The sequence below is a fragment of the Salmo salar genome, chromosome 19, assembly GCF_965601325.2.
Source record: "Salmo salar chromosome 19, fSalSal1, whole genome shotgun sequence".
Classification (NCBI taxonomy): Eukaryota; Metazoa; Chordata; class Actinopteri; order Salmoniformes; family Salmonidae; genus Salmo; species Salmo salar.
In genome coordinates, this window is record NC_138309.1 from 66,637,359 (window position 1) to 66,689,577 (window position 52,219).

The 52,219-nt window shown below is 41.7% G+C and overlaps 1 protein-coding gene across 1 annotated transcript; it reads right to left on the bottom strand.

The window, feature by feature from the left end:
- Positions 1-3,736: 3,736 nt before the first annotated feature.
- Positions 3,737-42,664, bottom strand: slc4a1b (solute carrier family 4 member 1b (Diego blood group)). The gene is made up of 18 exons (XM_014158638.3): positions 42,563-42,664; positions 33,209-33,255; positions 31,128-31,311; positions 25,804-25,939; positions 22,773-22,842; positions 22,570-22,612; positions 22,024-22,208; positions 21,262-21,472; positions 17,635-17,838; positions 17,149-17,297; positions 16,206-16,400; positions 15,608-15,856; positions 15,187-15,276; positions 14,241-14,407; positions 13,591-13,832; positions 6,176-6,345; positions 5,624-5,797; positions 3,737-5,207 (listed from the first exon to the last, which is right to left on the bottom strand). The coding sequence occupies exons 3-18, from the start codon at positions 31,285-31,287 to the stop codon at positions 5,127-5,129; spliced, it is 2,526 nt and encodes an 841-aa protein (XP_014014113.1). The 5' UTR covers positions 31,288-31,311; positions 33,209-33,255; positions 42,563-42,664; the 3' UTR covers positions 3,737-5,126.
- Between the last annotated feature and the right edge of the window lie 9,555 nt (positions 42,665-52,219).

The window sequence follows — 52,219 nt, forward strand, 5'->3', positions numbered from 1 at the left end:
ACCATTTCGAATCCCACCGCACCTTCCCCGCTATGCAATCTGGTTTCAGAGCTGGTCACGGGTGCACCTCAGCCATGCTCAAGGTCCTAAACGATATCTTAACCACCATCGATAAGAAACAATACCTTGAAGCCGTATTCATTGACCTGGCCAAGGCTTTCGACTCTGTCAATCACCACATCCTCATCGGCAGACTCAATAGCCTTGGTTTCTCAAATGATTGCCTTGCCTGGTTCACCAACTACTTCTCTGATAGAGTTCAGTGTGTCAAATCTGAGGGCCTGTTGTCCGGGCCTCTGGCAGTCTCTATGGGGGTGCCACAGGGTTCAATTCTTGGGCCGACTCTTTTCTCTGTATACATCTGTAGCTCAGTTGGTAGAGCATGGTGTTTGCAACGCATGGTGTTTGCAACGCCAGGGTTGTGGGTTCGATTCCCACGGGGGGCCATGTATGCATTCACTACTGTAAGTCGCTCTGGATAAGAGCGTCTGCTAAATGACTAAAATGTAAATGTACATCAATGATGTCGCTCTTGCTGCTGGTGAGTCTCTGATCCACCTCTACGCAGACGACACCATTCTGTATACTTCTGGCCCTTCTTTGGACACTGTGTTAACTACCCTCCAGACGGGCTTCAATGCCATACAACTCTCCTTCCATGGCCTCCAACTGCTCTTAAATACAAGTAAAACTAAATGCATGCTCTTCAACCGATCGCTGCTTGCACCTGCCCGCCCGTCCAGCATCACTACTCTGGACGGTTCTGACTTTGAATATGTGGACAACTACAAATACCTAGGTGTCTGGTTAGACTGTAAACTCTCCTTCCAGACACACATCAAACATCTCCAATCCAAAGTTAAATCTAGAATTGGCTTCCTATTTCACAACAAAGCATCTTTCACTCATGCTGCCAAACATACCCTCGTAAAACTGACCATCCTACCGATCCTCGACTTTGGTGACGTCATTTACAAAATAGCCTCCAATACCCTACTCAATAAATTGGATGCAGTCTGTCACAGTGCCATCCGTTTTGTCACCAAAGCCCCATATACTACCCACCACTGCGACCTGTACGCTCTCGTAGGCTGGCCCTCGCTTCATACTCGTCGCCAAACCCACTGGCTCCAGGTCATCTACAAGAACCTGCTAGGTAAAGTTCCCCCTTATCTCAGCTTGCTGGTCACCATAGCAGCACCCCCCTGTAACACGCTCTCCAGCAGGTATATCTCTCTGGTCACCCCCAAAGCCAATTCCTCCTTCGGCCGCCTCTCCTTCCAGTTCTCTGCTGCCAATGACTGGAACGAACTACAAAAATCTCTAAAACTGGAAACACTTATCTCCCTCACTAGCTTTAAGCACCAGCTGTCAGAGCAGCTCACAGATTACTGCACCTGTACATAGCCCATCTATAATTTAGCCCAAACAACTACCTCTTCCCCTACTGTATTTATTTATTTTGCTCCTTTGCACCCCATTATTTCTACTTTGCACTTTCTTCCACTGCAAATCTACCATTCCAGTGTTTTACTTGCTATATTGTATTTATTTCGCCACCATGGCCTTTTTTGCCTTTACCTCCCTTATCTCACCTCATTTGCTCAGTTTGTATATAGACTTATTTTTCTACTATATTATTGACTGTAGGTTTGTTTTACTCCATGTGTAACTCTGTGTTGTTGTATGTGTCAAACTGCTTTGCTTTATCTTGGCCAGGTCGCAATTGTAAATGAGAACTTGTTCTCAACTTGCCTACCTGGTTAAATAAAGGTGAAATAAATACAAATAAAAAATTATTCTAATCTGCTGCGAAAATTTTTCTATTTTCTAACGTGCTACAAAAAGTCAGTTCTGACTAAAGCAGGGATGGGTGACACTTTTTTTTTGTTGCACTGAAACATGCAAAAAAATCCTGCTAGGGGGAAATGCAGGTTTTAATTAAACAACAAAGACTATGATTTACATGATCAGTCTCTGTGTGTAAAATAAGTGGTTAATGTGAACCTAACTCTCATCTATAAAACTTAAAGAAAGCAATCCAATGTTATTTGTTGCCTAGACTTTACTGCAAATGAGAAAGAACAATACACTAACATTGCAGTTAGCTATGACAGCCTTTATAATAGAACGTTTGTGACCACACACACACCTAAATATTGCACTTGGGGGGGAAAAAAAACATCGTAGAAATAGAATGAAACAAACATGCATTCTATTTTTGCTCTATTATAGTGGCCACTATAGACATCGATCAAGTGCACAAGGCTACATGTGTGCAAAAATAACATTCACTGAGTAAAAAAAATAAAAAAATGTAAAAATCCCCCCTCATTCACAAGTGTTACTGTCAAGTTCAACACAAGAAAAGCAATATCTTTGGGCTACACTGAACATTATTACATTGTACACTTTTTGCCTGTGGACATCTGTGCTACAATGTGCCAGCAGAGCATGATACCCTTTGTTGGCATAATTGATCTCTTTCAGGCAGAGAGTACACCTGGCATACCCCTTTTTAGCCACTGTATTGTAAAAGTGAGAAAGAGGGAAAGTGTGTGGTGTTCCTTTCACCTCCATAGTGGCATCCAGCTTAAGCCAGGCCCAGCTCCACTTGTTTAACAAGTCATTGTCACCTAATTCTCTCATTCTGTAAATTAACCACATACTGTAGAGGGAAAACATTCGTTCACAGATAACTAGTTATAGTTAGCTAACGAACTAACTTCTAACATTTCACACAGATTGCCAGGGTCCAGTAATCAACAAACGAGTTATAACTTGAGGAACGGCAAGGAGTCGTATAACGTTACCAGTTAATACTATAGCGAATTGGTTAGGTTACTAACGTTAGCTCACCAAGGTAAAGTTGGTTTTATATTCACACATTCAAAAGCCATTTAAAATTGTTAAAAAAAAATCAATAACTATTTAATTAATTGTCACAGAAACATAAAAATTGATATGGTTTATTCTATAAGTGTTGTAAAAGTATGCTAGACCTTCTTTTAAAGGTTTCTTCTTTTAAAAATGTATTTTAAATCCAGTTAATGGAAATAACGTTACACACAATCTTTAAAATGCAATTTAAAGCTGTATAAATCAATAACTAATTCACCGTTTGTCATAGAATCAAACTAGGTATGGTTTATTCTATAAATGTCTAGCATGCTTTTACAACCTGTTTGAAGAAAAATTCCAGTTTATCATAATTCCACGCTGATTCAACTCAAACCAACTCCTTCCCCACCCACCCTGAAACCACAAATGGATTAGGCTCCGTCTTCACCACACTTTCCACCTCACTTAACTCGCCCTCATTCCCTTCCATTTCACCCCCAGAACTCGGTCTGGTGTAGGGCTCACCGTTTCCACTTGACACCAGTCTTCTGCGACACACCTCCTCCCTCTTCAACAGATTCTACCTCAGCCTCCCTCATTCTCTTCAACCTCTCTTTTCCCCTCCATTCCTTCTCCGAAATCCAATTAAACGACTCCTTGTGAAAATATTCCACTTTTCCGCAGTGAAATATCTTTCTCGCTCCATTTAGGGACACCATCTTTAACGTACCCCCGTCAATGCAAGTTGTCTTATCTCATGTCTCATATGTTTAAAAAAAGAAATAAAACATGAGCGGGTCAATGCAAAGTAACCAATCAGGTGGACGAAAGGGTGCGATTACCGACGGCAACCGATCAGTGACGAATACAAAAAAAAGTGAAATCACTATATATATATTTTTTGAAGCATTTATTTGATGTTGAGAAGAGATCACAACAACAAAGAAACACTGTCAGACCTAACTTTTTATTGATAAATTAAACACACCCCTATGCATCCCTCCATCCTCTCTTCAAATATACTTTTAATTTATGATTTTAGCTTTGATGTATGTACATATAGATAATAGTAATGGTGTCTTTTTGTAGGCACTAACCACCACATTTCGTTTGCCAAAGCCTATGCGAAAACGAATGGTTATTTTAGAGGGTTTTTGGATAAACGCTGAAAATAAGGTCTGTGGTAAACACAGGTTTAGGAGATCTTAACGTTTTGTTCTATGAGAATCTTCATCCGCTAACGTAATTTTTTTGTGAATGTTGAAGCATTTATATAATCAAAACAAGCACATACAGCACATAAAGGCTTCATAATTCATAAAGGTCATGCTAACTGACTGATATTATCTCACAGAACAAAACTTCTAAGATCTCCTCAGACTTTTTTCAACATTTATCCCAAAACCCCATACTTTCCCCATTAATTTTCCCCATAGCAATGGCTAAACAAACCAGAGGTTACTCATTTCCATTTTTAGGACTACAAGCTTGCTAGCTCTATTGTTCAAATCTCTCTTATACAATATTTAAATCAATAACATTCCACAATCCCCAGGGGCTTAAATTAAAATAAAAGCATTTTTTAGAATTTATCCCATCTCCATGGTACTTCATATCAATACGTAAAACAATACCTAAAAGTTATTCGAAAGGCAAGTTTGAGTGATTTGGCATCTTCAGTCATATGGTAGCTTTGTAATTCATGGATAAAACTCCTTAAAAAGGTGAAAGATATTGACACTGATATGGCCTCAGTCTACAGCTGTCTGCTTTTCAGCTCAACTGTTAAAAAATACCATAATATTGGGAAGACGTGCAAAACGTAATTCTTATATGGAATAAAGCCTTGTACAATTTTTTGCAAGATAATAGTTCTAAGTAAAAACCTTTTTAAAAGGCCTTACAAAGGTGGAAAGTCAATAGAGCAATGTGAAATTAACACACTATCATAGGCCAAAGTATTATTATGGCAGGAAGAGCTGTTTGCTGTTTAAATACACACATATATGGCTGCAGGAATATTTGACTGGAAAGAAATAGGGAAATATACAGAAGATATATTCAACTCTTTAAAAAATCATTTTCTTTTACTGACAATTTCTTATATTTGACATCTAAGGGTCATAACCTACTATTTGGGCTTCATGATGGTTTAAAAACACTCCAAAGGATATATATGTCAGTTCATACGGTAGTAGACAAAAACAAGAATCCTATTAAAATACTTTGTCATGTCAGATAAATAAAATAAAGGGCTTTTAGATAAAACTGGCAGGTCCAGATGTCTACAATGGCATCTGAGTTTCATTGTAGACATCCTGTCCAGGTTCCTCCTCAAATGTCACCTTAGCATCGTCGGCGTCCAACTGAAACACAACAGAACAAGGAAATACATAACAGTAAGGAAGAATCTCATTTGATGTCAACCTCAACAAACGTTGTGCTTATTGGTTGCTTTATGTATGAGACCAAACCAAACAAAGGCCTTCGATTGACTGATTTCAAATGAAGATTCAACCCACAATGATGACCAGCATGATATAGATGAGGGTGAGGTTGCTTGTAGGTATGCTGCATTGTACTGTATTGTTCTGTATTGTACAATTAATAATAATATGCCACTTAGTAGATAATTTTATTCAAAGCAACTTGCAGTACAGTGGGCACATTCCTTTTTTCGTATGTGTATCTGATCCCCTGCGGGAATTGAACCCACAACTTTACCATTACCAGCACCAAGCTTAGGACCACACACACACACAACACCCTGATGTCTACTTACACATTTCATCTCCAGGTCGGTGAAGAAGCGTCCGGTCATGGCCATGCGGAGGGGGATAGTGAGGATGAGAACGAAGGGCAGGGCCAGGGAGGCCGGGCTGGACTTGACGATCCACAGCACTGCCAGACACACCACCTGGATGGCTGTGTATATGTGCATCCTGCCCGTTGACACCTAGTGCAAGTATGAATAGGGAGAAAGGGAATTCTGATTCTTATTTATTTACTAATACCATCTCCTTTTTGAGGGAGTCCTAGCCAATACACAAGAATACAGAGGCATACAGCGTGATGTTGTAATCTGGTAATCTGACCTACAAAAACAAACACATAACCAAAATATGGCATCTTTCCCATGGCGTCTTGATCTAGTCTTTAACTGGTTGTAAGAGTCCAGCTGGTTGTAATCTGGTTATATTACGTCTTCTCAACCAAAAAACAGTTTATAACTACAAAATGTTGTCATAAAGACATCACATCATATGCCACATTTTGCCCAGATTCCTGACACAGTGGGCATATTGTGTCAGGGATCTGCTGTCTGTTAATATACCCTGGTGGCGTAGGGCTCGTTGGGGTGGTATTTCTTGGGGACGAGCAGGAGCAGAATGCGATCCCACAACTGGATCCCGTTGAGCGAAGTGATTCCCATGTAGAGGAAGATCCCGAACAGAGCCGTCATCGGAATCATCTTCAGGATGGGCTCCATGAGAATGGACAGACCTGGATACAAACAGGTATTAGCTTCGTTAATACAGGTGAAGGATGAAGATGCCCCTAGACACTGATGGGGTCAGTTTTGCATTTCCCCCACTAATGGTTAAGGATTGGGGTGGTGTATTTTATGCATTATGCAATGATATGGGCAGTGACCATGTAACGCGTTTACAACATACTGGTGTGCTGGTTATCAAGGCGCAAAGTATTGACACATTTTTTGAATTGAGAGATGAGCTTAAAGTTATCTTTACTGACAATAATTTTCACTTGTCTGACCGCTTGCATGATGACGAGTTACTCACACGACTGGCCTATCTGGGTGATGTTTTTCTTGCCTGAATGATCTGAACCTAGGATTACAGGAACTCTCCGCAACTAGATTCAACGTGCGGGACAAAATTGAGGCTATGATTAAAAGGTTGGAGCTCTTTTATGTCTGCATTAACAAGGACAACACACAGGTCTTTCCATCATTGTATGATTTTTTTTGTGTGCAAAATACAAATAGTCTCGGTAGCCATTTGATTAGGTGTTCATGAGTCTTATGGCTTGGGGGTAGAAGCTGTTTAGAAGTTTGGACCTAGACTTGGTGCTCCGATACCGCTTGCCGTGCGGTAGCAGAGAGAACAGTCTATGACTAGGGTGGCTGGAGTCTTAGGGTCTTCCTCTGACAACGCCTGGTATAGAGGTCCTGGATGGCAGGAAGCAAGGCCCCGGTGATGTACTGGGCTGTTCGTGCCTTGCGATCGGAGGCCGAGCAGTTTCCATACCAGGCAGTGATGCAACCAGTCAGGATGCTCTCGATGGTGCAGCTGTAGAACCTTTTGAGGATCTGAGGACCCATGTAAAATATCTTCAGTCTCCTGAGGGGGAATAGGTTTTGTCATGCCCTCTTAATGACTGTCTTGGTGTGCTTGGACCATGTTAGCTTGTTGGTGATGTGGACACCAAGGAACTTGAAGCTCTCAACCTGCTCCACTGCAGCCCGGTCACTGAGAATGGGGGCGTGCTCGGTCCACTTTTTCCTGTAGTCCACAATCATCTCCTTTGTCTTCATCACATTGAGGGAGAGGTTATTGTCCTGGCACCACACGGCCAGGTCTCTGACCTCCTCCCTATAGGCTCTCGTCGTTGATCAGGCCTACCACTGTTGTGTCATCGGCAAACTTAATGAGGGTGTTGGAGTCGTGCCTGGCCGTGCAGTCATGAGTGAACAGGGAGTACAGGAGGGGTCTGAGCACGCAACCCTGACGGGCCCGTGTTGAGGATCAGCATGGCGGATGTGTTGTTACCTAGCCTTACCACCTGGGGGAGGCCGGTCAGGAAGTCCAGGATCCAGTTGCAGAGGGAAGTGTTTAGTCCCAGGGTCTTTAGCTTTTTGATGAGCTTTGAGGGCACTATGGTGTTGAACGCTGAGCTGTAGTCAATGAATAGCATTCTCACATAGGTGTTCCATTTGTCCAGGTGTGAAAGGGCAGTGTGGAGTGCAATAGAGATTGCATCATCTGTGGATCTGTTGGGGTGGTATGCAAATTGGAGTGGGTCTAGGGTTTCTGGGATAATGGTGTTGAAATGAGCCATGACCAGCCTTTCAGAGCACTTCATGGCTATAGATGTGAGTGCTATGGGTCGGTAGTCATTTAGGCAGGTTACCTTAGTGTTCTTGGGCACAGGGACTATGGTGGTCTGCTTAAAACATGTTGGTAGGGCTGCGCTCAGAGTTTCTTCTCTTGGCAAATCGCGCTGTTAAGACACTGATGCCCTTTGCAACCACGTACCTATGTGAGAGTGGATTCTCGGCCCTCACTAGCATTAAAACTAAATACAGGCACAAACGGTGTGTGGAAAAGGATTTAAAACTGAGACTCTCCAATACAACCCAACATTGCAGAGTTATGTGCATCCTTTCAAACACACCCTTCTCATTAACCTGTGTTAAGTTATTCACCATTTTTGATGAACAAATACGTTTTTATATGCAAGATTGCTAAATAAAAGCACAATTATTGATTATTATTATACACTGCTCAAAAAAATAAAGGGAACACTTAAACAACACAATGTAACTCCAAGTCAATCACACTTCTGTGAAATCAAACTGTCCACTTAGGAAGCAACACTGATTGACAATACATTTCACATGCTGTTGTGCAAATGGAATAGACAACAGGTGGAAATTATAGGCAATTAGCAAGACACCCCCAATAAAGGAGTGGTTCTGCAGGTGGGGACCACAGACCACTTCTCAGTTCCTATGCTTCCTGGCTGATGTTTTGGTCACTTTTGAATGCTGGCGGTGCTTTCACTCTAGTGGTAGCATGAGACGGAGTCTACAACCCACACAAGTAGCTCAGGTAGTGCAGCTCATCCAGGATGGCACATCAATGCGAGCTGTGGCAAGAAGGTTTGCTGTGTCTGTCACCGTAGTGTCCAGAGCATGGAGGCGCTACCAGGACACAGGCCAGTACATCAGGAGACGTGGAGGAGGTCGTAGGAGGGCAACAACCCAGCAGCAGGACCGCTACCTCCGCCTTTGTGCAAGGAGGAGCAGGAGGAGCACTGCCAGAGCACTGCAAAATGACCTCCAGCAGGCCACAAATGTGCATGTGTCTGCTCAAACGGTCAGAAACAGACTCCATGAGGGTGGTATGAGGGCCCGACGTCCACAGGTGGGGGTTGTGGTTACAGCCCAACACCGTGCAGGACGTTTGGCATTTGCCAGAGAACACCAAGATTGGCAAATTCGCCACTGGCGCCCTGTGCTCTTCACAGATGAAAGCAGGTTCACACTGAGCACATGTGACAGACGTGACAGAGTCTGGAGACGCCGTGGAGAACGTTCTGCTGCCTGCAACATCCTCCAGCATGACCGGTTTGGCGGTGGGTCAGTCATGGTGTGGGGTGGCATTTCTTTGGGGGGCCGCACAGCCCTCCATGTGCTCGCCAGAGGTAGCCTGACTGCCATTAGGTACCGAGATGAGATCCTCAGACCCCTTGTGAGACCATATGCTGGTGCGGTTGGCCCTGGGTTTCTCCTAATGCAAGACAATGCTAGACCTCATGTGGCTGGAGTGTGTCAGCAGTTCCTGCAAGAGGAAGGCATTGATGCTATGGACTGGCCCGCCCGTTCCCCAGACCTGAATCCAATTGAGCACATCTGGGACATCATGTCTCGCTCCATCCACCAACGCCACGTTGCACCACAGACTGTCCAGGAGTTGGTGGATGCTTTAGTCCAGGTCTGGGAGGAGATCCCTCAGGAGACCACCTGCCACCTCATCAGGAGCATGCCCAGGCGTTGTAGGGAGGTCATACAGGCACGTGGAGGCCACACACACTTTCATTTTGAGTGTGACTCCAAATCGAGACCTCCATGGGTTGATAAATTGGATTTCCATTGATTATTTTTGTGTGATTTTGTTGTCAGCACATTCAACTATGTAAAGAAAAAAGTATTTAATAAGATTATTTCTTTCATTCAGATCTAGGATGTGTTGTTTAAGTGTTCCCTTTATTTTTTTGAGCAGTATATTATTATTTGTGCCCTGGTCCGATAAGAGCTCTTTGTCACTTCCCACCAGCCGAGTTGTGACAAAAACTCACACTCATTCCTATGCTTAATAAATGTATTGTATAGAGTGTGTGGCAGGCTTACAATTTTGGCAAAAAACAACATTTGAGAGTAAGCTGACCCTGGTGCTAGAGGGGGTACGCAGCTGGAGGTTGAATATTTGAAGGGGTACGGGACTATACAAGTTTGGGAACCACTGCTCTACACTATACTTGCTTGTTTTGTCACATAAACTGAAATTAGGCAAACTATTAGAATTTTAGTAACCAGGAAATGGCGGAGCGATTCCTGCATAGTGTATCTTTAAAGTTTCATTGTTAGGACAGTCACCATTTCGTTACAATATGATTTGGCACATTTTCTTTTATATTTTCCATACATTTTAATCAAAAAATATATTCCTTAGAAATACATTTAAATGCATTTTTTTGTATTTACCAAAAATATTGATAAATACATTGAAAGATATATTCTAAAATACATTATTTAATGTATTTCAGAATGTATTTTGAACTACATTAAATTTGTTGTCAGAATCATTTCACGTACAGTGCCTTGACTTTTTCCACATTTTGTTACGTTATAGCCTTATTCAGATTTTTTTTTTTAAATCCTTAGCAATCTACACACAATACCCCATAATGACAAAGCAAAAACAGGTTATAGAAAGTTTTGCAAATGTATTAAACATTAATAACAGAAATACCTTATTTATATAAATACTCCCCTTTGCTATGAGACTCAAAATTTAGCTCAGGTTCATCCTGTTTCCATTGATCATCCTTGAGATGTTTCTACAACTTGATTGGAGTCCACCTGGTGTAAATTCAACTGATTGGACATGGTTTGGAAAGGCACACACCTGTCTATATAAGGTTCCACAGTTGACAGTGCATGTCAGAGCAAAAAAGAAGCAATGCGAATGGGGGGAAAAGGGCCTTGGTCAGGGAGGTGACCAAGAACCTGATGGTCACTCTGACAGAGCTCCAGTGTTCCTCTATGGAGATGGGAGAACCTTCCAGAAGAACAACCATCTCTGCAGCACTCCACCAATCAGGTCTATGGTAGAGTGACCAGACGGAAGCCACTCCTCAGTAAAAGGAACATGACAGCCCGCTTGGAGTTTGCTAAAAGGCACCTAAAGACTCTCAGACCATGAGAAACAAGATCGGCGCAAAGTACAGAGAGATCCTTGATTAAAACCTGCTCCAGAGTGCTCAGGACCTCAGACTGGGGCGAAGGTTCACCTTATAACAGGACAACGACCCTAAGCACACAGCCAAGACAGAGCAGAAGTCTCTGAATGTCCTTGAGTGGTCCAGCCAGAGCCCGGACTTGAACCCGATCGAACATCTCTGGAGAGACCTGAAAATAGCTGTGCAGCTGTACTCCCCATCCAACCTGACAGAGCTTGAAATGATCTGCAGAGAAGAATGGGAGAAACTCCCCAAATATAGGTGTGCCAAGCTTGTAGTGTCATACCCAAGAAATCTCGAGGCTATAATCGCTGCGAAAGGTGCTTCAACAAAGTACTGAGTAAAGGGTCTGAATACTTCTGTAAATGTCATATTTCAGTTTTTTCTTTTTATAAATTAGCAAAAATGTCAAAAAACGGTTTTTCTTTTGTCATTATTGGGTATTGTGTGTAGATTGATGAGGGGAATAAAAACAATTTAATCCATTTTAGAATACGGCTGTAACGTCACAAAATGCGAAAAAGTAAAGGGTCTGAGTACTTTCCAAAGGCACTGTATATTCTAATATACATTTTACATACATTTATGTATACATTTTCAAATAAGCTCTGCAGTATTTGTAGGAATGTTTTTAAAATGTATTAAATAAGGCTTCTCTAGTGGCGCAGCGGTCTAAGGCACTACATCGCAATGTTGCGGCGTTACTACAGCCTGGGGTTTGATCCCAGGCTGTGTCACAACCGGCCGTGACGAGGAGTCCCATAGGGAAGCGCACAATTGGCCCAGCGTCATACGGGTTAGGGGAGCGTTTGGCCAGGGGAGCTTTACTTGGCTCATCGCTCTCTAGCGACTCCTTGTGGTGGGCTGGGCGCCTGCAAGCAGACCCTGGCCGTCAGTTGAACAGTGTTTCCTCCGACACATTGGTGCAGCTTGCTTCCATGCTAAGCGAGCATGTGTTAAGAAGCGCGGCTTGGCGGCTCATGTTTCGGGGACGCATGACTCAACCTTCTCCTCTCCCGAGCCAGTTAGGGAGTTGCAGCGATGAGACAAGATCATAATTGGACCACAATTGGATATCACGAAATTGGGGAGAAAAAGGTGTTTACATAAAAAAAAAAAAATTAAATCATTATTTGGCCAATTTTAAATATTTCACATGTATCCGAAAACATTTATCACAAAAATATATTTTAAATGTATTTTCTTCCCATATGGTACGAATAAGAATTGACCGATCAAGCAGTGGTGTAAAGTACTTAAGTCAAAATACTTTAAAGCACTACTTAAGTATTTTTTGGGGGATCTCTGTACTTTACCTGGCTATTTATATTATTGACAACTGACTTTTTTCCCCACGACATTCCTAAAGAAAATAATGTACTTTTTACTCCATACATTTTCCCTGACACCCAAAAGTGCTCGTTACATTTTGAATGCTTAGCAGGACAGGAAAATGGTCCAATTCATGCACTTATCAAGGGAACATCCCTGGTCATCTGTACTGCCTCTGATCTGACGGAGTCACTAAACACACATGCTTCGTTTGTAAGTGATGTCTGATTGTTGGAGTGTCTGATTGTTGGAGTGTGTTGGAGTGGGCTATAAGTTAAAAAAAAGAAAATGGTGCCGTCCGGTTTGCTTAATATAAGGAATTAGAAATGTTTTATACTTTTACTTTCGATAGTATATTATATAAGTATAAGTATATTTTTGCAATTACATTAACTTTTGATACTTAAGTGTATTTAAAACCATATACTTTTAGACTTTTACTCAAGTAGTATTTTACTGGGTGACTTACACTTACTTTAGTCATTTTCTATTAAGGTACAGTTGAAGTCGGAAGTTTACATACACTTAGGTTGGAGCCATTAAAACTTGTTTTTCAACCACTCCACAAATGTCTTGTTAACAAACTATAGTTCTGGCAAGTCACTGAGGATATCTACTGTGTGCACGACACAAGTAATTTTTCCAACAATTGTTTACAGACAGATTATAACACTTATAATTCAATGAATCACAATTCCAGTGGGTCAGAAGTTTACATACACTAAGTTGACTGTGCCTTTAAACAGCTTGGAAAATTCCAGAAATCCTATATCGACATAACCTGAAAGGCCGCTAAGCAAGGAAAAAGCCACTGCTCAAAAATCGCCATAAAAAAGCCAGACTACAGTTTGCAACTGCACATGGGGACAAAGATCTTACTTTTTGAAGAAATGTCCTCTGGTCTGATGAAACAAAAATAGAACTGTTATTCTGACATTTGACATTCTTAAAATGAAGTGGTGATCCTAACTGACCTAAGACAGGGAATTTTTACTAGGATTAAAAGTCAGGAATTGTGAAAAACAGAGTTTAAATGTATTTGGCTAAGGTGTACGTAAACTTCCGACTTCAACTGTATCTTTACTTTTACTCAAGTATGACAATTGGGTACTTTTTCCACCTCTGTGATCTAGTAGTGAGGTCACTCACCGACGAGCAGAGCCACCAGAATCCCACTGACCCTCTGCTCCAGAACCTTCTCGATCTCCGGCTTGGGCCCCTTGCTCATGACGGTAAGGGCGTTGGCATGGGTAACCGAACGCACGGTGGCTGCACTCAGCCACGGCACGCCAAAAATTGCACCAAACCCACCCATGCCCACCAGGATGAGAAGGTCCAGATGGAAGCCGGATCCCTTGACCATCTTCCTCTCCGGCTTACTCACAATCAGACTGACAAGGAAGAAAATAAAGGTTAGGTTATGGGTAAAGGTTAGGGGTAAGGATTGTGTATCTATGGCCTTGTCCAGAAATAATCCTTAGAAACAAATGTGTAGGAGATGGGGAATAGGGGTTTTGGACAGGGCCATCATAATGTAACCCGGTTCAGAAAAAAACCCTAGCCCTTACAACCTGTGTAGCCTTTCTGAGGGCATGGTGGAGATACAAGCATATTGCTCTCTGAGTATGTTTTCCACAATAAATTATTATTCCATATCTCAGTTACTTTTGTAACTGAAATTTCTATCCAATGACTTATTTCACAATCACACAATTTCCCTTGTAAATGGCCTGATTTACAAGTGAAATATCCAGATTTATTGTAAATGGCCTGATTACTGATTGACAGCTGTCACTCACGTGGTGATCTGGGACTCGAGGAAGATGAGGATGAAGACGAGACAAGCGGGCACACAGCAAGCGAACATCACCCACACGGGGAAAGTCTTGTGTTCGCCAAACGGGTTGATGAGCCAACCTCTGGCAGCAGGGTTTGACACCGTCAGACCCTTGGGTACTACCAGTTTCTAACCAGGGAAAGACACCAGTTAGGGTGGCAAACTTTTAATTAATTTAATCTATTCCTACATCAGGTAAGTTAGGCTTATGTAACGGTCGTTGTACGTAATGGACCAAGGCGCAGCGGGTTGAGTGCTCATCTTTACTTTATTAGACCACGTATCAAACAAAACAAGAAAACGAACGAACAGTGTTGCAGGCTAACACACAGCAGTACAACTTCCCACAAAGGGACAGGTGAAAACAGGCTACCTAAGTATGACTCTCAATCAGCAACAATGATGTACAGCTGTTCCTGATTGAGAGCCATACCAGGCCAACACAAAGAAATACACAACATAGATAGAACCCAGAATATGACACATAGAACATAACCCAAAACCCCCGGAATACTCTAAACAAACACCCCTCTACATAAACACACCCCCCGAACCACATAAAACAAATACCCCCCTGCCACGTCCTGACCAAACTACAATAACAAATTACCCCTTTACTGGTCAGAACGTGACAGCTTATTATGCTCAACTCACACTACAAGTTTATTCTATAACAAAGTGAATTGATTCTTTAGTTGAAAGTAGAGTTGAAAATGCTTTATAAAAAATGCTTTATAATTTTGTGTAGTCTGAAAATTTCCAGAAAACCTGCAGTCATAGAAATAACAACTTATCCTGAGTGCCAGTCTGTTTGTGCCACCATACCAACATGTTTGGTCCGACAATGACAGAGCAATGGAGTTGGAAAGAGCACAAACATATCTGAGACCACGCTAGCAAGGACTAACCTGGGTGTACGCATCCTCTATGTTGATGTCCACAACACACATTAAGAAAATAGCAATGGGCACCCCAAAGTCCCCAATCAAGCGCCGGATCTGAAAGGCAGACAAACACATAACAACAAAGTGTATCTGACTGGTTCCAAGGCTAGTGCCGAGTCCCCTGTCTTATAATTTAAAGTGCTTATAGCACTTGAATAATTTAATTGAGTTGAACTTTATTGATCCCCAATCCGGGATTGGATGGGTATGTAAAAAACATTGTTAAACTAAAGATACAAGCCCTATTGAAAGGAAATCATGCTACAATTGAAATGAGTCTGTTGACGTTATCCTCAATGTGTGCATTGTTGTATTCACAAAGCTGAGGCCACTTTAAATGTACATTAAATTGTCGAATAAAAAATGTATTAATTAATATCATTACCTTTCCAGGTAGGAAGGTCCCGTTCTTGAACTGGCGCAGGAAGAAGGCGATGAAGAAGCATCCAAACATGAGGCACATGGAGAGCAGGGCCGTGTTGGGGTAGGCCCGGTCCAGGATGTTGACTGTGGTGGTGGTGTTGCCTGTGCTGTTGTCATACAGGTGGTTGTGGATCACCACTGGGTGCCATGGGTCCTCCACCGTGTTGTTGAGGTGGTCGTAGTTCAGGATCAGTGGGTGGGCCTTGAAAATCTACAGACAGCGATTGGATGAATGTTGATTGTGCTTTTTGAAAAAGCTGTATTTCCATTCCTGTTTTTTAGCAAAAACAATGATTTATTTCTCCGGTCCTTTGAGTCAGACACCAGTAATTGATATTGAAATAAAGTTAAGCGAAAGCAATAGGATTGGAGGAGTAATGTAACAGTAATGACAGTGTAATAATGTAATGTAACAGTATTGACAGTGGAAAAATGTAATGTAATGACAGTGGATTAACGTAATGGAAAAATAATGACAGTAGACTGAATTAATGTAACATTAATGACAGTTGAGTAGTGTCATGTAACAGGATGGACAGAGGTGGGATGGTGATGTATACCCTGCCCAGCTTGGCGAAGGTCTCGTAGATGAAGATGAGGGAGATAAGGATGGAGAAGATCTCCTGGGTGAAGCGGGAGATGAAGCGGACCAAGAAACTGCCCTCGAACGCCACGATGAGCACCACGATGAACACCAGCCACACTCCCACCCACACACGCCCCACAATGTACTCAATGTCCTGAGACTTACAGAACTGAATGGAATGGAATGGAATGACTCCAGGTTATTGCCAGTGGTCAGTGATATTTAGTGGTATTCTACATATACTGTAGTCAAAGCGATATGTGAAAATTTGAACTTTTTCATAAAAACATGAAACTTGGTACACTTGTACAGTTTGGAGCCCTGAACATTTTCAGATATGGATCCATCGCAAAAACAACTCATGATGGCCGTGGTGGACATTTTCCATTCCTACATAACCAAATAATGTATTTTACCTCATATCTCCAAAACCTAACATAATAACATAGGAGTAGACATAAAATGTTCTACGTTTACAATGATGCCATGCACAACTTCAAAAATCACTCCAGGCGGCCATGGTGGCCATTTTGATATTCCGCCACAACCACCTGGCTCCATATTTGAAAATAATCAGGGCCCCAAACTGCACAAGTGTACCAAGTTCCATACTTTTATTAAAAAGTGAATATATCACCTAAAATTTGGCACATATTGCCTGGACTAATAGGATATGCTGTGTACACATCTTTAGCATTCTCAAATGTCCATTTACTATTCATCATACACTTAATGAAATATGATGAAACACATATGACACCACAAACATAACAGAAAGAAAAAAACACTAACAAAACACTTGAATAAGATGCATCGTTGCATGCACGATGGAATATCAGTTTTATGTCGATCAGACATAGAGAGCCATAGCTCATTAGTCATTTTGCAGGAGTTGCGTTACAAGAGGAGTCACTCACGGCAAAGAAGGCCTCCTCAAACACCAGAAGTGGGCCTGAGAAGCCGATGACCAGGACGGGCTGGGCTGCGATGCAGCAGAAAATGACTCCCTGGACACAGGTGGAGACCAGGAGCTCAGACACACCCATCATGTTGTCCACCTTATCAGCTGAAGTAGGGAAGTGGGAAAGGAGAGGTTATGGCGTTACAGACATGGGTTTGAATAGTATTTGTTTTCTTTCAAATATTTTAGTTGCATTTGATTGAGCTTGCCTAACCCAATGGAGTAGTCCCCAAAGTACAAATCACACCCATCTGGCACACTTGACAGGCTCACTCTGACACATAGATAACACGAACACACATGTATATACACACACACACACACACACACACACACACACACACACACACACACACACACACACACACACACACACACACACACACACACACGCGAACACGTAAGCAAGCACGTACAACACACACACACAGACAGTATTTACCTAGCAATCCTCCGAAGGTGACGGCAGGGGACAGGGCAGCGAAGTAGATGAAGATGACAGCGGCGAGAACTTGAGCGTTGAGGGCATCGGTGAAGTCACTCACATAGTGCTGGTAGCGTCTCTTCGCATCTCGTATCATCCCGCCGAACGGCCGACCCGTACGAACCAGAGGATCCTCAGGAGCAGGCCCAGATGGTTTGGAAGCTAGGAAAAGATTAGGTATAGCTAAGCTGGGAAGGTTGGGAGTACCAGTCAAAAGTTTGGACACACCTACTCATTCAAGGGTTTCTCTACATTTGTACTATTTTCTACACTGTAGAATAATAGTGAAGATATCAAAACTATGAAATAACAAATATGGAATCAAATATATTTTAGATTTTTCAAAGTAGCCACCCTTTGCCTTGATGTCAGCATTGCAGACTCTTGGCATTCTCTCAACCAGCTTCACGAGGAATGCTTTTCCAACAGTATTGAAGGAGTTCCCACATATGCTGAGCACTTGTTGGCTGCTTTTCCTTCACTTTGCGGTCCAACTCATCCCAAACCATCTCAATTGGTTGAGGTCGGGTGATTGTGGAGGCCAGGTCATCTGATGCAGCACTCCATCACTCTCCTTGGTCAAATAAACCTTGCACAGCCTGGAGGTGTGCTTTGGGTCATTGTCCTGTTGAAAAACAAATGATAGTCCCACTAAGTGCAAACCAGATGGGATGACGTATTGCTGCACAACGCTATGGTAACCATGCTGGTTAAGTGTGCCTTGAATACTACATACAGTCACAGACAGTGACACCTGCAAAGCACCCCCACACCTGCTCTTTCATGCTTCACAGTGGGAACCACACATGCGGAGATCATCTGTTCACCTACTCTGCATCTCACAAAAACACGGCAGTTGGAACCAAAAATCTTATATTTGGACTCATCAGACCAAAGGACACATTTCCACAGCTCTAATGTCCATTGCTCGTGTTTCTTGGCCCAAGCAAGTCTCTTCGTCTTATTGGTGTCCTTTAGTAGTGGTTTCTTTTCAGCAATTCGACCATGAAGGCCTGATTTATGAAGTCTCTCATGAAAAGTTGATGTTGAGATGTGTCTGTTACTTGAACTCTGTGAAGCATTTATTTTGGTTGCAATCTGAGGTGCAGTGAACTCTAATGAAATTGTCCTCTGCAGCAGAGGTAACTCTGGGTGTTCCCTTCCTGTGGTGGTCGTGAGAGCCAGTTTCATCATAGCGCTTGATGGATTTTACGACTGCACATAAGGAAACTTTCAAAGTTCTTGAAATTTTCCGCATTGACTGACCTTTGTGTCTTAAAGAAATGATAGACTGTCGTTTCTCTGCATATTTGAGCTGTTCTTCCCATAATATGGACTTGGACTTTTATCAAATAGGGCAATCTTCTGTATACCACCCCAACCTTGTCACAACACAACTGATTGGCTCAAATGCATTAAGGAAAGAAATTCCACAAATTAACTTTTAAGAAGGCACACCTGTTAATTGAAATGCGTTCCAGGTGACTACCTCATGAAGCTGGTTGTTAGAATGCCAAGAGTGTGGAATGCTGTCATCAAGGCAAAGGGTGGCTACTTTGAAATATAAAATATATTTTGATTTGTTCAACAAGTTTTGGTTACTACATGATTCCACATAAGTGTTATTTCATAGTTTTGATGTCTTCACTATTATTCTACAATGTAGAAAATAGTAAAAATAAAGTGAGTTGGTGAGTTGGTGTGTCCAAACTTTTGACTAGTACTGTACTTCTAATAAAAAATATTTAAATTAGGGAGGAACGCTGATATGATTTTTTTTTCTGGAAAAGGTTACAGTTGAAGTTGGAAGTTTACATACACCTTAGCCAAATACATTTAAACTCAGTTTTTCACAATTCCTGACATTTAATCCTTTCCCTGTCTTAGGTCAGTTAGGATCACCACTTTATTTTAAGAATGTGAAATGTCAGAATAATTGTTAAGAGAATTATTTATTTCAGCTTTTATTTCTTTCATCACATTCCCAGTGGGTCAGAAGTTTACATACCAAATAGTAATTGAGTGTAGCATTGCCTTTAAATTGTTTAACTTCGGTCAAATGTTTCAGGTAGCCTTCCAAAAGCTTCCCACAATAAGTTGGGTGAATTTTGTCCCATTCCTCCTGACAGAGCTGGTGTAACTGAGTCAGGTTTGTAGGCCTCCTTGCTCAAACACACTTTTTCAATTCTGTCCACACATTTTCTATAGGATTGAGGTCAGTGCTTTGTGATGGCCACTCCAATACCTTGACTTTGTTGTCCTTAAGCCATTTTGCCACAACTTTGGAAGTATGCTTGGGGTCATTGTCCATTTGGAAGATCCATTTGCGACCTAGCTTTAACTTCCTGACTGATGTCTTGAGATGTTGCTCAATATATCCACATCCTTTTCCTCCCTCATGTTGCCATTTATTTTGTGAAGTGCGCCAATCCCTCCTGCAGCAAAGCACCCCCACAACATGATGCTGCCACCCCCGTGCTTCACGGTTGGGATGGTGTTCTTCGGCTTGCAAGCCTCCCCCTTCTTCCTCCAAACATAACGATTGTCCTTATGGCCAAACAGTTCTATTTTTGTTTCATCAGACCAGAAGACATTTCTCCAAAAAGTACGATCTTTGTCCCCATGTGCAGTTACAAACCGTAGTCTGGCTTTTTTAATGTGGTTTTTGAGCAATGGCTTCTTCCTTGCTGAGCGGCCTTACAGGTTATGTGGATATAGAACTTGTTTTACTGTGGATATAGATACTTTTGTACCTGTTTTCTCCAGCATCTTCACAAGGTCCTTTGCTGTTATTCTGGGATTGATTAGCATTTTTCACACCAAAGTACGTTCTTCTCTAGGAGACAGAACATGTCTCCTTCCTGAGCGGTATAATGGCTGCATGGTCTCATGGAGTTTATACTTGCGTACTATTATTTGTACAGATGAACATGGTACCTTCAGGCATTTGAAAATTGCTCCCAAGGGTGAACCAGACTTGTGGAGATCTACAATTGTTTTCTGAGGTCTTGGCTGATTTCTTTTGATTTTCCCATGATGTCAAGCAAAGAGGCACTGAGTTTGAAGGTAGGCCTTGAAATACATCCACAGGAACACCTCCAATTGACATCATTTGAGTCAGAAGCTTCTAAAGCCATGACATCATTTTCTGGAATTTTCCAAGCTGTTTAAAGACACAATCAACTTAGTATATGTAAACTTCTGACCCACTGGAATTGTGATACAGTGAATTATAAGTGAAATAATCTGTCTGTAAACAATTGTTGTAAAAATTACTTGTATCATGCACAAAGTAGATGTCCTAACCGACTTGCCAAAACTATAGTTTGTTTAACAAGAAATTTGTGGAGTGTTTGAAAGACGAGGTTTAATGACTACAACCTAAGTGTATGGAAACTTCCGACTTCAACTGTATGTTTTTTTTTAACCGAAGGAGACCTCCATTAACCAACTACAAAACAGGTGCTTTGGATGCAAGTGGGTTTTTGCAACACTTATGTATGTGTATGCTCATGTATTGATGCTATTTTAATTCATTCTAATCTATTGTATTGTTGTAGAATATGTTAATGAGCCTCCACCCACATTTGCGGGGCTTCAAGTCCAGATGCAACACGGGGTCGGAGGGACGGAGCCTCTCCTGCAGCAGTTTCTTCTGGAAGCCAATGATGGACTGAAGCATCGCCCCGTCCTGGATCTCCGTGGGAGGGATCACGATGCTGCAGTCCATGAAGTCAGCCACGGCATCCATCAGCTCCCGTTCGCCCTGTGCTTGGAACGCCGCCTGGTTGAACACCTGGGATAGAGGGAGAAGAAGAGAGGGGAAAGAAATAGGGCTGTGGGTCCCGTGTGGCTCAGTTGGTAGAGCATGGTGTTTGCAACGCCAGGGTTGTGGGTTCGATTCCCACGGGGGACCAGTACGGAGAAAAAAATATGTATGAAATGTATGCATTCACTACTGTAAGTCGCTCTGGATAAGAGCGTCTGCTAAATGACTAAAATGTAATGTGAGAAAGTATGAGGATGATGTCTAGTGTCTTCTTGTATTGTTGTGAAGTTATATACTTTGGGTCGGTTTCCCTAACACAGATTAAGCCTAGTCCTGGAATAATTAACATGCTCCTTGGAGAAATTGTTTTGCATTTCTCCTAAATGGAGAGTGTATCATGGTTGTAGTCCTAGAAACACCCATATCTTACAGACATGTACTGATGCTGGTTAAACAATGTGTCGTGAATCCCGTTTTTGATGATTACCATTTCCTGTTTACCTGCTCTCATTTCCTGTACAGTTTAGCTCATCTCCACTTCCTGCTCTTTCATTGGACCTTTTAATTTGCTAACTCACTTTGTCGGCCATGAGTGCTGCCATTGCCCGGCCGGTTTCGTGGTAGTCCATGTCACTCTTGGTGGGGCCCACCAGGATAAAGACGAAGCGGACTGGCACTGGGGCCTCCAGGGCCGAATCCAGAACCAGAGCCTCTTTCAGACGCACAAATGCCACCGTGGGCCTCTCCAGGAAGTCCAGAGCTCCTGTACACACACACACAAACAAACATACATAAGCATACATAGGGTATGACACAGGATGTTGGTGGCACCGTAATTGGGGAGGACTGGCTCATAGGCTGGAACGGAATCAATGGAATGGTATAGAACTCATCAAACATACAGTATGGTTTCCATGTGTTTTATACCATTCACCTCCTGTGAGGTATGAGTATACGTACACATAGACAGGCATGAAGATGTGCGCACACACACACACACACACACACACACACACACACACACACACACACACACACACACACACACACACACACACACACACACACACACACACACACACACACACACACAGTACTGATAACCAATTCAGATGTGCACTTACCAACAAGCACCATAGAGGCCTCTACAGTGTCAGTTGCATCTCTCTGAGGAAAGAAAAGTAATGTGTATAGTATTTAGTCAAATCAATTATCTAAAATGGCTGTTTGAACACATTGACATTGAATTTGTGTGTTTTTAAATGTTGGTATTGTTGATCTATTACTGTTCAGGGTGACTGCCGACTGAATGACACATTACACGTACCCTCTCTTTGACAGAAAAGGTCTGCATCTCCGCCCCCCCGACCAATGGTTGGCTCTCTACTGCAGTTTGGCTGGGGAGAGAATCACACCTTATATTCATGTACTGTATGTATAGCTCATAGAAAGGCTTATGCCTAGGTAATGTAACAGGTCCCCATTCTATGTCAGTTGTAGAGTTACGACCAGGCATATACACTCAACTGGTTTAACTGGCCCCTGGTCTGTTCCTAACAGCGGTGGTCGGTGGCATTTCTTTTAATGAGTATGTGTCACGCCTGCTCCCGCTATCCCTCTCTGGTGCACGAGGGCCCCAGGCAGCCTTTCATTACACACACCTGTCACCATCATTACGCACATCAGCGCTCATTGGACCCACCTGGACTCCTTCACGTTTTGATTGCCTTCCCTATGTCTGTCTGTTTCCTCTGTTTCATCCCAGTGTCAGCATTATTGTCATTTCCGTTTCCCCTGTCCAGATGCTGTCTGTATTCTGTTCCTGTCCGTGGTCCTTAAATGTTCACTCCCTGTACCTGCTTCTCGTCTCCAGCGTCGATCCTTACAGAATGCTGACACCCCTGTACGAAGCCTCAGGGAAGTTTTTGTTTTTTTGTTTTGTTGGTGAACCGGGGGTGACACAGCTGACTTGTCGGGCTTCCACGCCTTAGCTGGCTCGAGAGGTTACCTTGCCCTGGTTGGGTTGGCAGGCTCCCATCCCACATCATGCCTCAGCCGGCCCATCAGGCTCCCACGCCTCAGCGGGATCGTCAGGCTTTCACGCCTCAGTGGGATCGTCAGGCTTTCACACTTCAGCCGAATCGTCAGGCTCCCACGCCTCAGCCGTCTCGTTGGGATAACCATGCCTCAGCAGGATCGTCAGGTTTTCACGCCTCAGCCGGCTCTCATGGCTCCCATGTCTCTGCCGGCTCGTCGGGCTTCTACGCCCCCAGCCGGCTTGTCCAGCGCCCATGCCTCGCCCGGCCCGTCAGGCTCGCCCAGGTGGGACGCCGGGTGGCGTCCGGGTGGCGTCCCTAGAGGGTGGGGTACTGTCACGCCTGCTCCCACTCTCCCTCTCTGGCGCTCGAGGGCGCCCTTTCATTATGCACACCTGTCACCATCATTACGCACATCTGCGCTCATTGGACTCACCTGGACTCCTTCACGTTTTGATTGCCTTCTCTATATCTGTCTGTTTCATCCCGGTGTCATCATTATTGTCATTTCCGTTTCCCCTGTCCAGATGCTGTCTGTATTCTGTTCTTGTCCATGGTTATTAAATGTTCACTCCCTGTACCTGCTTCTCGTCTCCAGCGTCGATCCTTACAGTATGGCCTTATTTCTACTACTGCATATTGGATGACTGTCATTCATATTCCATTCACTTAACTCAATGTAACATCAATAGGTTTAGGCTACTACATGATACTCTAATTTGCCCTATAACCATCATGAGGTTGCTACAACCTAGCCTACAAATGAAAGTTTATAATGTGGGTGCATCGGTCGAGAGACAAATTGTAGTAATCAAGGTGACAGACAGTGACACATTCAATACCACTTTGCACATTCTTGCCTGCATCTAGCTGATCTGGGGTGTAATCATTAGTCCAAACTGTTGCAAAAAACTAAAGCGAGAGTTTCTATTGAACAAATTCAGGCATGTCCCTCCCCATTTCGTTCCGTTTGCTTCTGTTTAAGAAACGTTTTGCAACAGAATCGGCGGAATGCATACACCCTGATCACCTGCGTATAGAGTTCACTTTCATAGCAGCAATATATAGCATCATCACTTTGCTCGTTGTATAAATCCTTTTCGAATCTACACGCTCTCCTCCTCTCACCTTTTCCCTTCGCTTGTGGACTTCAGTGCACAACAAAACAGCTGTCTGTGACCAGGCGCAAAACCCTCTCCAAGCCAAACCTTCATATCATAACCGTTAGCTGCTACACAGCCTACATCATTTTCACCATATTAATGTTAATGTCAACAAACTAAAATTAACACGTTAGTAAACTCACAATCCAATCCATGTGTATAATCATGCAGTACAGCGTACAGCAAGCAGTTTAGCATTTACACCGACGGGCTCCGGTGGAAATAAATGAATAAAACCTCAAGTTTACCTTGACTTGGAAGAGCTGCAGTGTTGGAAAGCCTTAGTCTGCTAGCTAACATACATAGCATTCCTCTCTGAGTCAGCTTATTGAGTAGGCTAAATTAGCTGCATTAGCTAAGTAAGTGACAGGTTAACAAGGAAGAAATGAGTACAACAAAATATAGCTAGCTTTCTCGCTCTCTCTGCTACTTCTCTTTCATTTGTGAAGAAATGTATTTTCCCAAAACTGTTCAACTATTGTTTTTCTCTCTCTTTGAGTCAACTACTCACCACACTTTATGCACTGTAGTACTAGGTAGCTGTAGCTTTCAGTAGATTCTCTGATTCATTGATTGGATGGGCAAGATGTCAGTTCATGCTGCAAGAGCTCTGATAGGTTGGAGGATGTCCTTCAGAAGTCGCCATGATTACTGTGTAAGTCTATCGAAGGGGGTGAGAACCATGAGCCTCCTAGGCTTTGTATTGAAGTCAATGTACCCAGAGGAGGACAGAAAATACCTGTCCTCAGGCTACACGATGGTGCTACCCTAGAGGGTGCTTTTGAGGCTACTGTAGATCTTGACTGCAAAACCGTGTGTTTTAATCAGTTATTTGGTGTTGTGAATGTCTTTAGTATAGTTTTATCTAAAAATAATAACTTTTTGAAAGTAAAAAAAATCAATTAAAAAACATCACTAAGTGAGATGCTCCTCCCCTTCCTCCTCACTGGTCCCTTAGTATTTATATGGACAGGGGTATGGCTTGGCTTTGAACCACCTCCGATACAAAGACCTGAGTAGGACTTTACTGTGACAGACCATCTGAACCCATTGCGCTAAAGCCTAGACGTTTACTTAGACAGCAAACACAAGTCTTCAGGTCTTAGGCAAGATGACTAATCATACAAGCGTAGCTTAGTGAACACCTAGTGAACTTTACCTGCGGTTTCGGAGCAGGGAACTGAGCACCCCATCCCGATCGCTGGGCCTGATCTCTTTCTTGCTGATCAACTCGTCCACTATCTTCTCAGCGATGCCGGAGAGACTGCGCTCCACCCGGTCTAGCATCACCACACCTGAACAATCCACAGGAAACATCACAGGGTGAGAGGTTGAACAGGGCCAGGGTTAAAATAAGAAGGAAGGATGTAAGAGGGGTTGAAGAGAGAGAGTAACTACGAAGGAAGGGAAACGGAAAGGGGATACCGAGTCAGTTGCACAACTGAATGCATTAAACTGAAATGTGTCTTCTGCATTTAACCCAACCCCTCTGAATCAGGACACTGATGTTGACTGGTTGTATGGGAAGGAATATGCAGGTGCAGTACCCCTATAGGTAATTTCCTCTTATATTGCAACACAACCTAGAAATACAGGTTCGGACGGGTTCTACAGTTAGAGGGCAGTTGACGGAGCTCACTCGAGCTTCAAGGTCAAAATCTGATAATTTCTCTCAAGATCTCATCTTGATGATATTCACTCATCTTCAAACCTGTTCAAAGACTTTTCAATAAATGCTTCCTTTCCCTTTACAAGGTAGCTACTGCAACAAAGCTTTTGCCAATCCAGTCATGCCAGATCACTGATTACCTCACTAAAAGAAGAAGAAACTACCCACTGGGCACAAACTGATTGAATCAACATTGCTTCAATGTAATCATTAATATGATGGATGTCACCATCTCAACCAAACATCTAAGTCAAAGAATAGGAGTAAATGAAATCAAACTTTATTTAAAGTGCATTTCAAGTTTGATAAGATTTTGTCCTATTCTTTAACTGGTTGAGATGGAGATGTGAATCGAACATACAGTATCAAATTATTAATTTTGAGACAAACTGGATATTGAATTGTGCTTGGTTGTCAACGAAACCAAATATCAACATTTGAAGGAGATGTATCTTCTGTTTGCATAGATCCATCTGTGCCACTGACTTAGTCTGGATTTAATTCCAGTTTGTCTTCATCTCAACAAAAAATAAAAGTTAAAGAATAGGATAAAGCCAGTGGCTCAGATGAAACTCTCCTGCGTTGTCAACCAAGCACAATTCAACAATACAGTGGCAAGAAAAAGCATGTGAACCCTTTGGAATTACCTGTATTTCTGCAAAAATTGGACATAACATTTTTGCTTATCTTCATCTAGGTCACAACAGTAGACAAACACACTCTGATTAAACTAACACACAAACAATTACACGTTTTCATGTCTATATTGAACACACCGTGTAAACATTCACATTGCAAAAAGTGTGTGAACCCAATTTAATAACTGGTTGACCATTCTTTGACAGCAATAACCTCAACCAAACATTTTCTGTAGTTGCGGATCAGATCTGCACAACGGTCAGGAGGAATTATGGACCATTCCTCTTTACATAACTGTTTCAGTTCAGCAATATTCTTGGGATGTCTGGTGTGAACCGCTCTCTTGAGATGCCACAGCATCTCAAATCGGGTTGAGGTCAGGACTCTAACTGGGCCACTCCAGAAGGCATATTTTCTTCTGTTGAAGCCATTTTGTTGTTGATTTACTTCTATGTTTTGGGTCGTTGTCCTGTTGCATCACCCAACTTCTGTTGAGCTTCAATTAGCAGACAGATAGCCTTACATTCTCCAGCAAAATGTCTTGATACACTTGGGATTTCATTTTTCTGTCGATGATAGCAAGCTGTCCAGGCCCTGAGACAGCAAAGCAGCCCCAAACCATGATGCTCCCTCCACCATACTTTACAGTTGGGATGAGGTTTTGATGTTGGTGTGCTGTTGTATCAGCCGTTGTAGGAAGTGGACCAAAATGCAGCGGGTATGTGAATGCTCATATTTACTTTATTACGAACACCACACAAAAACAACAACACGAAACCACGAACGACAGCTAACAGTTCAGCAGGCTAAACATAGCAGTGCACGAATACAACTTCCCACAAAGGGACAGGTGAAAACAGGGCTACTTAAGTATGACTCTCAATCAGCAACAACGATGTACAGATGTTCCCGATTGAGAGCCATACGAGGCCAACAAAGAAATACACAACATAGAAAAACATAGAAATACAAAACAAGAACATTACCCAAAAACCCCGGAACACATAAATCAAACACCCCTCTTACATAAATACATATCCCATTAAACCCCGAACCACATAAAACAGATACCCCCTGCCACGTCCTGACCAAACTACAATAACCAATAACCCCTTATACTGGTCAGGACGTGACAGCTGTCCCTTTTTTTCTCCACACATAGTGTTGTGTGTTCCTTCCAAACAACTCAACTTTAGTTTCATCTGTCCACAGAATATTTTGCCAGTAGCGCTGTGGAACAACCAGGTGCTCTTTTGCAAACTTCAAACGTGCAGCAATGTTTTTTTTGACAGCAGTGGCTTCTTCCGTGGGGTCCTCCCCTGAACACCAATCTTGTTTAGTGTTTTACGTATCGTAGACTCGTCAACAGAGATGTTAGCATGTTCCAGAGATTTCTGTAAGTCTTTAGCTGACACTCTAGGATTCTTCTTAACCTCACTGAGCATTCTGTGCGGTGCTCTTGCAGTCATCTTTGCAGGACGGCCACTCCTAGGTAGAGTAGTAACAGTGCTGAACTTTCTCCATTTACAGACATTTTGTCTTACAGTAGACTGATGAACATCAAGGCTTTTAGAGATACTTTTGTAACCCTTTCCAGCTTTATGCAAGTCAACAATTCTTAATCTTAGGTCTTCTGAGATCTCTTTTGTTTGAGGCATGGTTCACATCAGGCAATGCTTCTTGTGAATAGCAAACTCAAATTTTGTGAATGTTTTTTATTGGGCAGGGCAGCTCTAACCAACATCTCCAATCTCGTCTTATTGATTGGACTCCGGGTTAGCTGACTCCTGACTCCAATTAGCTTTTGGAGAAGTCATTAGCCTAGGGGTTCACATACTTTTTCCAACCTACACTGTGAAAGTTTAAATGATGTATTCAATATAGACAAGAAAAATAAAATAATTTGTGTGTTATTAGTTTAAGCACACTGTGTTTGCCTATTGTTGTGACTTAGATGAAGATCAGATAAAATTTTATGACCCAGTTATGCAGAAATCCACGTAATTCCAAAGGGTTCACATACTTTTTCTTGCCACTGTATTTTTGTATTACAGTAAACAGCTTAAAGTATCTTACAAATTAATGTAACAGTATTTTTTCAACCTTAAAATGTATAACACATCCATGGCTTTTTGAGTTTAGTTTACTGTAACTAGTATAAATGTCTTCCTACTTAATCATAGAAAGCATTAATGTTCAAGATAGCATGCAAAGGTCGCAAGTTGTGGCGATCTTCACACTTGCTGTAATAATCTGTGCAGAATCTTGAACAGCGTTGATCACTTGCACTATGTACTTTTTTTTCACCCCAATTGGTAGTTACAGTTTTGTCCCATTGCTGCAACTCCCATACGGACTCGGGAGAGGCGAAGGTCGAGAGTCATGCATATTCCAAAACACGACCCCGCCAAGTTGCACTGCTTCTTGACACACTGCTCGCTTAACCTGGAACCCAGCTTCACCAATGTGTCGGAGTAAACACCATACAGCTGGCAACCAAAGTCAGCGTGCATGCGCCTGGCCTGCCGCAAGGAGTCACTACAGCACAATGGGACAAGGACATCCCGGCCGGCCAAACCCATCCCTAACCCAGATGACGCTGGGCCAATTGTACGCCGCCTTATGGGTTTCCCGGTCGTGACCGGCTGCGACACAGCCTGGGATCAAACCCGGGTCTGTAGTGACGCCTATGTAGTGACGCCTTTGTAGTGACGCTATGCAGTGCCTTAGACCGCTGCGCCACTCGGGAGGCTCTGCAATATGTACTTTTAATGTAATCTCAACTGCAATCCAGGTTATTTGGCTGTGCTATTTGATGAAACACAGTGATAACGCATTAAGTTGTTGTATAAATACAACATATCTGACATTGTATTGCCATTTGAACTTTGTTGTGCTTTTAAATGGTTGAAAGCGCAGATAAGACATTTAGATGACACCTAAACTAAAAAGCAGATATTGTTTTTCCATTGGAATTTAGTTGTGCTTTTAGATGTTTGAAAGGATATTGATAACATATTGGGAATTTACAAAACTTCTGGCTGTCTTTTTGAGTGGGTGAATAATGGTTGAAATCTCAGTGATCAACATCTCAACCAAATATTACCCAAACGTCCACTTTGAAATGACGTGGCGTGCCCAGTTGGCAGGCTTTTCAGTCCATTCTATTCTATTCTATTCTATTCTATTCTATTCTATTCCATTCAAATTCAAATAAATTCCATTCAGATAAGTAATACTTCTACGAGAGAAGGAGGAAGAATGCATTTGAAAACTATTGGAATGGGACCTTTTCCTCCATTCAACTCTATACTGGGTCGTGTTCCCAAATGTTTTTGGCCAGTGACCCCATTTTGATATATATATAAATATATATATTTTTTTACGACCTCACCATGTAAAGAAAGTGATGTAATCAATAGCTAATGTTTCATGTTTTATTTGGGCGCTATGACAGTCTATTACAAATCAGTCTGACAGTACTTCAATCTGAAGGAAGTATGGTTTGAAGTGACTGAAATGCATCAGAAAGGTATTAGGAAGTTAAGAAGATTATCAGGCAATAATTGTGTATGATATTTGGTGTAGAAAAGAACACCCTCATCGCTTTCAATGATGATGTTCTTTTCCCCCCCAAGTCTGATTTGGTGCCTGGTCCTGTGCGTGCCTGGTCCTGTGCGTGGCTTGTGAGCATTGTAATAGCTTATAGCTCCAACCGTTCACAAGTTAGAGTGACATTTGTAAGAAGTAAACAGAAACCGCTTTGTTTGTCACGACCTGTTCAGCGGATATCGAAGGTTACTCACATCACAATGGTTCTATGAACCAAGCAGCGATTTTTCTCCATAGTTTCGCTCGTGACCCTATTTTCAAATCAAGCGACCTACATGGGGTTACAACCCCTAGTTTGTAAACGCTGCATTGGGGCATGCAACGGAAAACGTCTTAAAACATTTCAGAACTTAAAATTAAAATTAGCATTTCTCATTGGACAAGTCCAGGTAGTTCCTCCCTGTTTCAGTACATTTTCTTCAGTTTGGTGCCTAACGAACACAACCATGGGACAAAACACGAGGTTCTACCTGGACTAAGAAATGTTAATTTTCGTTTTCCATTGCAAAGCATTTCAAAACATTTTCCGTTGTGTACCCTAATAAACACGGCCCTGTTCTGACCTGTGTTCATGGTGCGGCGCAGCTGGATGAGGCTCTTGAAGGTGAGGTAAGAGATGTGTGAGGGTCCCCAACCCCCGGCCTCGGGGTCGTAGCTCTCCTCATAACCCACCCATCGGCCCCTCTCCTGCCAGAAGCCCTGCTGGTTCTGCTGGTCATTCATCAGCTCGTTCAGCTCCACGTAGGCCTGCATGGGGAGACACAAGATACTGGCAGTGTGGAATTGAGAGGGATCGCATGGGGACTAAGTGAGTTCCCAAAGTAACACACATTTTGTCCCGCAATTTTTTTGCTAATTCTCCAGCATGTATCAATGTAAATATATATGGACAGATGAAGTAATATAGCAGTAGGCCTATGGAAGCCACAGGACACTGATGCAGCCAAACTAATTTGAAATAATCCATAATGCCCGATATCGGTGTTACCCTTGTGGCAATACCGGTGCACTTAAAAAATGTGGTTACACTAATGCAGGTGATTCAAACACCCACAGGCATTCATCATTGTGCTTCACCTTATTCAAGCAAGCAGGTGCACTTGAACATGATTTAGCAGTTTCACCAAAAGGCTGATTCAGGTGTGTTCGTTATTGACATTGGAAGCAATGACCTCTCTATCAACTTTTGCGTTGTCACTCCTGCACACTGCACACATACAGATCTACAAGGCATGTAGTGAGGGTGGGGTGAGGTCGGTCGCCAAGGCACCGACATGCTCGGCTGGTTGCCACAACGAAGGAGGCCGGGTGTAGCTGGTGTCTACAGCGTAAACATGGTGACGGTAGCCCCTGTCTGCAGCGTTTTTGTCCACTGGTTGTTTTCGGTGTCGGTGTGGAGGTGACAGATTAGCTGCTGGCTCTGTTTGGAGTGTCAATAAATGGCGTGTGGCAGAGTGTGTGTGGGTACAAGAGTTTCAAAGGACAGGAGTGTGTGTTTGTTTGTGTGTATGTCTTTCCTATGTATGAATACATTATCAATGGTGACAATCAGTTTGGTGACAACGGTGGCAGCTATGACATAGTGGTGGCAGCTATGATATAATGTATGTGTGAGGGGGGAGGGCTTGTGTGTAACAGTGTTGAAGTTTGTTTTTGTTCTTGAATGAACCCTCCTGTCCCTGCCAGTCACAGGTGTACCTCAGTTTAATTAAGTGCGTTTCAGGGGATCCACTAATGGTTGTAAAGGCTGGTAGGCCATGGGAGGACAGGAGCGGATACCATGGTGTAGCTCAAATGGAGATGTTTAATTGTGAACATACGTTCTATGTAGGTCTGTCAAACAATTAAAACATTTCATTGAGTTAATTGCAGAATTTGCTGTGATTAACCACAATTAATTGCAATTCCAAATTTGCTCAAAGTGAGCTGTAATGTAAGATTTTTTATACAAAAACCATTACAATAATATTGACGTCCTAATTTGTCTAATGTAACGGTAAGCTAAATTAGGTAAATTGAGAAATCACACTTTCTTTAACCTCAATGTCAAAGTATAAAGAATGTGGCATAGTATTGGCTATAGGAAAGGTTATGTATGTATAAATCCCCCCTGTTGTGTGTGTGTGTGTGCTGTTCTGCCTCTAAGTGAGGGTCTGAATGCATGTATGAACTACACTACTGATAAGCTGCCCTTCAATGGCTTTTAACTCTTCTCACAGATGGCTGAATCGATCACATAAACTGTATCAATAACAAAATATCTCCATCAGATTGCTCAACATGTTGCAGGTGTCTTAATGCTGTGGTACAAGGTCCTAGCCTTAAAACACTGAGAGACCGTTTCCAGACACTGATTCAGCCTAGTCCAAGACTAAAATAAATGTTTAATGGAGATTCTCCATTAAAAGTGCTTCTTAGTCCAAGGCCAGGCTTCTGTTTCCGGGAAACCATTTCTGAAATGTATTGTTGCAAAAAGGGGAACATAGTTAGATTGAATGGAGAACCCTATTTTCCCAGGGGTGGACAGCACGGGCAGCACAAAACACAGTATTAATACACTTCGAAATCGTTGCAGTATGCTAACCAAGGGAGTTATATACAGTATAAAGTATATACTGTAGAAACGTGTGGAAGGACCACTTACCTGGCAGTCTCCCCTGGGGTTGGCGTTGGTGTTAACGTTCAACGCAGCTGGAACATAGAAAGGAGGCTCTGATAAGCATTGTACATAACCTTTCCTATTACTGTCTATACAATCATCGGTGTCTGATTCATACACTTTACACCTGAATATGATCATTCTCAACAGTATCCTCTAATGACTAGGTCCCTGCCTGAATGCCTAAATGCATTTTTGTTGTAGACATTCAAGTATAGAGAGAAGTTGTTTTTCAACCATAATTATAATGTCCCCAAATCCACTGCAGGCTTGCTGGCCGGATTTGGCTTGTGGGCTGTAAATTTGCCACCCCTGCTATACAGTTTATTCTGTACTGTGCAACTGAATGAAATACAGTGAATCTACAGAGCATTCAGAAATACTTTTTCCACATTTTGCTACATTACAGCCTTATTCTGAAATAAAAACATTTTCCCTCATCAATATACACACAATACATCATAAAGACAAAGTGAAAACAGGTTTTTTGATTTTTTTGCCCATCTATTAAATTAAATAATCTATTAACATACACTACCGTTCAAAGGTTTGGGGTCACTTAGAAATGTCCTTGTTTTTTGAAAGAAAGCACTTTTTTGTCCATTAAAATAACATCAAATTGATCAGAAATACAGTGTAGATATTGTTAATGTTGTAAATGACTATTGTAGCTGGAAACGGCAGATTCTTTATGGAATATCTACATAGGCCCATTATTAGCAACCATCACTCCTGTGATCCAATGGCACGTTGTGTTAGCTAATCCAAGTTTATAATTTTAAAAGGCTAACTGATCATTAGAAAACCCTTTCACAATTATGTTAGCACAGCTGAAAACTGTTGTTCTGATTAAAGAAGCAATAAAACTGGCCTTCTTTAGACTAGTTGAGTATCTGGAGCATCAGCACTTGTGGGTTCGATTACAGACTCAAAATGGCCAGAAGCAAAGATCTTTCTTCTGTTACTCGTCAATCTATTCTTGTATTGAGAAATTAAAGCTATTCCATTCAAGTAATTGCCAAGAAACTGAAGATCTCGTAGAGCGCTGTGTACTACTCCCTTCACAGAACAGCGCAAACTGGCTCTAACCAGAATAGAAAGAGGAGTGGGAGGCCCCGGTGCACAACTGAGCAAGAGGACAAGTACATTCGAGTGGCTAGTTTGACAAACAGACGCCTCACAAGTCCTCAACTGGCAGCTTCATTAAATAGTACACGCAAAACACCAGTCTCAACATCAACAGTGAAGAGGCGACCCTGGGATGCTGGCCTTCTAGGCAGTTGCAAAGAAAAAGCCATATCTCAGACTGGCTAATAAAAAGAAAAGATTAAGATGGGCAAAAGAACACAGACACTGGACAGAGGAACTCTGTCTAGAAAGCCACTATCCTGGAGTCGCCTCTTCACTGTTGATGTTGAGACTGGTGTTTTGCGGGTAGTATTTAATGAAGCTGCCAGTTGAGGACTTGTGAGGAGTGGTCTGCGGTTGTGTGGGCGGCTGGAGGTACTGCCAAATTCTCTAAAACGACATTGGAGGCGGCTTATGGTAGAGAAATTAACATTCAATTCTCTGGCCACAGCTCTGGTGGACATTCCTGCAGTCAGTATTACAATTGTGCATTCCCTCAAAACTTGAGACATCTGTAGCATTGTGTTGTGTGACAAAACTGTGCATTTAGAGTGGCCTTTTACTGTCCCCAGCACAAGGTGCACCTGTGTAATGATCATGCTGTTTAATCAGCTTCTTGATATGCCACACCTGTCAGGTGGATGGATTACCTTGGCAAAGGAGAAATGCTCACTAGCAGGGATGTAAAAAAATGTTTTCAACATTTGAGAGAAATAAGCTTTTTGTATGTTTGGAACATTTCTGGGATCTTTTATTTCAGCTCATGAAACATGGGACCAACACTTTACACGTTGCTTCTATGTTTTTGTTCAGAGTATTTAACAGATTTGCACAAAAATTTGAATTCATGTTAGGATTCTGCCTTTATTGATTGAATGAGTGGGTACACAGTGGAGTCCGAAATTATTTACACCATTGTTAAAGATGAGCAAAAATAACTGTGTAAAATAAAAAAATTCAGGTACTGAGCTATATTGTATGCTCTAAACACTTTGGAAATTATTTTCTGTAGTACTAGTACAATTTCTCAGATAAAAATATTTTGTTTACCAAGTAATATAATTTGTTCTCAAAAAGGTAAGGGTAAAAATTATTGACACCATTTTTCAATACCTTTCAATACCTCACCTTGTGAGGAAAATGGCCCTGAGTCTTCCTCTAAAATGTTTTATGAGTTGTAGAACACATTGGGAGGGATCTTAAACCATTCCTCCATACAGAATCCTTCCAGATCCTTGATATCCTTCGTCTGTGCTTATGGACTGCCCTCTTCAATTCAAACCACAGGTTTTCAAGTCCGGAGACTGAGATGGCTATTGAAAAATGTTGATTTTGTGGCCTATTAAACATTTCTTTATGGATTTTGATGTCTTGCTGGAAGAGCCACTTGTGGCCAAGTTTCAGCCTCCTGGCAGAGGTAAACAGGTTTTGGGCAGAAATGTCCTGATACTGGGTAAAGTTCATGATATCACTGGTGTGCGTGGTCAAAGACCTCTTTATTCTGCTCATGAACGTATGAGTGCATGTCTACATGTATTCCTGTGGTCCTGTCTTCCTTGTTACATAAAGTCTGTTGTGGTCTGTCACAGCATCCACAAATCTCTGACGGGAGCTGAGGATAGAAGTTGTCTGTGATAACAGCATGGATTATTTCCAAAACAGAGCAAGGTAAAGGGTAGTAGAGAGTCAGATTAGACAGACTAGACAGGTGTGTGTGTGTCAAGGTTATTATAGTAAACTAAAACTGAAACTAAAATTAAAACTAATCATGAAAAAACTATTTAGTAAACAATTAATAAACCCGTTTGAAAAAACAAAAATATACTGAAACTATTATCTTTGACTCCAAAACGAACTAAAATAGAATAAAAACCATATTAATTATATTTTTTGGGGGGGTGTGGTTGGGGCAAAAATCACTGGTTGAATCAACGTAGTTTCTGCATAATTTCAATGAAATTTCAATGAAATTATGTTGAACAAATGTGGAATGGACATTGAATTGACATCTATGCCCATTATTGAAATTAACTTTATAATTTAAAGGTAGACTCGGTGAGATGACGTTGCCATGAGCAGCACTGCAGATATTGGGCTCGTTTGAGTGGTAAGACTAAAGCAAACGACTGTAGACGAAAGTGGAGGAGTGAAGTCGCGGGACGTGCATCTGAGACAGCTGAAAGTCGCACACTAATGTGGATTTCCAACAGCAAGGCTCAGATCAACATGGCAGTGTTGCCATTGTTTATAAAAGGTTTTCTTTATAATGTCGAAATAAACATGTATCTTACCACCATATCACACACTCAAAAACTCATAATAGAATATTTTGTGTGTACATTGTACAATCTCTTAGTGAGATAGAGCCTCAAATATCACATTAATTTGTATATATCCACTGTACCCATAAATCGTGGCAAATTGGTTCCTGTTTCAGTCACATCTTTGGTCCAGTTCGCATGGGTCAAATCAAATCAAATCAAATGTTATTTGTCACATGCCCCGAATACAACAGATGTAGACCTTACAGTGAAATGCTTACTTACAAGCCCTTAACCAACAATGCAGTTTTATGAAAATACGTTAAAAAAAGTCAGAGATAAAAAAACGAATAATTACAGAGCAGTAGTAAATGACAATAGCGGGGCTATATACAGGGGGTACTGGTACAGAGTCAATGTGTCAATGTGCGGGGGTACTGGTGTTGAGGTAATTGAGGTAATATGTACATGTAGGTAGAGTTATTAAAGTGACTACGCATAGATAACAACAGAGAGTAGCAGCAGCGTAGGGGAGGGGGGGGATAGTCTTGGTTTGCCATTTGATTAGCTGTTCAGGAGTCTTATGCCTTGGGGGTAGAAGCCTCTTGGCTTCCAAGACATGGCACTCCGGTACCGCTTGCCATGTGGTAGCAGAGAGAACAGTCTATGACTAGGTGGCTGGAGTCTTTGACAATTTTTAGGGCCTTCCTCTGACACCTGGTATAGAGGTCCTGTATGGTAGGATGTTTGGCCCAAGTGATGTACTGGGCCATACGCACTAACCGCTGTAGTGCCTTGCGGTCGGAGGCCGAGCAGTTGCCATATCAGGTAGTGATGCAACCAGTCAGGATGATCTCGATGGTGCAGCTGTAAAACCTTTTGAAGATCTGAGGACCAATGCCAAATATTTTCAGTCTCCTGAGGGGGAATAGGTTTTGTCGTGCCCTCTTCATGACTGTCTTGGCATGCTTTGACCATGTTAGTTTGTTGGTGATGTGGACACCAAGGAACTTGAAGCTCTCAACCTGCTCCACTGCAGCCCGGTCGCTGAGAATGGGGGTGTGCTCGGTCCTCCTTTTCCTGTAGTCCACAATCATCTCCTTTGTCTTGATCACATTGAGGGAGAGGTTGTTGACCTCCTCCCTATAGGCTGTCTCATCATTGTCGGTGATCAGGCCTACCACTGTTGTGTCATCGGCAAACTTAATGATGGTGTTAGAGTCATGTCTGGCCATGCAGTCATGAGTGAACAGGGAGTACAGGAGGGGTCTGAGCACGTACCCCTGAGGGGCCCCTGTGTTGAGGATTAGAGTGGCGGGTGCGTTGTTACCTAGCCTTACCACCTGTCAGGAAGTCCAGGATCCAGTTGCAGAGGGAGGTGTTTAGTCCCGGGGGCTTTATTTTAGTGATGAGCTTTGAGGGCACTATGGTGTTGAACACTGAGCTGTAGTCAATTAATAGCATTCTCACGTCGGTGTTCCTTTTGTCCAGGTGTGAAAGGGTAGTGTGGAGTGCAATAGAGATTGCATCATCTGTGGATCTGTTGGTGCGGTATGCAAATTGGAGTGGGTCTAGGGTTTCTGGGATAATGGTGTTGATGTGAGCCATGACCCACCTTTCAAAGCATTTCATGGCTACAGACGTGAGTGCTATGGGTCAATAGTCATTTTATACATGTTACCTTAGTGTTCTTGGGCACAGGGACTATGGTGGTCTGCTTGAAACATGTTGGTATTACAGACTCAGACAGGGAGAAGTTGAAAATGTCAGCGAAGACTTACCAGTTGGTCAGCGCATGCTCGGAGTACACGTCCTGGTAATCCGTCTGGCCCTGCGGCCTTGTGAATGTTGAGCTGTTTAAAGGTCTTACTCACATCGGCTGCGGAGAGAGTGAGTACACAGTTGTCCGGAACAGCTGATGTTCTCATGCATGTTTCAATGTTACTTGCCTCGAAGCGAGCATAAAAGTTATTTTGCTTGTCTGGTGGGCTCGTATCACTGGGCAGCTCTCAGCTGCGCTTCCCTTTGTAGTCTGTAATAGTTTACAAGCCCTGCCATATCCGACGAGCATCGGAGCCGGTGTAGTACAATGTGATCTTAGTCCTGTATTGATGCTTTGCCTGTTTGATGGTTCGTCGGAGGGTATAGCGGGATTTCTTATAAGCTTCCGGGTTAGAGTCCCGCTCCTTGAAAGCGGCAGCTCTACCTTTTAGTTCAGTGCGGATGTTGCCTGTAATCCATGGCTTCTGGTTGGGGTATGTACATACAGTCACTGTGGGGACAACGTCCTCGATGCACTTATTGATGAAGCCAGTGAATGATGTGGTGTACTCCTCAATGCCATCGGAAGAATCCCAGAACATATTCCAGTCTGTGCTAGCAATACAGTCCTGTAGTTTAGCATCTGCTTAATTTGATCACTTTTTTTATATACCAAGTCACTGGGACTTCCTGCTTTAATTTCTGCATGTAAACAGGAATCAGGAGGATAGAATTATGGTCAGATTTGCCAAGCAGAGGGTGAGGGAGAGCTTTGTACGCGTCTCTGTGTGTGGAGTAAAGGTGGTCCAGAATTGTTTTCCCTCTGGTTGTACATTTAACATGCTGATAGAAATGAGGTAAAATTGATTTAAAACCTCTTTGGGATAGGGGGCAGTATTTTCACATCCAGATGAAAAGCGTGCCTAAAGTAAACTGCATGCTACTCAGGCCCAGAAGCTAGGATATGCATAAATATATGCTAATAAATATAAATATAAATATATAAATAAATATATAAATATAAATAGCATAAATATGCTAGGATATCTGTGAGTATAACAGAACTTATTTGGCAGGCGAAACTCCGAGGACAAACCATCCAGGAAAAAATATTTTTTAGTTCACTGTGTTTTCTATTAGTTTTCTATGGGAAACTAGATTTATGAGGCACCTGATTGCAGTTCCTATGGCTTCCACTAGATGTCAACAGTCTTTAGAAATTGTTTGATGTTTTTCCTTTGAGAAATGAAGAAGTATGGCTATTCAGAATGAGTGTCAAGCCAAGTGGACTCTTTTGTTTGGTGCGCACGACCTGTAGCTCGCTCCACTTTGATTTTATCCGCTATTGAACACAGTATATTCCGTCTTAAATTTGATTGATTATTTACGTTTTAGGATACCTAAAGTTGGATTAGGAAAGTTGTTTGAAATGTTTGGAGCAAGTTTACAGGTAACTTATTAGATCATTTGTAGTCATATTGGGTGAGTTGGAACCGGTGTTTTTCTGAATCAAACGTGCCAAATAAATGGACATTTTGGGGATATAAAGAAGGAGTTTATCGAACAAAAGGATTATTTGTGATGTTTCTGGGACATATTGGAGTGCCAACAGAAGAAGATCTTCAAAGGTAAGGCATGAATTATATCGTTATTTCTGACTTTCGTGTCGCACCTGCTTGGTTTAAATATGATTTTCATGTGTTTGTATGATGGGGTGCTGTCCTCAGATAATCGCATGGTTTGCTTTCGCCGTAAAGCCTTTTTGAAATCTGACACGGTGGCTGGATTAACAAGAAGTTAATCTTTATTTTGGTGTATTGCACTTGTTTAATAAGTTTAATATTTATAGTAATTTAATTTGAATTTCGCGCTCTGCAATTTCACCGGCTGTTGGCCAGGTGGGACGCTAATGTCCCACCTATCCCAAAGAAGTTACGTTTCCCTGCATTAAAGTCTCCCGCCACTAGGAGCACCGCCTCTGGATGAACGTTTTCCTGTTTGCTTATGGCGGTATACAGCTTATTGAGTGCGGTTTTAGTGCCAGCATCGGTCTGTGGTGGTATGTTGACAGCTACGAAAAATACAGATGAAAACTCTCTAGGTAGATAGTGTGGTCTACAGCTTATCATGAGATACTCTACCTCAGGTGAGCAAAACCTCAAGACTACCTTATATATCGTGCACCAGCTGTTGTTTACATATATGTATAGGCCTCCGCCCCGTGTCTTAACAGAGGCTGCTGTTCTATCCTGCGGATAGAGTGTATAACCCGTCAACTATATGTTCTTAAAGTCGTCGTTCAGCCACAACTCGTGAAACATAAGATATTACAGTTTTTAATGTACCGTTGGTAGGATTTACATGCTTTCAGTTTGTCCCATTTATATTCCAGCAATTGAACGTTAGCTATCAGGACTGAAGGCAAAGGCAGATTAGCCACTCGTCACCTGATCCAAACAAGGCACCCTGATCTTTTTCCGCCAAATCTCAGTTTCCTTCTCCACCGAATGATGGGGATCTGGACCTGGTCGGTTGTCTGTAGTATATCCCTCCTGTCCAACTCATTGAAGAAAAACTCTTTGTCTAATCTGTGGTGAGTAATCGCAGTTCTGATGTCCAGAAGCTCTTTTCGGTCATAAGAGATGGTAGCAACAACATTATGTACAAAACAAGTTACGAACTACGCAACATTTTCTTTTGAAATCGCATGGTTGGTTAAGAGCCGATAAGAGAGCAGCCAAGCTCCCCCTTATGATTGGTTGACAATAGAGCCTCCCAGTATGCAAGTGATAGCTGCAGGATGAAGTTGGTGAAGAGCAACTACAGAAACTTGCGGTTGACTGCAGTCAAAACTTCATGACCATTGATCACATGGTTTTTGACCATTTTTTGCCCTAGAATGCAACACACTTTGAAAGACTTGACAAATTTGATCTGCCTCAACAAGCGCATTGACATGAGCACGATGCAAAACTTTGCTCTCATACAGTCATACGGAGTATGGGGGACCAGTACGAAAAATAAATAAATAAATAAATAAGTATGAAATGTATGCATTCACTACTGTAAGTCGCTCTGGATAAGAGCGTCTGCTAAATGACTAAAATGTAAATGTAAAAAATTAGTATCTGCGAATGTACATGGGTGTGCTTCACACTGCAACAATGTGGTAGATATGGGACCAAAACGCTCCTGTTTTTTGCGGAAATTGACCACTACTGTTTACTTTGTGTATCTACGTCATCACGCTGAGTCTACCTTTAAACCTAACCTAACCTAACCTATGACCTGACCCATCATCTTATGCATTACTGCCCCACAGTGGCAAGAACTGACATTCCCAAAAACACATAAATGGCTAAAACTACAACTGAATATTAATAATATAAAAACTAAATATAAATGTTTTTATAAAACTTTAAATAAATAAAAACTATTAAAGTGGATCTGAAAACTAACTGAAAATAAACCAAATTTCAAATAACATTCTTAAAACTAATAGAAATTAAAACGAATATTAAAACACTAAACTATAATAACCTGGTGTGTGTGTGTGTGTGTGTGTGTGTGTGTGTGTGTGTGTGTGTGTGTGTGTGTGTGTGTGTGTGTGTGTGTGTGTGTGTGTGTGGGGGGTGGGTGGGTGGGTGGGTGGGTGGGTGGGTGTCTGTGTAGATGTATACAAATTGATCCAGCATGAGTTTTGTATGGATAACCAATGGAAATATACACAGTGCAAATGAGGTGGAAAACAACTAGCATCTCAGATCTCAACCTCCAAACACAGTACAAATACAATGATTGCCATTGAAAATTATATTTCCACAACTATCAAACCTATTTTGGACAGTTTTTATAACTAACAAAGTGACAATGAAATGTATATCATATAAATAGTAAATGCATTGTTCCTATCCCTCTGTTACACCCTGACAGCTTTCCTATGGGTTAATTCATGTAACTCTGTGAAATTGTATGTGGCGGTAAATATGTTGCATGATGGCAATGATAAATAAGATAACGACTACAGTTATAATACAAAAATCTACAGATAATTATGAACCGAATATTTTCGATTGAGTTAAAACATTTGCATTGTTGATAATTTCCGGCCAACATATAGCACAATATTATCACAATAACTTAAAATACTATTTCTAAGAGTAACGTTGATGGAAAAGCTTAAACGTACCTGCACCACAAACTAGCCAACCCAACCACTTTGACAAGCGACTGGCCCCTCAATGCAAAAAAAGTGTGATTTTATAAACACCACCTCTTTATAATGTCTGTGACTGTGGCCTTAGAATGGGACACACACACACGCGCCACACACACACACACACACACACACACACACACACACACACACACACACACACACACACACACACACACACACACACACACACACACACACACACACACACACACACACACCACTCAGACTCTGAGCCAGTGTGTTCCCAATGTCACCCATAATATTGATAGTAAATACCGTCACTTGATAACCTCGGACCAGTCTGACTGTCTCACTATCCTGACCGTCATCTTATCATCATATTTATTGGCTATGTTTGGAATAAACAAAGGATAGGATTACACATATTTATTGGCTATGTTTGGAATAACCACCGGATTACACTGGGCCAGGGGCGCAACTTTCGCTGGGGAGGAGGGGACCTGACTCCCCCACACACACTCTTAAATTGCTTTTTTGCCCCCCCCCCCAGTTTTATCATTGCACTGTGATACAAAAAGTGTTATCGGTGTGCTTTATGACCATGCACACGCCTCAGAGCGGTCGGATAGGCTGTTTGGAAGTTTCAGACGGCTGCATTTAGGACCACGTGGCCACCACAGAGCGTGCGAACAGAGGCAGCTGTTGTCTGTGTGTGTTGTGCTTTTTCTCAGAGTTGTAAAAGCAAGCAGAGCAGAAATTGGCTACTCTTTATTTGACTGATGTAGCTGGCAAGGTAACTGCTGTTTGACATATCAGAAAAAAAGCATTTATTCCCAGTGCTGAGCTATTAGTGTAACTGACATGTAGCATTAGCTAATGTTTCAGGTAGCAGTATCTAACAGCTGTTGTGTGTATGGAAATGTTTGCAGCCTTTGCTTTGTCCCGTTTCAACAGAAGTAAACTTGGCTCATTTTCGCCAGTTGAGCTAGCCAAAAGTTGGCTAACGTTAGCTATTATTTTATACCTCAATTACACTAGACATGAATCAAACGATGAAACCAGCGACCAAATTATTGAAGGCCGATATTCTGAAGTTTTTTGATAGCTCAATGTGAATTTTTATTAGAGTCAGTATAGCAATGTTGTATTGGGAAAATAAAGAGAGTGAACAAATGTGAGCGATGATGAAGGCCAGTGATGAAGATGTGTCTAGCGACTTACTGGCGCCGAGGCCCAGCATGATGACACAATCCCGATTTATGGCATTGTTTGCATGACAGACCATCTGTGGGCTATCACAGGGGTCAAACACAACTTATCTGTGGCAATCTCGAAGAAGAGATTGAAGTCCTAGGGTCACTGAAGCCAGGGGAGCTGAAGACTGATGAAACTTGAATCAACTAAATGAATGTCACTGTGTGAATTAAATGGTCATGTTTGTATTGTTTGAAGAGTTCATAGGTAACACAATTGTAAAATGTTTCATTGTACTGTACTATGGATTTATTGTTTCAGAGAAACTGTTTGATTCTGTTCGTCAGATGGCGCATAGTTCAAAGAGGAACGACACAGGGGTGCGCCCGAATAATTTAGATAAACATTGTGATGATTAGATCCAAGAATGTATGCATTATTTTCATGCCTTTGTTTTAATGTTTTGGGCCATGTAAAGGGATTTTAATTAGACGATGGGAGATACTGGGATTTGGCGCTCTTGGATGAATAAAAACTGGGTTTAAACGTTGATCATGGAGCCATTGATAAACCGATCTCCTGATATACGTTTGTATGTCATAGTGGTGAATTTTCTATGCGTTTAAAGGACGTAGGATATTTTATATTATTTTCATCGTGAAGATTTCTGCTATGTACCATTTGTTAATTGTATTCTGTAATGGAACTTTAATAAATTGTATTATTTTTTAAATGGATACGAACCGTATCCCTCACATTTCGGTGTAATATTCCTTGAATTATTATTTGGTGAAATGGTTCATGGTAAATGTTATTCACAATTTACATAGCATATATTCTCGGTCTCTAACTGTGCATCTCTGTGCTAAGGTTAACTCACTCATTTAATGCCAGGACATTGATCGCAAGATATTAGCTCTTTGTTCATTAGCCTCTTAATTATTGCATAACGATAAACCTAAACACCTGCATCTTATAGCATTCTGAGTGGTGACGCAAGGCTCGCAACTTTGGCTATACCCACTGGATACAATTAGGGGCCTATAGCCTTCAAATAATAATGGAGTCAGATATACATCATATTTTAGGGTATTAGACCCTGTACACTAATTCTCTGTCATCCTCAGATGAAGTGAATTTTCACTATTCTACAATACAACGTTATTGATCTGCCAGTTTCCCAGGCTAATTCCCTACTTCTCACACTGACATGGTATAAACAGCTATACAGGCTTCACTGTCATGGTGCACAGTCAGTACACAACACTATGATCATCATGTCTTAGCAGGATCATATGGTGACAGGTGTCCCAGCAGGGTCCGACAGCCAGGGAAGACCAGTTTTCGGAGATGAGGTGAATTTTGCAATATATTATAACAATCAGTGAATGGATACAAAATTCCATCTTGAGTTGATTGGTAGGCTACAGTCTGGGATCTGGGAATAATGGTCATTTCAAATATTGAAACATTGATTCTATTCTTGGAATATAATGTTTAAATGTATACCAAGGTAATACATTTATCAGATGGTGACAGGGGTCTCAGCAGGTTCAGGCAACCAAGGAGGCGAACTTTTACAGATGCAACACTTTATTCTATCTGTGCAGAATAAAGTGGACAAGTGGACAAGGCAGAAGCTTCAAAGTTTGAAACTACTGTATTCTAAGGAAGTCTGACAAACCTCTAAAGTTGATTTCCAAACTGTATTGAGGGTTGAGAGGCTTTTCTCGATGACACAAAACATGTAAAACAAAAATGTGAGGAAGACCTGGGAGACCCTATTGATGATGATGAATGGATACAGATGCAGTGGTTCCTCATTTAATAGTTACGAGCTTACACCGCGGGACTTAGAGGTACCCATCGTCATGGCTTCATTGCTCCAGACCACCGCAAGGGGGAGTTAGAGCACTCATTATGCATTTGGCTCCCAATGTTTTTATATGACCAATCATATTGAGTGGTTCCAATGACAAATTTGACGTGAGCCTCCCGTCCCTATTGACTTTCTCCAGCAAAGATGGCTGACAAAACATTATGGTGGAAGCAAATGTAAGTAAGTATAACGTCATAACGAGTCAAGCAAAACATTTATAATTGAGAGGAATATTTTAGTTAATAATGTAGAGACAAACGTTTGTGCATATTATTTTGTCATAAAGTTAGTTTATGAATGGCCCTGACAAAATGTGACGCCATAGTGAGTAATATATATGATGGCAGCACATCTGTGGAAACAAAACTGCTTGATTTTGATGAATTGAAAGGAGAAACAGCAGAGGGAATTGCAGCTGAGGTCCTGGTGGTCATCCAAAAAATGTAACCTGCAAAACAAAATCGTGGCATTCTCTGCTGACAACACATATACCAACTTTGGAGAAGTGAATAGGCTGGGGAGGGTCAATGTCCATACCAAAGTTAAAAAGGCTCTGCAGCAGGAGGTGATTGTCTTAGGTTGTCCTGCCCACATCATTCATAACATGGCCAGAACAGCTTTGGATATGATTCTCCTTGATGTTGAGTACCTGCTCACAAAGATATTTTCATATTTTCACTGTCAGATTAGAAAGACTGAAGAGCTTTTGTGAGTTTGTTGGCCAGGAGTCCCATAACATTTTAGGACACCGCAATGTTCGCTGGCTGTCCATGCTCCCTGCTCTAGAAAGAGTGCTGAAAATGTATGTGCCATTTCAAATCCTTTTTTCTTTCGGAAGACAGATGCCCTGTTGTTCTGCGAACAATGTTTGAAGATCCACTGACTGAACTTTGGCTGGCCTTTGTACATGGAAACCTAACAGTATTCAGTGACACGATCAAGATGCTTGAAGACCAGGACCGCTGTGCTGTGGAGTCAGCTGCAATTCTGAGAAACGTTGAGGCAAAATTGACTGCAAGACGTGATGACAACTTCACTCCAGTTTTGGTCAGAGGACTTCTGAGAGAGCTAGAGGAAAATGGAGCAATGTCTAAATAGAGATTTCTCAAAACATCCCAATCCTTCTTCACTACAGCTGTGAATTACCTGCAAGCATGGGGAAAGTGTAACCGATGTGAAATGGCTAGTTAGTTAGCAGTTGTGCGCGCTAATAGCGTTTCAATCGGGTGATGTCACTCGTTCTGCGACCTTAAGTAGTTGTTCCCCTTGCTCTGCAAGGGCCGCGGCTTTTGTGGCGCGATGGGTAACGATGCTTCGTGGGTGTCAGTTGTTGATGTGCGCACTGGGTCCCTGGTTCAAGCCCAGGTTGAGGAGAGGGACGGAAGCTATACTGTTACAAAAGCACACAAATAATCTAAAAGATTTACATTGTCTCCTTTTAAAAAGGCAACCTCAGCGTGAAGAGATCCAGAAGGCAGCAGCCACACTGCAGGAAAAATGCCCCAATGTGACCATCAATGAGGATGCATTGTTTGACGAGGTTACTGGCCTGCAAGAGTTCCTAAAGGGGGGATCGCTTGAAGAATGGAAAACATCTGAGACAACGCTTAGTCAGATATGGAGCATGGTGGTTAACCACTTCAAAGAGAACGACATCCCACACACTAACCTGGCTAGATTAGCGTCTGTTGTCATGTGCTTACCTGGAAGTAATGCACCAGTCGAGAGAGTGTTCTCCCAAATGAATGATCTATGGACAGCAGCAGGAAATAGGTTCACTGTTCTGACCATCAAGGCCATGCTTATTGTGAAGACAATCTTCATCCTCCCCTGCCAGGAGTTCATGGAGAAGCTGGCCAAAGACAGAGCAATCCTGAAGAAAATACCAGTAACTCAGATATCTTCTTAGAAATATACAGATTTGGTTGGTATAATGGTATTAAGTAGTTACCAATCTTATCATCTCATTTCTTTATTATGTTGTTAAGTATTTCACATATACTATTGTCTCTTTTTTGTCAATTTTTCTCATGTTCTCTTCTGCTCTTATTCTACCAGGACCACTGAATGGCTGTTCAGATCGGACAGTTCTGTCTTGTCTGTAGGGTTTCTGTAATATAGTTGTTTTCTCTGTCTATCACAGTGAGCCTGTTAGATTCAATACATGAAACCGGAATTGTCCCCTTTTTTTATTTCATAGATAATAACATTGGATATTTTAATGGTATATTGACCGCCAAACTGGAAATGTCCCCGGTTTTCATTTCAGAAATCTGGTCACTTTAAATTAGAAGTTGCATAGAAGTGTGGGCTTAAGCTTTTACTTTTAAAATGGTTCAATAGACAGTCATTCGCTATATGCGAATGCGTTTAATGCGTGAAATAAAGTCACTACAAAAGATTAACACATTCTGCCCACATGTCTACAGATGTAGTTTATTTTAGAAACTGTCATGCCTCAGTTCCAACATCTCCAAATCATACAGAAAATGGGGGCGTTTTCGTTACCACTAGAGTTGAATGGAGGGTGTTTTTCAGGCAGGGTTATGACTCTTGTTCGTGAGCAAACAAATATAGAATGCCTCTGATTTATCAAAGAAAACGTCGATATGTTGTGTGCAACTGTTTGATAAATCCCAATCATTTGTTGCACACGCACATCCTAGAATCTCCACATAGCACAGAATTTTGTAAAAAATATCGAAAAATAAGGAACCAAGGGTCGTGAACGAGCGCTACAACCCCGTCTGGAAAACACCCTCCAATCAATTTTAATGCTAACAAAAATGCCCTAATTTGCTGTATGGTGTGGAAATGTTGGAACTGGGCAATGTCAGTTTCCTAAAATAAATCGCAAAAGCAAATTTGAGCTAATTTCTGTAGAGGTGTGGGCAGAATGTATTAATCTTTTGCAGTGACTTTTCAAACTGAAAATGCATGCCACCTATAGCAAGTGCCAAACACTGGCTGCGCATTCTGTAAGATTGATTGTCTATATGAATATATCCGCAGTGCCTAGTTGGAGCCACCTCTCGATTTTGGAATTTTTTGTTCCGGAACCTATTTGCCATGATCAGTACCTCTCTTGGCATGAAAAATAATTGTCACTGTTTGCAATGTAAAAAGTGTAATAAGATCAATAAGAGTTCATTGAAGTTGCCTTCTCTGTAGTTATCCTGCCCCCTAAAAAACGTAATGTGAAAACGTGCCTGATATTCTGAGAATTGATTCGTGTTGGGCCAAAAATCTCCCCCCTGCCAGAATTCCCCCCCCCCTCTAATTTTCTTCATTTTGTGGCTAGAGTCAAATACTTTCCGTGGCACACATCAGAGTCAAATACTTTCTATAGAACAAACTTCACATCAGGATAGGCAACGGAAATGAATAATACATGTATGTGTGTTATATTAAACATAGAGGAGGGAGTAAAATGTTGGCAAGCAACAAACATTTAAGAACAACTATGGCTGAATTATTATCCTTACACTTTCAAAAATACTAGTCGAATAAGACATGGGAGAGATGACGAATTTTGGCTAATACAAAATCAGTAGCGGGTTAAGTACGGGCGACAAGGGCAGCCGCTCAGGGCAGTATCTTGCCGGGGGCGACACCGGGCGCCCCCAGGTGCAGGCGGGGGCGGGCGCATGCGCGGGCGCAATACAAGTTAGAACAGTCACATACACTTGTATATACCAATGCCTGGCCATTTCTGTGGTTAGAGAGAGAAGCGCGCCTGTATCTCTCACAGAACTAGAATGAGATTCACTTTCTATGATCTCTTTCTCTCCCTCTCTCTGCTCTAATAGACATGCTCCTGCGATTTTTATCTCTCCAGCGTTGCACTTCATAATTTATTTATTTTAGAATTATACACTCTTAGAAAAAAGGGTGCTATCTAGAACCAACCAGGCTTCTTCGGCTGTCCCCATAGAAGATCCCCTTTTGGTTCCAGGTAGAACCCTTTCCACAGAGGGTTTTAAATTGAACCAAAAAGAGTTCTACCTGGAACCAAAGAGGGTTCTACCTGGAACCTAAAAGGGTTCTCCTATGGGGACAGCCGCAGAACCCTTTTGGAACCCTTTGTAGCCGCGTAAAGGGTGCTGGAGGTGCCGCATCACCCCTGGAAATGTTTACATGTTGTAGAATTACTGCTGTCTATTGAGAAAGAAATTAAATAATTTCGAATACTACACCATGAATATGCCAATAATTTAGCAACAGAGGGTCAATAGTTTATTTTATTTTTAAACAGCCTAGCTGCAGATTGTGTGTAGCCCAATCACAAGGCATGCCTACAGTCTGGAACGCGCGGCAAATCTGAGTGAACAGTTTGCAGCCAAAACAGGCCTTTGCAATATTTCAAATCGCCAAACATCGCTGGAAAACACAGGTTTGAAAGCAAATGAATTCTGCTGAAAAGAGAAGACTAATCTGTCTGTAATATATTATCAAAATATGTGTTCAACTTTCAAATAGCCCTACTGAGCCGAAAATCATGGTTTTACAAAGTAAAACAATGCGTTACAAAGTTACACAAGAAAGTTTGGCTTTTGGTACGAGCGCATCGACCATTCGCGGGTGAGTGAGCTGCGCATCCTTGGGTGAGTCAGTGAAACTGGAAAGCTTTTTTAGGACTATAATTTCTTTCTCATATTGTACAACATGTGTGTCTCCACACACCTATGCCTCTGCTATTGATGGATTCAAGACAAGGTCGTTTTGATGTAGAATGATGTAGAATTGCATGTGTGCATCTTCTGCAAGCGCTTAAACTCTACTGCTCTATGCCAGCACGCAAAAGCGATGATATGCATGCAATGCTTTGTTGTAAAGGAGATTTTTTTCCACTTCATGCGTTCCGGTACCACAGGTCAGCCCCATCTCGGCTCAGTTTTTGTTCCGGCACCTCCCAATTTACAAATTACGCGCTGAATATCCGAACAACTTAAACGTAGGCTAAATGACTACAGCCCACACTTCTATTCAAAATTTGAATTGCTGTTCAATATTTTGTTTATCAATACACGATTGTGTTTCTATCTCCTGCCTTGGTTTAGGCTCTGAGATTAAATAGGCTATGATGTTGAGCTCCTACCGCACAGCAATATTGTAGCCTACCCATACCGTCAAATATTTGAAATAGGCTATGTCTATTTAATTTTGAGCATGGTTGGCTATTTGTAACCTTGTCTCAGAGCCTTTCGTATTATCATGTACATAAATCCAAGACACTCCATTTAGTATGAAATGTTATGTTTCATATAATATGTTACGTTTTGTATGGTATGTATTAATTTGTGGATGTCCATCACCCATTTCGTATGATGTTGCAAATTACAATTCGGATTATATGTTCCGAATTTGCAAAACGTACAATATGTTACGAATTTTAAAATTGTACTATATGTTAGGAATTCTAGCTAGGTGGCTAATGTTAGCTAGCTCGCTAACGCTAGCTAGGCTAGGGGTTAGGGTTAAGGTTGTGGTTAAGTTTAGGAGTTAGGTTAAAGGGTTTTAAGGTTAGGGTTGGCTAAAAGGGTTCGGGTTAATGGAAGGGTTAGCTAACATGCTAAGTAGTTGCAAAGTAGCAACAAGTAGTAAGTAGTTGAAAAGTTACTAATTGGCTAAAGTTGTCCGTGATGAGATTTGAACTCACAACATTTGGGTTGCTAGACATTTGCATTATGTGCCCACCGATCCACCCCGGCCACCCCATAAGTAACCATCTGTCTTCTGTAACCATACCAAATGTAACATATCATACTGAAGTGTCTCGAATTTACTTACAGAATGATACGTCATGCTCTGAGACCAGGCTAATATTTAATGAGCAATGGATAAATGGTAGCCTCATTTTTATTGTGTAGTGGGAATAAAGCAGTCATGTCAGAAAAGGAGAGCCATGCCCTCCAATATGATTATTATTTAGGCCTATATAATAAAAGTAAAATAAATAGGCCTATATGAATTAGACAACATGCTGCTATATACAGTATATGCATATATGCGATCTCTTCACCAAAGGCAAAGGCGTCTGTTTTATCATTAGGCCTACATGTTAATGTTGTTAATAGCATACCATTATTATAATTCCTGTGCATCAAACACTTCCTTTTTCCCCAAAATAACAATATTTGCTTGCAATACAGTTGATCACCCACTAGAAGTTGTGCGTATGCATGGTCTGATATTTGCGTGCAGATTAGCACACATTCCCGTCAAATTCAAAATGGAAATTTACCAACCTTTGTGGGACAACTGGTGAACACACTGTTTAGTCTTTTTTTGTGAGCACACACCTTCGATAAATGATGCCCCTGGTGAGGGGTGTCTTTATGACAAGAAAAAGTGAACTCATGTCAAATGTGGAGTAAAGTGAAAAGAAGGTATGGCTTGTGGAGAAGAAGCTGACATGAAAATATGATTGAGAAATTGTTCTTACAGTGACTGAATTACTTCATTATACCATCTCATAACATATTAATTTCATAACATGTCATCATCATTGGACCGACCATTGAAACAATGTAATTAGTCAACTCCATCCTGAAAACTGAAGTTTTTGTAAATAATACTGGTTACTGTAAATT

Bases quoted from the DNA above. Each gene is read 5' to 3' on its own strand.
- slc4a1b (XM_014158638.3), bottom strand. From the start codon at position 31,287: ATGAATGACCAGCAGAACCAGCAGGGCTTCTGGCAGGAGAGGGGCCGA. The intron at 17,298-17,634 runs GTAAATACTGTC...TCCCTACTTCAG, and splicing joins CACCTTCGGAGGATTGCTAG to CTGATAAGGTGGACAACATG. The intron at 15,277-15,607 runs GTAATGATATTA...TCTGCCTTTCAG, and splicing joins GGACCTTCCTACCTGGAAAG to ATCCGGCGCTTGATTGGGGA.